Below are 72,089 nucleotides of genomic sequence, written 5' to 3'. Positions count from 1 at the left end.
TTCCGGACTTATACTGTCTTGAGTATTTATTTATACATTCAAATCAAATCAAATCAAAGTTTATTTGTATAGCACATTTACATTGACGGAAGACACATTGCAGTATTGATACTTTTACTTAAGTCAAACATTGGAGTACTTTTCCCCCGCCACCACTGGTCATGGTCCAGGTCCACACAGTCCAGCTCGGTCTAAACGTCCAGTCGTGTGTGTGTGGTGTTTTCAGATTCATCAGAATGATGCTGCAGCATATGGGCGGCCCGTCGCTGGCCGACATCAGCTGCTCGGCCCTGGTGCCGTGCCTGTCCCCGCCGGGCACGCTCACCCTGGACGACTTCACCAACTTCACGCCCATCATCAAGGACGAGCTGCGGCTCGCCATACAGTCACGGCGGCTCTCCAACGGCCTCAGCGTCGACGTGAGCTCCGACTGCGCCAGCTCCACCTGCAGCTCCGAGAGAACCGGCAAACGGAGCGGGGCCAGGCGAGAGGTATAGGCTCTACCCCCTTTCAAGACTCATTATCCCTTGTAAAAAATAATACATTTACAATGTTTAATTAGAATAAAACTAGGGCAAATTATCGAATTAATTAGATGCTTTGTAATTAATTAATAAAAATTGATCGCATATCAATATTTGATCTGAGAAGCAACTCTGTACGAGGCGGTCTAGACCCACGTCTAGACAAGCAGTCTAGACGTGGGTCCGTGAGTCCGTCTGTTACGGAAGACATGCCATTATTAGATCCGGTCTTGTTTTACATCAAAATAAAAAAATATAAAAGGCAGAGTGCTTGTGAGGGCCTATAGTTAAAAGTAGGCCTATAAGCAGGCTGCACTCATTTTGCAAATAACAGACAACCAAGAAAATCAACCAACCAAACAATAACAAATATGCACTTTAAATTAAAGTTTTAAAAAGATATACTAGGGGAGGTTGTTGCTCCTGTCTAGGGGCCTAGTAGCAATCATTCAGATGTTAACATTGACAGTTTCGATTTGTATCATTATTATTATTTTTAGCTGACAACAGAAGAACAGGACAGGAGGAAGCGGAGGAGGGATAGGAACAAGGTTGCAGCGGCAAAGTGTCGCAACAAGAAGAAGGAGAAGACAGACGGCTTACAGAAGGTATGGCTGACAGCAAAAATAATGTGACTAATAGACTAATGCTAGACACATAGTCACGTAAAATGTGAGTACTTTATCCATCACTATTTACATTAGCTTCTATTCCCCTGCTTCCGCTCGACAGGAGTCCGAGAAGCTGGAGGTGGTCAACGCGGACCTGAAGGCCCAGATCGAGGAGCTGAAGCAGCAGAAGCAGCAGCTGGTCTACATGCTCAACCTCCACCGGCCCACCTGCATCGTGCGCGCCGTCAACGGCCAGACCCCCGAGGACGAGCGCAACCTCTTCCTCCAGCACATCAAGGAGAGCACCCTGCAGCTCCACAACCTCACCAACAACATCTCCGCCTCGGGTGATTCCGCGGACGGAGGAGACATCGCCGACATCACTTTGGCACCCTCTCTGGACGGAGGACTAACCCTCGGACATTTGCAGTGCCACGGTCATGACGTTTTGACATTGTGTGATCAGCTATGAGTGGGTGTGTGACTGTGCGTGTGTGTTCAGGACTGCGTGAGTGAGTGAGTGCGTGCGTGCGCGTGTGTGGTTTGCTTTTGACAGACTTTGATCCATGTATTGAACACCACAACCAGAGGCTGCCACTGATGTAGCACACATTGTAGGAGCCTCGGAGCCTCGGAGGAGGAGGACGCGTCTCCCGAGAGAAAGAAAAGTAAGCCACAAGCCAAGTCAAAGAAGTATCCGCCCCGGTCTTTATTTCATTAGCTGTCTGACTGCTAAGCTGCTAGCTGGAGGGGCGAAGATGAAGTGTGGCTGACTGGTTGAAGGAGAACCACAAAGTGCCCCCGGTAACAGACGGCACCAACCCCCCCTCCCTCCCCCTCCCCAAGTCATTTGGGGGGAACATCCAAGCACTAAAAAATAACAAACAAATGAACACCTAAAAAACTATGATGCATTTATGAAAGAGAAGAAGAGGTGCATTACTGTTTTTGAAGAGTTAAAAGCTGCGATCCAGAACGTATTTGAAATGTATGTTAGTGTACAATATAACTGGCACATCTGCAGTGGCTGGAGGTGGTCTCCCTACTGTTCCATTGAGAAATGTAGACCACATGGTCTAAATACAGGTAGTACATATATACCCGTTGAAAGGAAGTACTGCCGGAACCTCGAGTCATAAGCAAACTTTAAAGCAGGAGACACAGGTTTAAATCCAACAAAAAAGGTTATGAATCGCAACTCTTAACTCTGAATTAGTACCAAAGCATGATTCCAAGGTGAGCGAGGCACAGAAGTTCACCTGAGATGGAACGTGTGTTGAGGGAGAACAATATAGAATGTGTGTGTTTGTGTATGTGTGTGTGTGCACGGGTGTATGGATGGATGTGCGTGCATGCGGGCTACTGTACGAGCTGCAAATCCCTGTCGCTAACGAAGACATTGGTATTTCCACTTAGCATTATGACTACTAGAATATGAACATTATATACAGTAGTAACCACTGTGTAACTTGCCGTTAGATTGTAGGCTGTTTTTCCCCAGCTGCCTTGCCATTATAAGATGCTCAGTGTCGATCTATCTATTTGGACAAACTCAGAGTATTAACCACTTGAACCCCGATATAATTGGTCTATAGTGTTTATTTGATATGACAATTTTTATAAACATCCTCTAGAACCGGCCTCAGGTCAGGGACGCTGGGGGATCATGTGGTTAAATTAAAACTCAAGGATTAGATTGGGCATACTGAAGACTTCTAAAGCTGCTGCTACAACTTACAATACAACCACTCAGGACATGCTGACTGATAGAAGTTGAATTCACTGGTGGGACGAGAAGTCAGGTTGTCCAAGAAACTCATACTTAATGAGCTCAACAGGTCTTTGTTTGCATCGATCACACATGGGACGACCCACTCTTACATTTAGTACATTTAGTACGCCTACGGCAAATGGCAATGGCCAAAAAGGCCCTGTGTGTGTCATGGTGGTCTGGAATATGTTATTTGTCACTGTGCTCAATTCCACACAGGCCTTAAGACTCCTTTTGTGTCAGTCATACCAAAGTGAAGTTACGATTATTTTGTGTACGCAGTATTTCACTGTATTATTTTTTTCTACTTCCGAATATCATATACTGCATTGGTTGCATTTATGGCTGGGCGATATATGGGTATATCAGTATTGTGATATGTGACTAGTATTGTAATATGGTGATTATGGCATGAGTCGGTTGTCATCCCCACAATATCGTTATTGAGGTATTTCGGTCTAATACTGTGATATTTGATACACTCCATATCGCCCAGCCCTAACTGAAGAGGCTACTGTATGTATGCAAACAACCCTTTCAGGGCCATCTAAAAGGTGGGGGCTTTTGTAATATATTATTTATTGTTGAGAATTGGTGTGAAAGTGGTGTTCACTATAGATATCAGTAGCTAGGTATCGATCGTGTGACGTTGGCTTTCATTCTTTAGATCCTCTGCAACGTCTTGATAAGTCCATCTGTGTGGTATGTAAAACAAATGTGTGTGTGTGCGTGTGTGTATATGTACGTATATATCTCTGTCGGGTGGAAACCTTACATTGTAGCAGATCTACAAGCTCAAAACATGACTCTTTGCGCCGTGTTTCAAGCTTGCCGATCTGCTACTTTTGATGATTGTGTGACGCTGCAGTGTAGAGAGTGATCAATAGTATTAATTGATGAAATAACACACAAAAAGTTAATATATATAGGCTGTTGGGTAGAAGCCTTGTATGTGCAAAATGGAACGTAATTTTTTTCAGAAATGGTGAAAATAGATGATCTGCGCAATGCGATTGCTTGACATTCTTGTATGATGAAGTATAGGGCATTAAATAACGAAAATACATTTTTAAAAAAGTTAACATTTGGAGATTCAAGGTTTCTTCCCGACATGGACATTATGGTTCACAGTAGCACGAGTGTTAATCTAACTACCGAGTGTACACATTTGGTTGTACTCGGAGATAAAATGAACACTGTGTGTGTGTGTGTGTGTGTGTGTGTGTGTGTGTGTGTGTGTGTGTGTGTGTCATTATCCAGACTTAAGTACTTAAAGCTCACTGCCAAATATTTGTCAAACCCCACTTCGTCCCTCTCTGTGGTGAGTGCTTCTTACGTAATCACGAAGGGAGGCTTTTATTGCATAAACAGAAACTCTGAGGAAAGACAAGGACACAGAGATAATCTTTTGTCCCTTTGCATGTAATGCAACAAAGGTTATTCATTATTTCGGAGGAACTTCTCGTCACAAAGGCGTGATTCATGATCGTCTCTGTGGACAACGCCTGATTCTGATCAATGGCTAGGATTTGATTTGTGTGTGTTCGTAATTTCGTATTAAAAAAATGGACGGTTTTCTTATGTTTGGTTGAAAGCAAGATAGGTTGAGAGACGCAGGCGTCTGTATTTGGTGGTGTGTGTGTGTGTGTCCTACTGTGGAGCAAGTTATGTTATTTAATGAAGGTCTTGATAAGATAGCTAAGCACTGAGTGTTTTTGGTTGATGATGCCACACAAAAGTAGTTATGAGTCTATTGAGTCTATTGTATGTATATTCAACCAGGATTCTGTAGCTGCTCAATGGAAGTGTATTAAAACATAGCATACCAGAAATGAATGAATGCACTGTATCAAGTGGGAAAACTCGCACTGCTAATAATACCAGTATGTACTTCTACACAATCTCTGTCCCCTTTTCTGTTTTTGATACTTTGTTAATAAATGTAGCTATATGTATATTATTGATTACTCTTGTCATGTTGTCATTTCTCAAGAAGAGGAACTATTGTTTGTGTCTTCACCACATCCCTATTTCTTTCGCCATGTTATCGTTATAGGTGAAACCTTTTCCAAACTGACTACATGCTCATGTATTCACGCATGGGAATTATAAGCTTGTAGATAGGCATTTATGTTTGTTTGCCGGAAGACACTGTCATACGACAAAGTATATAGTCGCTGTAGGACAGGCAGAAACCTATTATCTCCATATTTAAACGTTGTGTTTTTTGTTTTTGTTTTTTGTAAATTAGCACCCTACTTGATCATACAACAGCATCACACCAAAGTGTAGATCTGCTACTTTGTTATTTTTGAACAGTTTTGGACATCGGTGGCCCTTTTTTACCGGTTGCTGAACCATATTTCAACAGCTTCAACGGCTTGCTTCTACAAGCTCAACACGTCACAAATCGACACGTTGTGAGCTTGTAGATCTGCTATTTTCACAAGATTTTCATGTATTGAAATGGGACATTTTGCATATTGAGTACTTCTACCTTTGGCACTTTTACTCAAGTGAAATGTTTAATGCAGGACTAAGTTGTAACAGAGCATTTCTGCGTGGTGATAATTGATTTTTCAAACATGCGAGTGCTTCTTCCACCACTGCTTGAGTGCAGCAACTGGAAACTCGCAGCGATTGAGGAACAAAAACAACGCCTGTGGCTCTGACTTGAGGCACATGCCAGGGCATGCTGACCACACACACACACACACACACACACACACACACACACACACACACACACACACACACACACACACACACACACACACACACACACACACACACACACACACACACACACACACACACACACACACACACACACACACACACACACACACACACACACACACACACACACACACACACACACACACACACACACACACACACACACACACACACGGTGTGAACGATAACGTTGCACACTGTAGTTTTGGACGTGGGGCGGCTCGCCGGAACCGGGCCGGCACCCTGGGCACGTTCCTGTCTGGAACTTCCGGGGACCCCCACACGGAATTGCACCACTGATTTATTCACTTATTCACGTTTTATTTTAGCTTTTTTGGGAATGTTTTTTTTAAACGTTTTGAAATAATAATAATTAAAAACAATAAAGAGACCCCTAAAAATGTGTCCGCGACCCACAAATGTGTCCTGATCCAGTGCTGTAGTACTAAAAGGAGGGACAGAGAAATATAAGATTAAGTTTGTTTGCATACTGTAGAAATACAGTTGTTGCAAGGGAGAGAGGGGGGATATGGGGGGCGGACGGCGGAGAGAGAGATAGAAAGTGAGAGAAAGGTGGAGAGATAGTGAGAGATAAGAAGAGAGACTTGAAAATGTCAGAGGCATTTGAACCAGTATTGCCATGTCTGCTTATTATAAGCGACATTGGGCTTCTTTTTCTGAAAAGTTGATCGTACGGTATATCCATTTGTCCCTAAGCCCCATCTGGAAATGTTTTGTACCAGAGATATTTCACATTTTCACAAGATTCTTTTGAAAAGAGTGTTGTATCGTGACGCATTGTGAGCTTGTAAAAAAAAGCTGATGCTGATGTGACTATATAGTTTAAAGTGCTTATGTGGCCTATATACAGTCACTTCTTTTGAGCTTGTTTTCCTAGACCCGGTTGCTTATTTCTCTCTCAGAATCTGGCAGCCCTGAGTAGAACAGAGGTTTCTAGGTTGCTGTTCCAGCCGGTAGCAGATGACTCAATGTGTTTGTTGTTATCTGTGAAGATAAGTTGTGAAATGCCAGGCAAATACCAGCTGCCCCACCGACAAAACATCGTATTACTAAAAAAAACAACACTTTGAACCCACTTTGAACCCGTTAAAACAACACAGGGATCAATGAATAGTCTGATGGAATGTCAAGGAAACGTGCCGCATGTCCATACGCTCAAGTCTGAGAAAGCTCTATATATACAGTCTGGAGCATTAATTTAGTGTAGCAGTCTGATAGTGTACAAAACTGTACAACGTTTTCCCACTTTCAGAGATAAATGTTACTTTGTGGAGTAACATTTATCGTAGAGACCTCAAAAACTGATGTCTCATGCCCCCACCCTGGCTTCCACTTAATCTCATAACCAACCTGGCAACCATATATGAACCCTATAGCCGGCCCTATTGTAGGGCAAGCATTCTGCGAAAAGCATAAATAGCAGATCTACAAGCTCACAATGCAACCACAGCGCAATATGTTGTGAACTAGGCCAAACCGCACCAATGCAAGTACTCACAACTCGTTGCAAGTGCAACATGCAACTACTGATAACCATCCCATTGGTTTGGGCTTATAGATCGACAATTTTCGGTGAAGATATGTGGTGTACAAGTAGAGCACAAAAACCGTCAACCAAATAAACAGTATAGGTTTTATGCCTTTGTCATGCAGTATATTGAGATCGAGATTGAAATATTAGGAAAATGTGCCCCAAATATATGTCGGGTGGAAACCTAATATGTCTAAAACTTTTACTTTTCAGGAGTCACATAAAAAAAAGAAAGTAGCAGATCTACAAGCGCAAAAACGCATTGTTTCGCATCACTCGTTCAGAGCTTGCGGATGTGCTACTTTTGATGCTTCTGTGTAACGCTGTAGTACGATCAATAGGCGTTACGATAACATAAAACACAAAAGGTTATATATATAAAGTTATAATATGAAGAGAAGAGGTTTCTGTCCGACAGCGACGATAGGCCAGTGTTAATGTGGTAAACAGAAGTCATGGGCATCTCTGCCCATCAGATTGTAGCCCTTGATAGCTTTTAAATCACAAGAATTACAACCCTCATTAAAGTATCGGAATGCGGGTGGCGTTCTCCTAGCTTACAGCACACCGAGGCAAGGTTTCAACATGTTTAATGGTATTTGATGAATACCTCGTACTTTAGCCCTGACTCATGGATTGGTAATGACTGTCAAAAGTTACAACACTTCATGTCGTTTGATGCATAGGCCATTTAGTCATCATAACAAGATTTTCAGGGTTTATTGGTGACATTGATATAAGCGTTCGTGTCAGTCATTGAAACATCACTGAGGGCATGGTGGCTCTGCTTTAGACAGGAGATCAAAATAATGAAGAAATAAATACTAACAGATAATTGTCAATGAAGGATACAAATGAAGAAACATGCACTTAATGTCCATGTTACTCTTATGATTCAATTCCTGTTGATCAAAACAACACTACAAAATAGCAGATCTATGAGCTCACAACACGTTGTGTAGTGATATGTTATGACCTTGTAGATCATATATTTTCGCTATATACAAATATATATCTGCTATCGGGAAGAAACCACCTAACTCCAAAAGGTTCCTTTTTCAGGAAATTAAGAAAACCTTATATTTTGAAAACAAAGCATAGTTGATTTTGTGACTTTATATATCGTCAATAACACACTTTAATTGTCGAAACAACACACAGACATAAAGGGTGTTCAATCAATAGCACTGATTTATGCAAAGAAAAAAGAAAAAAATTGAGTTACGTTTCCACCCGACAGCAATGAATTATGTTTGATTTATGTTTTAAATCTATTTTCTTTAATGGTTCGCCCTAATTAACATGTCCAAAAATAGGGACGCCATGCAGGGTTATGTGAAAGGAGCATGTGTCACTTCACTGCTCCACTACTGCTCCACTTGTTGGCATACAGTCAGACACCTTAAACTTTATAGACGGATGTTTCCAATCATGCATCCTATCAAACTTTTACAACAGGAATTTAAGGAGGACACAGTGTTCTTACAACGAGTGCAATTCACAAGTAATATTGCATCATCACCACCCAGCTCCATCACACTGGATTAGCAGGTCAGCTAAAGCTTCCAAGCAGAGATGGTACTATAACCATAAACAATATACGACCATTTACCAATCATCACTTTGAGGAAATATCATTGAGCAATGTTTTTGTTTTCGACATCCTAGCCTCTTACTTACTGCCGAAGGGCAGGAATTAAATAAATGTAAGCCACTACAACTCTGACATCATTATCGACATTATCATCATTCCAGGGGAAGATTAAAATCAAATAATATAGCAGATATACAAGCTGCACAACACATCTTGATGCAGCATGTTGTGAGTTTATAGATTGACTATTGTTGCTGTCGAAGTATCGTAGCATAATCAGAGTACAAGTAATCTGGCTTGGTGGGTTGTTTTTTACATATTCCACATTAATGTAACATCACAGAAAAGCGGTACAAAATAATATATTATAAGATAAAGAAAGAAAAGTTGGACTTTACATAACTCACAAATCTTTTAGTTACATCTTGTTGGGCTCTTGCTCAACAACAACAACAACAACAACCCAACAAACGTGTTTAAGTTAGCAGTCTGCCAGATACACTAGCTGGATGTCAAATAAATGTCTCCAATTGAACTCTAACAAAACAGAAAGTCTCATAATTGGACCAGATCACTTGAACTTTAATCCAACGTCAGATCTGACTGTTGCCAAAAACCTGCCATCTCATTAATCTGCTCTCAAAACATGTCTGAACAAACTTGTTCAGACATGTTTTCTTTTTTTTCTCAGGAATATATCCAGGATCAGAAAATACATGAAACCATTATGTGAGAGGCTCGAAAGTATAAGACGGAGGTCAGTCAAGATTCTGTAGCCAATTGGCTCAAACATTCTCTATTTTTAAGTAACAATATACACTATTACAGCACTGCTTGCCTTAGTTGTAACCATAATGGTATACTAGACACAAAGACATAAGATATAAGTGGACTCCCGCTTTGGGGTCATCCCCCAGGTTCTATGTTCCCAAACATTGAGTCGGGACCCATTTGTGGGCCACAGATCTATACATTTCTGTCAGATAACAGAGAGAGAGAGAGAGAGAGAGGAGAGAAATGTTGTCATGCCCTCAGTTCATGACCAGGGAACACTGATGATGCAACACGCAGGAAAGAAAGAGTCCAGTATTTGCAACACAGTGTCATAACAATCTCTGACCAGTATAACTGCTAATATATGCTCACTTGTTGAGTGCCTGCGGCAGCGGTTCCTGGAGAACTTCTCAGGAAACTAATAGATAGAGTTCACTGGAAGTCTGTGAAGGAGTGCATGCAAGAGGGTGGTGCTCAAACTTTTTCATGTCAAGGACGGACTGCCCCCCCCCCCCTTGATTACATGTATTTGGTCGGGGACCCCCATCTCAAAAGGTTATGTATATCAGGGACCCCCAGAAGAGAAGATTTATGTTAAAAGATGATCAAAATGATTAGATTTATTTATCTATTTTTCAAACAGCAGATGAGTAAGCTTGCAGCGCCGCACGAAGTGACCCGGTGTGAGCTTGTAGATCTACTATTTTTGAATGGCCCACATATAAATGGATAAAGTGGACACAGTTGGTAGCGCTGTCTGTCGCCTCACAACTATAAGGTCCTCATGGGTTCGACTCCCGCTGGGGACACTGTGGACGTGCTCTCCTCCCCGTCATCAGCGCCCATACCCTAGGTGGGGTTGACGAAAGGGCCTTTCTGTGTGGAGTTTGCATGTTCTCCCCATGTCAAAAACAGGCAGTAATCCTGGTCTCTATACTGCCTCCCCCTGGTCAGCCAGGGCGCCTGATGGAGGGGAAAGGAACTGGTTGAATAACATGTTCCTTCTACACTCTACGTCCTACCGGGGAAACTGAAACTCCCCCGTCAGGTGATAAGAAGCGGCCTCATGAAGTTCGGGGCTCTCACCAGGTTAGCAGAGAGAGAGTAGCACCTAGGATTACAGTTTAGGCAATTGGCACCGGGTGAAAAATTGGTTGGATAAAAGAGTTAAAGGAAAACAATAATGATAAAGTGGTTAAACTGATTATGATGCTAGCCCCCCCCCCCCCCCCCACACACACACACACACACACACACACACACACACACACACACACACACACACACACACACACACACACACACACACACACACACACACACACACACACACACACACACACACACACACACACACACACACACACACACACACACACACACACACACACACACACACACACTTTGAGAAAGGCTGGCGTAGGCTTGCCAGCTGTTCTTGAGGAACTTCTCAGGAAACTTATCATGGGCTAGAGTTCACTGGAAGTCTGTGAAGGAGTGTATGCAAGAGAAGAGGGACGTGCTGTGTGAAAGTATCAACTGCAAAAAAAATTGCTTTAGTAAAAGTACAACAGTATTGTTATCATTATTCAGAATGTCCCATTTCACAAGTTTTCAAATTAATAAATTGTATAATAATCTTTTGAAAATAGCAGATCTACAAGATCACAATGTGTCACATCGCGATGCATTGTGAGCTTATAGATCAGCTAATTTTGAATGGCCGACATGTATATGGCTGAAGTGGTTAATGTATGTTTTGGAATAATAGTCAAAATCTACAAAGTAACTAGTAACTATAGAGTTATCAAATAATTGTAGTGGAGTAAGTACAATAGGACTATTTGCCCCTGAGATGTAATGGAGTAGAAGTAAAAGTACTGAAAACTGGAAATACTCAAGTAAAGTTCCCTACATAAACGTTCCTTTGTTTGTACACATGCACATCATCAGATCCCAAAGTGTATTCCTCAGAAGTATTACTAACTTCCTTTGAATGGCCTCTGCCTGTGTTGCCATGTCCATTTACTATCAGTGACTTTGGGCTTCTTTTTCTGTAAAGTTGCTTATACAGTAAATATGGTATTTGTGGCTTGCATTTTTTTGTAGTTGCTTATTTGGGGCTTGCTTCCAAATGTATTAATTATTATTTAAACCAGTGGTTCTCAAATATTTTCAATCTCGTGGACCCCAAAATGTATTCGTACCTTCATGTGAAAATGTTTTGTGTCATGGTAAGCCCGTACCAGATGTGTTAGAATATTTGAAAAATCTTCCAAATATTCCACATTTTATTTCAAGATGATTTGAAAATAGCCAATCTACAAGCTCACAAGTCATGACTGACTGAATGACTGAGATAAGAAGGTATAGTTATTTCTTGTGGGTTTGTTTTCTTAGACCAGGTTGCTTATTACTCGCACAAAATCTGGAAACACTGCCCTCTGCCCTCCCTCACACCATTTCCTGATGTTACTCATGCATTGGCCACTGCATGGCTGTGTGTCTAAGGGCCGATTCATACTCCTATTTTACCGCTGTTTCGGCGCTGTAGTGCCGAAATGATTTCGGCTCGTCAGAAATTTTCAGTAGCACCGAAGAGCCGACTTTAGGACGGTACCCGCCCCCCCGAACCTCAAATAACGTCACATTGTAGGCTCTACAGAGCCGAACCGACTTTTATTCGGCTCTAAAATAGGAGTATGAATCGGCCCTAAGGGCGGATTTACCTTCTTATCTCACTCCACTTTCAGTTACAGAGACTCAATATTCTGAACCTCTTATGGTCGTTGTATGAAGCAATAACATGTTGCAATTTCTGTTTCGGGGAATGGGCAGTTCAATAGTCTGATGTCGGGAATATGGCTAAAGATAAGTAACTAGTGTGGTAGCAGGCCTACGGTACAACTCAGCTCCTTGAGTCCTTGTGAAAGCATCCGTGTCACTTTTCATTTCAGCTACTGTATATAGTTTTTCAGAAAACTCTTAGGATTTAGAACATTGGTTTTAGAACAGTGGTTCTCGAAAATAGCAGATGTACAGAGCTTGTACATCAATATTTGAAAAATATTGATAATTTGAATTATTTATCTTCTCGGGTCTCTGGCAAAAAGGAAATCAACGCAGGTGTAGAAATCCCAGACTGAGGCTTTATGATATATCCCAGACCATTAGGATTTTATGGAAGTTCTGAACATATTGATAGGTTGGCATTTGGAGTAAGAAAAAACATCATTGTATTTTTGTAATGCGCCATGCCCAATGAAGGTCTGACCGACGTTGCTGTTTGCTGCTTAAATAACATTCTGTGAAGTGAAACAGTGTGCGGGATTCCAGTATTTTTCTACTGTTCCAGTTCATTTCCCGGACACACCTGTTCCTCATAGGTGTGCTGTGTGCATAAGGACTTCTTCCTTCTTAGTTTGACCACTTCAAATGCTCTAATCTTAAAATAATTACCGTAAGTAGCCAGCCGATCTACAAGCTGTTGTAGATAGTCTATTTTCGCTGTGCAACATGCTTCCATAGAAGATATGCTGGCTTCAAATATGCAATCCAAATCAGTGGCACATGTCTTTTGCGCTTAAGAAAATAAATGCATCAAGTTGACCTTCTCTGAACTCACCAGGCTGAGGCCCTGGACATTGTGTAACTAGTTCCATGTCAATGTGAAAGAGAAACCGAAGGTAAACCGCAAGTAGCTCAATGTAATATAAACATCCCCATCAAATCAGTCCTAAGAAAGGGAAGTGGTAAAACAAATGTGTTTTATATAACTAGACCAGTGATTCCCATGCAAACTTTTTTATAAAGACATTTATGCTGGGAATTTTTATTTGTGTTTAATACTTGGAAAAACGTTTTTGGAAAGATTTTTTGAAAATGTTTTGAAATAATAGTACATTAATTTGAATATAAATGTAAGAAGAAAACAATAAACGAAAAAAAGGACTGAGTCCGCGACCCACAAATGGGTTTGGGAAACGCACTAACCTTTTGTTAATACATGTGGGAGAAATTGCAGTTTGTCTGTATCCGTTTCAATTCGAGTGTCCAGTAGTATGACCAATATGAAAACTACTAGAATTACCCCAGATAATTTCACCATGTCTATAATGATAACGTTCACACAAGTTATATATAGAAATCCCTGACATCAGTGCAAATTAGTGTTAGGCAACGGTTTCTGTTGTTTGTGACATCAGAGAGACAGAGAGAGAGAGAGAGAGAGAGGCGTGGGGAGGAGGGATAGGTATGGAGAGAGAGAGAGCCTATTGCAATAACCCGATATGATTGCGAGCGTAGGTCGCAGATTACTATGAAAACCTGCAAAACCTGTCAGTCAGCCACACCTCGTGACATGCTCCATATTAATATATGGCCGTCAGTCCGTCACGCCTTGTGACACGCTCCATATATGGCCGTCTCTATATATGAAGATCACGACACTGACCTCATCAAACCCTGGATACCATACATAGAGAATACCTGATCATCTCCTAGATCTGCGTATATGGAGCCGGCCAGCAACTCTACATCTGACCTCAAACCCTTAGATCTCCATATATGGAGCTGACCTGTTCTGACAATAATATGTTGATTCTTCCACACCCGTACTTCCTCTTCAATGTCTCCCTTTTGACTGATACCGGTCCATTCAAGCTCTATAGACAGGCCCGTCCCAAAGTTATTAGTGCAGGCGTGCCCAGCAGCCCGCGAAAACCAGCCCAGTTCTCAACAGGCCCGGAAATTAAGGTCCGGCCCTACCTGGGCCCTGGGCTAGCCTGAGGCTCCGCCTGGCCTTAAATGGTAAATTTATATAGCGCAAAGGCGCTTTACATAGATTATTCACACACCCATTCACACACCAATGCCGGAGGAAACCATGCAAGGCACTAACCTGCACATCGGGTGCAATTAGGGGTTCAGACACTAACGACACTACACTATCAAGTCGACACTAACTCAGGGGGAACACGGGTTCGAACTAGGAACCTTGCGGTTTCCATCCGGTCACTCTACCCTTGAGCCACTGCCGCCCCCTAATTAGCCGCCTTACTAATTAGCACACATTTTACACCCTACCCGGCCTGAAAACGTCAATTAAAAAAAAGGAAAAAAGTCCATATATGGGCATTCCCAGACCTGTTGTTTCAGTGCGACCTCACCCTTAGGAGAACTTACTGGTTGTATAGTGTGGAGTCTAAAATAAGCCTGATCCTTAACTCCATTCATAGAGTTTGAATTAAATTAATGATGATGCTTTATTAATATTAATATTATAGTGAAGTTCCTCCCGTTCAGAGTGTTCGAAGCTCACACTCAACAACACTGCACTTTGAGTCCTCAGCCATACATACATCCACCAAGTGGATTGGTTGACCGGTTCTTGAGAAACATGAAAGACAGAGCTTCCTGCATACTGTGTATAGATACATTTATATTTATTAATTAAGACAATGTACTTAGTACTATTATAGTGAATAGGCTAAATAACAATAATAATAAGCATTTTAGTAGGAAAAGTATTGCAACCACATCCTAACAGCAACATTTAGGGTTTTGATACAGAATTATCTGAACGAATGATGCTAAAACGATAACACAAAACGATCTGAGGGCTTGCTTCCATTGTGATTCATTCAATTCATCAAGACATTTAATCCTCCAGACTGGTGGGGTAAAAGGGCGGAGCCAGAAACCCCTATTGCAGCACTCGCCAGAGGGCACCAAGCAAGCTACAGAACAAAAGAAACATCGCATGGATGCACCTGGGACGTATCCTCAGTGATGTATCCCACGGTCATCGGGGTTTCGGGTCTCACAACATCATACCCCTCACTCAGGTGACCCAGCCGGGGTGATCAAGTCCCGACTTACGTCCCAGTAGCTACCCTCGATCAGTCCCATTAGGGAAAGACCAGGGCCACACAGTCCGCCGCTCCTGAACTACTCTGCCGGGACTGGGAGGTCTGGCACGTGAAAGGACTAGGCTCTGTGGGTTGACTCCTGTCCGGGCCCCTCCTACGTCTCACCAGGTCCACTCCTGCTCTCACCAGGTGCGGTGAGAACATACAAATGAGCAATACCCACAGTCTCCCGAGAGGAGGGGAGATAGGACAGATTCAACAGCAACAAGGACAGTGACACAGATGCAGAGAAGGCTCAAACAAACCACGTTGACTCAAATACACCAGAGTAAGGCCAAGTGTGGACAAGGACTGACGCATGCACACCGCACAGACAACAGTCTTATCTGGTGAGACGTACAGTAGGAGGACCCTAGGCAGGAAGCAAACCATAGTCCTAGAGACAGAACACACAAGGCAGAGAGGCCAGCCTGTTGGCTTTGGAATAAAAGAAAGAACAATAGCTGGAAGCCTGGATGAGAGGGGCAGTGATTTAGCCACTCACTGCTGACCCGCCAACTGGAGAGTGTTGTGGTTAAGGGTTGAAAGAAGGTTGGGGACCACCTGATGACCTCTCTTCCAGGCCAAGGCTTTATCCATTACAAATGGATTATAATCGCAATTTGATGTATTTACAAAATAAACTATACTAAGACAAGCTTATCAGACTTGGCTAGGAGTTGCAAATACAGGCTATGTGCATAACATCATCATACCTGGAAGTTATGTGGGAACACATAGGCTACTGAGTGGCAAAAACATACATCCAAACAGAAAAGTCCTATCTGATTGTATTAAACAATTGAACTCACCAACATTGCAGGTGTAACGGAAAGCTTGAGTTATCCTGTTTCTATCTGCAAAGTTTGGAAGCGCTCGTTTTCAAAAACAGAACATCCTGCTGCCTCCTCCTGCATCATGTGCAATTTAGAAACAGGTGGTGCACAGGAGTCAGGACTGTTGAGTGACTGTCCAACAAGCGCTTCCAAACTCCAGTGATCCATGTTGCTCAATGTTTTGCCACTCAGTCTAGATGAGGGGGCGTGTCCTGGTGGAAAGGTGATGTACTCTCTACTGCAGACAGGGCTTTTTATGGTGGTTTTGAAGGAGTGTAGGGAGTCACACTTTTTGATGGCTGTTGGTGAAGTCATTAGTGGGCTGTTGTTGTGTCCTGCGGCCACACACTGGATGAGGAAGAGGGGTGAAGCAGTGCATGATGGGACATGTAGGCTCATGTGTCCTGAGAACCTCCATCAGCAGGAACTGCTCCTCGGACAGAGATGCTATCTAGATGTGTGTGAAAAAAAACACAAAACATGCCAGATTGCATTAAAGGTTGTGTTGAGTAACTTGAGTTTAATGAATGATTGTGTTGATGGTGGTTTATAAAGACGCAATGTTATGCAAATAAAAACAAACAAGAATATATATATCACCTCTTTCTTCAGCTGGCTGTTTCTCTGCTCTAAATACTCATAGGCCTGGTGGAGGAAAGAAGAGAAGAGAGATGAGGAATAATGTTTAGTAAAGGTGAAATTCAATAGACACAATTCAGCCACTAGATGTCACACTCACACTACCACTGTTGGACTTATGGTCTTCATACTGTAATTATTTATCTAGGCCTACATAAAACATGTTGATATGACCTTTCAGTAATGATCATAGATGCAATCCCCCCTGCACACACACGCCCCCGCACGCACACGCCATACCTGGTGCAGGAGATCTGCTTTCTTTGTTTGTCTTTTTCTGCTCTGTCGTGCTGCATGCCTGTTCTTCTCCCTCCTTTCCAAACGACTGGCATTATCATCACCATGAACCTGACACACACACACATGCGCGCGCACACCCACACACACACAAGACTCAAACTTCGATGCCCTTAGAAAACATTTTAACATATTCATTCAAGAGAACATTACAATAATTGCACTCTCTCACACTAAATTGCACAGTCAACAAAGTGAAACACGCACTGACACACACACACACACACTTACCTCACAGTTCTGGGGGCTCAAGTCATTTTTTCTGTTTCCTATTCCTGTGGACGATTGACAGCCAGACATCATGGGATAGTGGAGCACACATTTAAGAGGTGATATATCTTGTATGGCCTGTTATATAATGTTCCACAATATGGGCAGCAGCAACACACAGACGGTCAAAAAGGGTTTCACTTCAACTTCTGTCCACTTTTTCAATTTCGCTGCTGTTTTACTCTAACTGCCCTCGGAACTTCTTTGAAGTCATATGATGCAAGTAGCCTAGTCCCCACACATATGACACAATGAGTGTGCACATGCCATGCGAGACTGATAAGTGTCCTTTAATGTGAAGAGCACATCCACTGTTTTGAAAGAGAATAACTTATTTTCTTATCTTGATTTTATTTATTTTTTTAAAGATTTTTTAAGATATTTTTGAACTTTTCTGCCTTTATTGATAGGACATATAGTGAAGACAGGAAACAGGGAGAGAGAGACTGTGAATGACACGCAGCAAAGGTCGTCGGGATCGGGACTCAACCTCGCAACATGCTGTCAGGCATGCGCCTATGTGGTATGCACCTGGACTGCGAGGCCAGCGGGCGTCCCACCTTGGTTTGATTTTATTTCATTACAGTCCAGTACTATTGTGTATATTCAACTTTTACTATTGCAGTCTTGCCGACCACCAATACAATATTTTGCTGCTTGCAAATTGTATCTGTGAAAATAAGCATAGGGCAGAAGCCTATCTCCTGTTTCTGTAGCGTGAGGCAGCATGGTGTGCATGTACAACCCCTTGACATGATGCTAGTACAGTATGTCACAGGGACTTAGCCCCCAATCTAACCCCCGAATCCAACCAAGCCCCTGATACTGACTGCAAAGCAGAGGTACTGGGTCCAATTTTTTCATAGTCTTTGGCATGACCCGGTCCAGGGAATCGAAGCCAGACCTCCCAGTCGCAGGGCAGACACTAACCACAAGGCCACTGTGCTAGTGACAATAGTATACTATGTACGTCACTGTGCAGGCTTGTGTAAGTTTGGCAAAATGTGCCAACAAAGCATGGCTGCCCTTGTTTGCAAAATGTATTTGTTTGTGGGAGACGATGCACTTTGCAAACCCCCTTTGTGTTTTCCTGAGAACATAGTAAAACAGTAGTCTCTCATCACACAGCAACATTACTCTTTATTCTTCTGTAACAGTTGTTGGGTTTCACATAATGTATACCTAATGTTAGTCGCTCTGGATTAAGAGCGTCTGCTAAATGCCTAAATTGTATACTGTATGTATGTATAAAGAAGAAAACTAGACTTGAACTTGGTACTCATGCTGATCATTAATGGTGACACAGGGGCACTATATTATCAGAACCCACAGCGAAGGACAGATGGCACACTTACAGTTCTACTGTTCTAGTCAAGAAGAATACCATGTTTATACAGTATGTACATGTATAGAGCGTCGCAGTCCCGCCCCCTACCATGGACCAGGAAATGAAACCCAGTGCATTTTTCCCATAGACATTTCATAAAGTATTTATTTAAAGACGGTTACGCCACGGACAAAGCCAACTCGAGTCGTGACAACTCATGACAACACAAACAATATTTTGGACCAAACAAATAATTACAAAGAAGAAAAACAACAAAAAAAGTGTTTTTTTCTTCTTTCTAATTATTATATATATAATATACCAAAAATTGTGTTTGTTGTCATGATTTGTCACGACTCGAGTTGGCTTTGTCCGCGGCGTAAACGTCTTAAATACTTTCTGAAATGTCTATGAGGAAAATGAACAGAGAATCATTTCCTGGTCCATGGTAAGGGGCGGGACTGCGACGCTCTATAGGCATGAATATCATGGTTCATGGATCACCAAACCCTGACTTGGCCTCCGAAAAGGTGGGAGGAGCCATATAACGTTTAATCCATGTTAGAACCAGGCGTGTGCACATATCGTCTCTGTCGGGTAGAAGCCACATAATAGTTACTTTTAAGGATTCAAATTCAAAAACAGCACCCTCCTCCAGGTGTGTGTTTTTTCCCAATCATCTAGACAGTTCGGTATAGCCCTCTTCGGTCTCTGCCATCTCTACGGCTCTCTTGACCGCGACGGCGTGGGGCAGGAGAGCGTCGGACTGACCGCCATCGCCAAACACGTCCCTGTAGACCTGGCGGTCGGTGGCGCTGGGTCTGGTGTTGAGCACCTCACAGAGGCCCTGGGCGTGCTGCTGAAGGATCTCCATGGACTGCGGGGGCACATTTAGATTTAGTTTTAGTCATTGTCTTTTGAATAAAATTCAATTTAGTCTTAAATGTGTTAGTTTTAGTCTAGTTTAAGTCGACTAAATAACGTAAGATTTTAGTCGACTAAATCTACAGTTGATTTTATCGACTACATTTTTTATGTTGGCTTTGTGAGCTTTGTACAAGCTCACAAAGCGTTGTGAGCTTGTAGATCAGCTATTTTCAGCAGGCACCCAAGCATAAAATTACCTGTCTTTAAGTTTTACTGGATCTCTCCACTAGTCCCTCCCTAACATTTTAGTTTTTATTAGTTTTAGTCATCTAAATCAATGAATCAATGAAAAAGGGTAGTCGACTAACATTTTTCATCATAGCCGATGACATCAACACAGCATGTACATCAGTGGTTCTCAAACTGTTGTGCCGCGGAACCCCCCCCCCCCCCCCCCCCCTTACACCATCTGAAAATATTTTGTGCCAGGGCTAACCCAGAACAGAAGATTTGTGTATAAAAAAATCTAAATGATTAAAATGTTTCCAATACTTTCTATAAAAAAAAACAGTACATGTACAAGCTTGTAGATCTGCAATTCTTTGAGTTGCCAAAGTATTAATAAAGTGATTAAGATGAAGGTGGTGATGCTATATAAACTAATTATGCTGGGGGACCCCCTGGAACCACCCCTAGGACCCCTGTGGGTCCCCGGACCCCACCTTGAGAACCACTGTATAGTGTTTTAAGGACCAAGACAGTTAGAAAGACATATGGCATTCTTTAATAATGTACAAGTCTGGTGCCCCCTGGTGGAATCTGTGCACATCGCACTCTTCCTCGCCCCATTCAGCCAGGGGTTTCAAAATGTTTTCAGCTCAAGACCCAAAAGAGAAAGTTGGTGTCAATTCATAATGGATTCACTTAACCCATTAAAAGACCATATAACTGGATACAACTAATGTTCATGATAAAATACCACAATCTTTTTCTACTCGCACTTTTTCTACAATGAGATTCTTCCAGTATCACAAAGATTTGCGCCACATTTTTACGATTTTTCAAAAATAGCAGACCTACAAGCTCGTAGCGCGCCACTCGGTGGCGCGCTATGAGCTTGTAGATCTGCTATTTTTCAATAGCTAAATTATAACAATGTTTAAAACACCAAAAGGGGTTCCCGCCCAAAATGGTTTCAAAACAGATTCTACAGATACCTTCTAAATCAGTAGTTCTCAAACCTTTTCGTGTCAAGGACCCCCAAAATGCTATATCCGTTTAATATTTAAATTAACAGACACATATGTGCATAGGAAGGTTTAGGAATGTGCAATATTTGACCAACAAATTAGGTTTTGCATGTGCCACTTGCTGCATTACCTTCATAGCCTGGGCCACATCTTTGACTGCTGCAGAAGATGACACACCGTTCATGATGTTCTCTGGTGGTGACACACAAAGTTAAAACACAATTAACAATGTTTCCATGCTTCACGTTACGTTGACATTGGTGACCCATCCATTTCTGTGGTGCAGCGCTAGAGATCTTCTTATTTTGATTCCTGAATCCAGTGCTTAAGATCAAGGAGAGACAATAGTAGATTGTGTGTGTGTGTGTGTGTGTGTGTGTGTGTAAATAGTACTCACCTTGCTCAGGGTCTCTCTCAATTTTCTCAGTTTTTACGGTTTCTTTGTACAGGCCCTAAAAAAACAAAAACAGACATGGCATCTGAATGCAGGGATGAAATAAAAACGAAATGCGCTCCCCAGCCAGCCATCGACGTGACACCCAGACAAACACCTATCTGGTGGTTCTCAAACATTTTCAAGGCAAGGTCTTTCAAATTAGGCTGCAGAGCCCCATCCGAAAATGTTGTGCCAGGGTGCCTTGCACAAAACATTTTCAGATGGGGCTCTGCAGCCTAATTGAGTGTTATAATTCTTCAAATGATAATTTTTTTTCCAATACTTTCAAGATATTTAAAATATCTTTTGTACAATACAGTCTGGAGCAACAGAAGCTCTGAAAATGATCAGCGGATGAAGCGGAAGTGATGCCTCCTCCCCACTTCCTTTTTGTCGTTACAGTCGTGCAAATCTGTCCTAATGTAAATCAAAATAGTCTAAGCATATATAGCTTGCTGCTAATTAGAAATGGAGATTCTAAAATAAAATGTAAAGATATTTTAAAAACATTTTCGTGAACGGAAATGACGAACAGAGAGCTTCCGTTCTAAGATTCTGAAATTCTGAAATAGTTGTATACGAATGGTGTCCCTGGCAAAGAAATGGATGTCGGTGTAACTTTGACGAGACGCACCATGAGTTTGCGCTCAGCCTTCAATGAGGAGACGACGTGGGGCAGGATCTCCCTGGGGTACTTCCGGCGTTTCCGAGACGTCTCCACTATGGTGTCATCCAGCTGGTTCTCCAGGGTTAAGGCCTCATCTTCTACTGGCAGGTTTAATCACACCATGACACCATTAAGGAGGAGAGACTGACTGATTACGTCCTTAAAATCATCGTCATTTAAAGCACGGCTGTACAGCACTTCAATGTTTTTGTAACTTTCTGTCCAATAACACAAGAAAAACCCTCTTACTATATATTAAATTATATTGTGATTTTGCATGCTATAGCGCAGGGGTTCTCAAACCTTTTCATGCCATGGACCCCCAAATTAATATGTATTTGGGACACCACATCTGAAAATATTTTGTGCCAGAGATTTATGTAAAAAAAAAAAAAGAAAAAAAAAGAAAGAAATACCAAATATTTGTTTGTAGATCTGCTATTTTTTGAATAGCCAATGTATAATTGAATAAAGTTGTTAAAATGATTGTGATGCCATGTTAACTACTTTGAGAACCACTGCTAGTGTACTACTGTAAACTACACTACAGTATTTAGGTTGTAATTTGTCAACAATGACAAATTGCCAATTACCTGGATGAATTAAATACATACAAAGGTTTATGCATAAGTCTCTGCCTTATGAATAACTTCTAGATGCAGACAATGGACATATTATTCTTATAGACAGTAGACACATCCACAGATTTGTTCCCTGGTCGCAGCCAAGGGATTTCCTGTAGGCGGAGCCAACATAGCTGCTGTGTACAGCTCAGCTCTTCTACTACAGTGAATGAGAAAGTGACTTGTGTTCATCTCAAGTTACTCATTTACCTGCTTTTTACTAACACTAACTTTACAAAGATGCCCAGAACATTGGGATTTACCTGTGTAGATTATGGCTGCTCCAACAGTAGTGGCAAAATTCAATTTGGAGAGAAATGGAATGTCAAACACATAAATCTCTACGAGCGCCCGTTTCGTATTAAGTAGTGTAATTACGGTAAAGGCTGCTGTGACCAGGGTACCCGTCTGTGTATGTGTCTATATGCTGCTTTGTGATTGAAATTCAACAGCTGGCTTACGTTCAGCGTCAGGCGCGTCGTCCCAAGGCTGGCCGTTCACCAACAGGTTATCCTGCACCGTTTTCGAGAAGTTCTGCACAGTGACATTAACCCATTAAGACCTGAGGCAGATTCTAAAAATGTCTTCTAAATCCTAAAAGGTCCCTGAAAAACGTATGTTGCTATATCAGTGCCTTCAGTGGTGCCCTCAAAAACTATAATGCATTTGGCCGCGGACTGCCATCTCAAAATATTTTGTTAGAGACTCGCAGTCTTCCCCTCCTCCTCCAGTTTCCTGTCAACCTACTGTATATCTATCAATAAAGGCAAAGAGCCCCCAAAAATATCTTCAAAAAATTATAATAATTTTACAAAAAATATGTTCACAATTAAAAATAAATAATTAACAGATGTGCAAGCTCGTAGCGCTACGACTATGGTATTTTTTTAACAGACAAAGTATAAAATACTTTGTAGCTCAAATCTAAATGACAGAGATGCTGTCCCAGTTTTAATTGGTTAACAACATTGATTGATTGATTGAAGTATTTATTAACAGATTGGAGAATTACAGTACATTTCAAGCACAACTCAATACATAACTGTTAATGTGGACGACACCCTAAAGCATTACACTTGTTTACAATAGGGTCCACCATGTTCAATTCGTCATAACATTTAGAGACGTACAAATATTAATATACTTCTATATAGCCAAAAACAGGAAATCATCATGGAGGTAAAAAGGGAAAAAAAACATATACAGTGAGGGGGAAAAGGGGTGGGGGGGATTCAGATTTTACGGGGGCCAGTTTCGAATTGCAGCCGTCCGTAGGTGCCCTTTGAGAGCAGTTTTGAAGGAGTCAAGGGATTTGCATGTCTTAATGACTGTTGGTAGGGCGTTCCACATTTTGGTGGCATAGGAGTGAAATGAATTTAGCGCCTTGTTTGTGCCGAATCTGGGTTGCACATGGTTTCATGGCTTCGTTGACATTAAGGAAGTATTTTAGCCAGGTACAAGGGTATCTTGGTGCTGTATCAAATCTTGTGGAAATCTTGATGTCATTCTTCCGGGATTCCCCACACATTTTAACAATTCATTTTCAAAAACATTTCCATAACTTATCCAAAGTAAGTTGTCGTAACTCTGTCTTACTCTATGGCTCTGAACGTGATGTAAACATCCTAAAAAGACCTACGTCCAGCATCTGGTTCAGTAAACGTGTCCTGGTCTGTTGGTCCATGGCAGTCTGTCCGTCCAGAGACTTCTTCAACAGCTCCTTGTATCTGTCCATCTGCTCAATCACCTGTTTCTTCAAAGACACCTGGATCAGGGGTGGAAAGTAAGTAACTAAGTACAACTACTCATACCGTTATGTACTTAAGTACAATTATTTGAAAACTTTACATTCTACTAGTTACATTGGAGATGTCGATTATTACAAAACACATATTACCGGTACCAACTTCAGCCCAGCAAATTTCGGCCATTTGAAAATTATTTGTATATGCCTACATTTTATACATTTGAAAACTTGTGAAATGGGACATTCTGCATAATGAGTACTTTCTACTTTTGGTACTTTAAGTACATTTTGATACCAATACCTTTGTACTTTTTCTCACTTTTTTCAGGACTTTTACAGTTGTAATAAGAGTATTTGTCCAGTGCAGTGTTGATACTTATTTTAAGTAAAACAATAAAATGTACTTTTTCCACCACTAACTAACCTGGACTCTGTACTCCTCACACTTCTCCACATTAGACGTGATTCCACTCGCCTCGGTCGCCTGGACCTCCATCTTCTCGCCGAGAACCTATAATGTTTTTTATCGTAGTTAATATTGTTATTTATCGTGCTTTAGTTCATTGTCTTCAGCGCCAAAGCGTTTCAAACTAACAACAACAACACAGGAGGCGGAAGTGGCGTGTCCGTCGTCTCGCGCCCGGGGTCCGCCTACGAAAAGTGCACGACGAGAGAAGCGTGTTGCTTAGAGAAAAGGTTCCGCTTACTTTTTTGTTTTACAGTACACACGCAGTGCTGAACACTTGAACTAAAACAAGAAGGATTTTTTTGTTTGCTATAACCCCTCCAAGTTCACGTTTATTTTTATTTAATTTGATTTAAATGGAGAATGGTTTCGTTGACTGTCACTGCCACATATCTGCCCTAGCCCAAACATTTAGACTCTCGTAGAGGTTTTTTTCGATTCTGACGAATCTCTCAACGAGAGTCTAAACGACGAGGTCCCCTTTAAGAGGGCACGGGTTTACGTGTCTGCCTCAAAATCACTCTTACCTTGTACAAATGCAAAATCTAAAAATAGAAAAAGATTGCCCCACATGTCCGGTGGGTGTGCGGGAAACAATTACTTCCGTAGCGACCGTAGTTTTCAATAAAAAAAATATTGTAATCCACTCCGTCCATACTCCTCCATTGTAAATGCGCAACAGAACATTGGCCGCGCCCCTAGTGGCCAGGGTTCTGTTGCGCATTTACAATGGAGAGAAAACCAAGATGGCTGCCAGATTCCGAGACAGAGTATGGACTTTAGTATGGACGGAGTGGATTACAATATTTTTTTTATTGAAAACTACGGTCGCTACGGAAGTAATTGTTTCCCGCACACCCACCGGACATGTGGGGCAATCCTTTTCTATTTTTAGATTTTGCATTTGTACAAGGTAAGAGTGATTTTGAGGCAGACACGTAAACCCGTGCCCTCTTAAAGGGGACCTCGTCGTTTAGACTCTCGTTGAGAGATTCGTCAGAATCGAAAAAAACCTCTACGAGAGTCTAAATGTTTGGGCTATATCTGCCCGTGAGTTTGAAGAGGTAAGCTAAGCGTGTGTTGACCGACGCTCGGGACCCTTGTTTACCTTTTCTACATGGGACGTCCCAAGAAAAGGTACACGAGGATTCCGATTCCGAAAGGGGCTAACCCCCTATGGGGCTAACCCATACTCTATGTCTATGGGCTAACCCTAACCCCTATGGCTAACACTCGATCTAAAAACCTGCCAGCCTTCTTCAGTAGCAGGCTGTTTGTGAATAATGCAGATTCTACAAGCATAGGCAACACTGACAGCAACACAATAATGTAATAAAATAACAATATAGTATACATTAAGATAGAAACAGAACAGATACATAAGATATGTATTTTTTTTAATAGATACAATATTTGTATTATTATTTATTATGCTCTCCTACATTTCACATTAGATTTTATTTCACTTTTGTGATTTATATGCTTTGGTCTAATCAAATGACACTGAATGTTCAATCCTCTGTACTAGGATCTGGAGGAGGTGATCCAGCGGACCATAGAGGTCAGTGTTGCTCTGTTCTGGAACAGTGATGATTTCATCGACAAACTAGTGACTACCTTTTTTCACTAGACTAAAATGTTTGGGAGGGACTATAGTGGAGAAGTATATAGGACGTCGTACAGTGGTTAAGACCAGGAATTTAATCACAATCTAAATCTGTTTATTATATGTTCACATGAGGAATTTTACTTGGTGTATTGCTTGCTGTACAAGCTATACGAACCACTTGTGTGTGTGTGTGTGTGTGTGTGTGTGTGTGTGTGTGTGTGTGTGTGTGCGTGTGTGTGTGGGTGTGTGGGTGTGTCTGTCTGTCTGTCTGTCTGTCTGTCTCTCTGTGTGTGTGTGTGTGTGTGTGTGTGTGTGTGTGTGTGTGTGTGTGTGTGTGTGTGTGTGTGTGTGTGTGTGTGTGTGCGCGCGCGCCAAAGGCCGGGGTGCAGACCCTGATTGCGGTGACAGAAGAGGTGGGTGAGTTCGACAGAGTCCTCCAGCTCAGTGACAGGTGTGTACCGTTCACAGTGGACGTCTTGCATTAATGTGTTGATCACTATAATGTTGCAGCAGATTTGAATTACTTTGTGTTGCAAGGTAGATTAATCTATAATAACAATTCATAATGTATCAGTTAATGTACAGTAAATTTAGTATATAAATAATCTAAATCTGCAAAGTAACTAGTAAATAATTGTAGTGTTGTAGATGTATATTATGAAGTCTTCCAAAATTGAAATAGAAGTAAAAGTTCCTAAGTTATCTTGCAATAATGCTTAACAAGTCATTCATAACTCATTAACAGTTTATGAATGATCTATTAACTACTTATAACAAATTATAGCTATTCTTACAGTAACATATTGGGGGAGAAATCACATGTATTTTGAGCTTTTAGGATTACCCCCTAGTAGACTACTAAATTCAGATGCACACAACCTATACATGTACATACATACGTACATGAGAGAGAGAGGACGACTCCACATCCTACTGAAATGGGGGCTGCCCGCTGGTCTGACCTACCGTTACTCCGACCTCCTGTTATTCCAACCAGTCAGACTAGAGAGTCAGACAAGAGAGCTCCTACCAGTACTGCATATAGTATATAGTCTTGATATTTGGCCTTACAAGTTACAACCATATTTGGCCTCATACAACCCAGATATCTCAACGTTATATGGCCTTACATTTTATTGTTTTTATTGTTGTAAACTGACTTCCGGTGTGCCAAAGACAAATTTCCATTTTATAAATGTAATGGACAATAACGTTTTCTTATCTTTATCTTACAACCCAGATATTGTGTCACAGATTTTGACATCTCAGTTGATTTTACAGGTATATAACGGTATGCATACTAGGGTGGGGTATGCATTCCCGATTTTCATTTTTCCCAACTTGCATCGTTCCCAAGTAGACCAATATAGTAATTAAAAAAATGTCATAAGTTCAAAATAGTTACTTATTATGTTAAGTAACTATTAGTTGTTGGGAGAAGGGACTCAGGGAGAGTGTTCATCATTCAGACGTGTGTTTCCCCTGCTGGTACAGTGGTACTCAACATTTCAATAATATTCATAACATTCCAATCGCCACAAACCCACTGCTTCAATCTAACCTCTAGTCTGCTGCCACATCCACTGATAATATAATATATAATAATATTATTATTTAATCTTTTAACATCTATGCTAAAAGATGAAAAAATATGAAATATCCACCTTTGAAAAAGAAAAAATGTACCCACTGTGCAGTTGAACAAAATATATTTCTGTTGTGAAAGTAAACATACTGCTCCAGGGGCGTCATTTTTATTTTTGCTTTAATCCACCCCTCATTCATCATCGCGTATAGGTACCCAGGTCTGGTGGCACCATGCCTGGGCCTCCATCCCCTTCAGGCCTGTGGGAACCTGGAGCAGCGCAGTGTGAAGCCAGAGGTAGGCCTACATTATTCCAACACCTCTCACCTTTCTGGTTTGTTTTCACTTCTTCACTTCTTCTGGGAAAGCACAGCGAGAAGGGGTGGGTAATGACATCTCTTTTGGCTCAGTCGGTGTCCCAGGTAGAGAAAACATTAGTGCCGCACACGGGTCCTCCTTGCGCTGTGAAAACATTACAGCCAGTGTTGATTTAGACAGAAAAGTTTTATTTTGTTTTAGTCATAGTCTTTTGAATAACACTTAGTTTTAGTCATAGTCTTTTGAATACATTTTCATTTTGTTTTATTCAAATTAACTATTTTTGTTTAAGTCTAGTTTTATTCGACTAAATCATAATGGTTTTAGTCGATTAAATCTACAGTTGATTTTGACGACCAAAATGAAGAGTATACACTTGCATGACTTTTCCACCGGGACACGGCCCCCTCATCTAGACTGAGTGGAAAAACATTGAGCAGCATGGATCATTAGTTTGGAAGCGCTCATTGGAAGTCATTCAACGGTCCTGCGTACCACCTGTTGTGGATGTTTTTTTTTTTGTCACTCAGTAGGCGTTCCCTGAACTTCCCGCATAACTTCCGGGTGTGATGATGTCACGCGTATACTGATAGCCTCTGTTTTAGTGGGCCATGATGGCGTCCTAATGCCTGATTTTACACTTGGTTGCATGCTGAAAATAGTCGATCTACAAGCTCACAATGTGTCGCAGCACAACGAGTTTGTCATAGTTTGTCGACAAAATGATCACATTAACAATTAACATCTACCAGTTAGACACATTGCATTGTGATTCCTGTGAAAAATACAAAGATAAAACATTACGTGGCAACGAAAATAATGTGTTGTCTCCCCAGGATCTGGAGTCTGCCCTGCCACTTTTTTACAAACACCGAGATCGTCTAGTCGCTGTTGGAGAGGTAGCAGTAACACACACACACACACACACACACACACACACACACACACACACACACACACACACACACACACACACACACACACACACACACACACACACACACATTGCAATGTATTTCTACATTGCAGAATTGATACATAACTACAATGTGAGTGCTTTTTCCACCACTGATGAACTAAAAAGGATCCAATTCAAACAGTAAAGATTTGAACTTCACAAAGCACGCATGCATTCTCTATCCTCTGCTAAGTGTTATGAAGTAGGAGGTGGAACATAAGAATGTCTTTCCACATGCGCACAGTGCCACGCGTGCACACACACACACACACACACACACACACACACACACACACACACACACACACACACACACACACACACACACACACACACACACACACACACACACACACACACACACACACACACACACACACACACACACACACACACACACAGTTGCTCTATCTTCTGCTGATTCTTAGAGAGTAGGAGTGGAGAGGTATTTCGCTACATTGTCAAGCCAAGTCCATTGTCTAGTTTAACCACATGAACACTATAACATCCCTATTCTGGGCATGCCACAGGTGAACATTCAGCGAAAATAGCAGATCTACAAGCTCAATTCTCAATGTTGCTGGTGCGTCATGAGCTTGTAGATCAGCTATATCCGGGGAAGAGCTTTGGTGTAGATGGGAAAAAGGAAGGGACCAAGTGGACTGCTGGGGGACCCTGGTGAAACAAAGTATTTCAAGTTTATGTTTAAGTGGTTAATGGTTTTATTTTAGACTAATTTTCTCTGGTCATTTAAATGTCAAACTTTCCTGAATAATTTAGTCAGTGTTGGCTAACATGCTTGCCTTTAAATGCAACAGTTGTGTAACCACAACAAGGAAAAGCACCACGTGTTTGGTTTAGCCTATCTCAAGCTAGTTTCAAGTATCTGCCTGTTGATTTTCATACCGTACTGAAATGAATGGAATCCAATAGAAATCAATCAAAGTCTATTGAATGGTCTGCAGTGATGTCAACAACACCAGACCGGCAGTAGGGTCGTTTAATGATACCGAACACACAAGTTGCTCACGCACGCACGCACACACACACACACACGCACGCACACACACACACACACACACACACACACACACACACACACACACACACACACACACACACACACACACACACACACACACACACACACACACACACGGCCCGATGACCATTAGTGAAACGGCACAAGATAAAAAATCAAGCGGATTAAACATGTTAAAGCTCTAACGCTTTGTGCATGGCCTCCTAATCTTGAGCCCATGTAACTTCTTAAATCACTGACAGACTCACTGACTGTCTCTCTCGCACGCACGCACGCACGCACGCACGCACGCACGCACGCACGCACGCACGCACGCACGCACGCACGCACGCACGCACACACACACACACACACACACACACACACACACACACACACACACACACACACACACACACACACACTTCCCTCTCTAATGTGATAGAATCAGATTCTAGCCTAGAGATTCTCTTTATAATTGAGCTTATTGAGGACATGGATGCACACATACACGCACGCACGCATGCACACACGCATGCACACATGCATGCACACACACACTGTTGTGTTGGGTGGGGATATGGGCTAAGATTATAGTGGTTTGGTAACACTCGCCATCCCACAGTTTCTCAACCATTGACTACTAATAATTTCCTAATAATACTGACTCATACAGACAATACGGTGCAGTGGTGCACTTACTCCTCTTGAGATTCTAACTCCCTTTTTCTGTTGAATTTCTTGACCAAATTTTCAGTAAATGACTACATGGATGGTCATCATAGGTCACCAGGTCATTCAATGAAGGTGTGTCTGATCTAAATACTGAATCAAGCAACTTAAAAACTGTCCTGAGTAGACGTTAAAATGACCTGAGACATGAAAGTGAAATATCCCTTTAATAAAACAAATTCTGGCGTGGCATTGTGAAATCCATGATCTCGACCGCGGTCGAAAAATGATGATGATGATTATTATTATTATTAAATAGTTTTTTTCATGTATCCCATTAAAACCGGTGTCATTTTGAGATGTTAGTTTTGGCTATTCAAAGATAGCAGTAGTAAGTACAAGCTCACTTTCACTTCGTGCCGTTTCAACAATTTTAAGTGTTTGAAATTTTGTTTAGAAGGCATTTGTAGAATTACGACCGTCGGTCGTAGGGTAGGGTGATAGGAAACGGAGGGCAGAGAGGAGGGAAGAGTGAGTGAGTGAGCGAGCGAGCGACTGAGTGAGCGACTGGGTGAGCGAGCAAGTGTTTAGTTATGTGTGGACATAAATAAATAGTTAAAATGTGTGTGTCTGGGAAAGAAATATGGGGTGAGTAGTGTAAGAACACATTGGACTCCCCATAGCCTCGACCCAAACAGTATGTGTGTAGCATGTTGTGGGTGGTGGTTACAAAACCATGAAATAAAACATTTCCTTTGCTGTCATAATTGGTAAGCAGTGTCCTTTATTTCTCTGTCTCCCACATGGCCCATTCCAGATAGGGCTGGACTTCACTCCGTGGTGTGCACCTACTGCCCAGGACAGAGAGGACCAGCTAGCCGTTTTCATTCAACAGCTCCACATCGCCAAGGAGCTGGACCTACCAGTGTGAGGAAATCACTTCACCCATTAAGACCCGAGAATGATTCTAAATCAGTTTTCTGAAAAACATATTGTTGCTATATCAGTGGTGATCAAACATTTTTGTGTCAAGGACCCCAACATTTTTTATGTATTTGGCTGCTACCACCCCTCCCCCATCTCAAAATATTTCTTACTGGGGACCCCCAGAAGCAAAGATTTGAGTACAAAATGTTTGCTTTGAAAGAATATATATATTCAAAGGTTTGCACAAATTTTCACTACTTTTCCACAAATAGCAGATCCCAACTAATCCCTCTATATTATAACATTTTAGTCTATCAGTAGTTTTTATTTATTGTCGAAATTGTCGATATATTTAGTATTAGTTTTAGTCATCATGGCTTAGTTATTAGTTCTCGTCAGTGAAAAAAGCTAGACGATTTTTCGTCATACATTTTAGTCTAATACATTCACCTGACCGGGGACTCTTTGCGTGGAGTCTGCTGAGGATATTACCCTCATGTTAAACATGAGTTTACACCAAAAAAAAGACATGCATGTTGGGGACAGGGCTCCACTGTAAAAAGATCACCCGTGCACATGATTCAACCTATCAAGTATACATGAACGTTAATACCAAAAACTCTTCAGCCATTGCGTGCCTACCGCGATTACACAGGGAACTGTACGCTGAACGTATACGAGTGATATTTATAGTATAGTGTATTCTTTTTCTAATGTTTTCTTTGTGGCTTTCGCCTTTATTTTATATTTTTTATGAAGGGACAGGAAATGCGGAGAGAGATGGGGGGGTGACATGCAGTAAAGGCCGTCGAGCCCGCGGCACACTGCCAGACTGGATTACCAGCCATGGTGCCTGGACCGCTGAGCCACGGCCCAGAGTATAGTGTATTCTATGGCCCCTGCACCATTTATGTGTGTGTTCTCTCAGATTGTTCAGTGTGGCTACTAAGAAAGATAATACAGGAATGAGTTAAGGAACAAGTTGTTGCCATAGCTACAAGTTGCTAAACTGGTCTTCCTAAATGGAAAGGTTGTCTACTGAATGATTACATTACCCAGTCAATTACCCAGTCATTACCGGGCCCAAAATATGGGCCCCGGGCCCGTGGAGGCCGGGCCGGGACCTGGTCGGGGCCCAACAGGCTTGCAGGGCCATCCCCAACCCATCCTTATCCAATAGGCACGTAAGCAGCGAAGAAAGATTGACCTGCATAGCAACCGTTACTAAACTATTTGGATTGGCATTGGACAATCACTTTTTGGGGAGGGATTTAGTGAAGGGCTAATTGTCATATGAAAAATAACTAAAATAGCAAATCCACAAGCTCACAAAGCATTGCATCGTGACGTGTTGTGAGCCTGCAAAGCTGCTATCTCTTTTCTTTTCAAACATTGTTGAAAGTTATGCCCAAAATAGCGATAACAGTTTGAAAGTGGTTAAGAACATTAGGAATATTATATTGTTTACTCGCTCCAAGACATTACTCACATACTGTACAATGATGAATATGACAACGATGATGATGATGATGTTTCCTGCTCCCCAATGCACAGGAACGTCCACTCAAGATCTGCTGCTCAGGTGACCATAGCAACCATGAGAGAACAAGGTGTGTACAGTTACAGTATGACCAGGTGTGAATATGATCATTCATTGTTTAGTTGAGCTGCAAACAAAACAAATTAAAAAGCCAGGTGGTTTATCTTGGAGAGCAGAGCATATGGCAACATTGTAAGCATTTACCTGCTGCTGCTCTGCATGGCATGGAGATTAAATTGGGACAAGGCCCAAAAGCTATATTGGTTGGTTGGTTGGTTGGTTGGTTAGATAAAGACGACTGGATGCATAGATTAATATTATTAACCACTTGTACTTTGTAATTAAATTGCAAAAATAGCCTATCTACAAGCTTGCAATGCGTCATGGCTATTTATTATTATTATTTTTTTTGTTATTTTTGAACATAAAATTACATTTCTCAAAACGAACTTGAAAAGATTTCTAAAAATGTATTGACAGTTTTTGCGTTTTCGCCTACATGACATGCCCAAGATATATGACACATAAAATTAGGTGTTTTATGCCCAATGGTAATGGTTCCAGTGTCAGTTAATGTATTATGGTTCCAGTGTCAGTTAATGGTAATGGTTCCAGTGTCAGTTAATGGTAATGGTTCCAGTGTCAGTTAATGGTAATGGTTCCATGTGTCAGTTAATGGTAATGGTTCCAGTGTCAGTTATTGGTAATGGTTCCAGTGTCAGTCAATGGTAATGGTTCCAGTGTCAGTTAATGGTAATGGTTCCAGTGTCAGTTAATGTATTATGGTTCCAGTGTCAGTTAATGGTAATGGTTCCAGTGTCAGTTAATGGTAATGATTCCAGTGTCAGTTAATGTATTATTTGTTCCAGTGTCAGTTAATTTATTATGGTTCCAGTGTCAGTTAATTCCCTTGGTTCTCTCAGGGGTGAGCAGAGCTCTGCTCCATAACTTTGCTGGGAGGCCGTCAGTGGCTCTGGAGGCTGTGAAGGCTGGATACTTCCTCTCCTTTCCCCCTGCCATCTGCACCAACCAACAGGTGTGTGTGTGTGTGTGTGTGTGTGTGTGTGTGTGTGTGTGTGTGTGTGTGTGTGTGTGTGTGTGTGTGTGTGTGTGTGTGTGTGTGTGTGTGTGTGTGTGTGTGTGTGTGTGTGTGTGTGTGTGTGTGTGTGCGCGCGTACGTGTGCACATGCGCTACTCTGAGTAATACTATACGTGTGAATAGGGCTCTAGAAACTCAGATAAGACAATATTTTTCTACCACTCTGTTAATATTGTGATAATATCAATATAGTTATATACATTATTGTTATGTGAACTTGTAGGTCAGCTATTTTCGCTATTGTTGAACATTTTTTTAAGTATAGGCTTTAAAACAAGGAAAAGACAACACTATATTACAATATGCCAAACAAATCCTAGTAGAAGTAGAGTAGAAGGTTAGTCTCATATCACAATCTCAATAATATTGATATATTGCCTCCATCTGGGTGAGTGTGTGTCCTTGTACCGAGTGTAAAGTATCCAGGGATAGGTGAGTGTGTGTCCTTGTACCGAGTGTAAAGTATCCAGGGATAGTGACTCTTGCCCCCAAGTTCCTGCTGCTAAGCAGAAAGTACATTTTACTCTTACAAATATCTAACTTTGTCGTCCTTGTGTTTATGTGGGTTGGGGGTGGGGTCTTATTTTAATTGCTTGTGAGCCAATGTACACATGCGAGTGTGCACGTCGTGGTTCCCACACCTTTCTGGATCGAGGCCCACTGGAAAATCCTGAAATCCTGAAACCAATGATCTGACCACTTTGATCAATCGATTGTGCTTAGATCAATGAAACTAACATAGTATAATTTAGTATAAGTTCCTATTTGTCGGTATCACAGTTAAAACAATTTTTTTTTAAGATTTGAAAGAAAAAATGCTAAAGTATTAGTAGTAAAGTATAAAGAGACAGATTTCTCGACATGTATTGGGTTAAGCTAAGGTATAGGGCTGGGCCATATAGTGATATTTGTCAAGATGATTTCATGAGCTTGTAGATCGGCTCTTTTTGCTATTTCTGAAAACATTAGTGAGAAACAAATATCGTCACAATATCAATATATTTAGTCAAAAATGTAATGATATTTGACTGTGTCCATATCGCCGAGCACTAGTTTACACTAGTTACATCTTATTGATACTGATTCATTTTATTATCAGAGAGCCAAGCTGATCAAGCAGATTCCATTGGAACACATTTGCCTGGAAACGGACTCTCCTGCACTGGGACCTGACAAGCAGGCAAGTCTTTATCATTATAAATTTGAACCATATCACATAATCAATTACAGTAGGAGAGCTTTTATTATAATTATTGTACTGTTACACTGTATACATGTAGTCTCGCGTGGCCAGACTGTGGCATCCCACAATTTCCAAATGCTTCTGGTCAAACTGTCGATAAAGCCGATGTGACGTCTCCTCCACGCTTCCGTTTCGTATTTACAGTCACGCAAGTTTATCCTAACAAAATCAAAATCATCTTAGCATGGCTATATAATACAGCAGCTTGCTGCTTAGCAGAAATGGAAATGAAAAGATAAAATGTAAAGATATTTTAACTCATATGGATGTGAAGCATCAACTGGCAGTGAAAAAGTACTATTTAAGTAGTTAGTTAGTTAGTTAGTTAGTTAGTTTATTTTAGTTTGTTTATTTTATTTCGGTAATTTGTTAAAAAACAATACAGTTGATAGGCATACAGTAGCCTACAACTTTAGTCAACAAGGTGACTATTTGGCCGAAAATGTTAGGGCTGAAGCCGAAGCTTATATTGCCCACCTTATCACAAAAGGTATATATATATAATAGAATAGAAGTAATAGAAGTTAATGTATAAACAAAGCAAATGAGCAAGCAAAATACAAAGCAAATGAGCTTCAAATATTAGGCCGAGGCTTATATTGCCTAACCTGACTCCGCCAGATGGGGCAGCTGCCCCATCTGGCGGAGTCAGGTTATATATTGCCCACCTTATCACAAAAAAAAATAGAATAAAAGTACTCAGTTTATGTAAAGCAAATGAGGTTCAAATATTACATTACAGAGCTAAACAAAAACAAAAAAGAAGAAAAGAAAAGAAAATCAAAAATAGGAAAACATATTTGCATTAATTGCTAGATTCAACAGATGTAATTATTTTACTATTTATTTTTAATGATGGTAGTACCAACATTAACAATAATAGTAATTGTAATATCAATAATAATAATAATAATAATAAACTATATTATATAATATACAATATTGAATATACATTACTATTCATTTATTGCTATATACCTATCAATGACCTTTGTTTTATATAGTTTCTTGAATGTTTTTATTGAGCTGGACATTTTAAGTACTAAGTATATGCCTGACAAAATCTCCACTTTACTTTATTTGTTAATTTGGACGGCACCGAGTATATTAATGAACATTACATTAAAAATATAGCATGAATACACCGGATTTAGCAGAGATGCTAATTTCCATCCGTAGTCCTCGGACATTGAACACTAAACAAACATAACAAGACATGAGGACAGCATACAAAAACAATGCATTTCAAACACAAAGGTGTGATTTGTTTATTTTCGGAACACAGTTCCTATATGATGCGATCTAAGATTTAACAAATACCGCTGTGATGCAATGACGTCAGAACTTCACTACTCTAAACCTAACCTCCCACGGGGCAGCACACCTAAACCTAACCTTAACCCATGTCTAACCAATGACTAGTCTAAACTAAGTATGCACCCCTGGTCTAACAGTATCTGCTTCCCGTCTGACCCGTTCTCTAGGTGAGGAACGAACCCCGGAACATCTTCATGTCATGTCAGTACATTGCTGATGTCAAAGGCGTGTCGTCCCAAACTGTTCAGCAGGCCACCACAAACAATGCATACAGACTGTTCACCAGGGCTAGGAAAATGTAACACAATCACACATTAACACAGAGACACAGTAACACACATCCAGCCATCCATCCATCGTCAACTGCTTATTCCAGAGTTGGATCGTGGGGGGAAACCGTTTCAGCAGAACACTCCAGTCTTTACTTTGCCCGAACAACATCAGCCACTTGCATGCTGGGGGATCCCCAGGTGTTCCAAAGCCAGCGTGGATATTATATAATCCCTGACCCCCATCTGGTCCTTGGTGTGACCCAGGGCTGACGTGCCCAGAGGACCTCCCTAGGGGGACGCCCGGGGAGCATCTGTACTAGATGCCCGGTGAGATTGAGACTTTGATGGGTAAACACATGGATGAATGCACTGATGAAGAATGGCATTCTGTTTTCTTATTGCATTGCATTCATGCTGTAAATTAGTACATTGCAATTTTGTTTATTAAAATACAGGAATTTCAAGTAAGTTGTCCTCACTCTGCTCAAACAGGTTATGTTTGAGGTGAGTTTTGTCTGATGGGTGGATCCCGTGGTCTGTGGCAATCTAGACCAGGTGGGCTCTGTGATTGTCTGAAAGAGAGAATAGTAAGACTAAGAGTCAGGATGTAGCTATTATTAATTCCAACACACTTTGCTTTGGCTTTATGGGCATGAGAAAACATACGTTTACATTGGTATTTAACATAGACAAAGAGACTACACTACAGTATGTCCTCAGTACCCTCATACCTGTCTGACTACTTCTTCAAAGGGAGTGACAGCCACAACACCAGAGTGAGCGACCATGATCTGATACCACCACCAAAATTTAAAACAAACATTGGAAAATCCTCATTCTACTACTCTGAAACCAAGATGTGGAATGCCCTGACACCATTTAAAATATGTACCAATCAATTATTAGTTAAGCACTTAAACCCTGGAGAAAAGGAACTGAGTTACAACTGTACTTGGACCGCTTTTTTCTGTCCACACCAAATCTCTGCCAAGAATAACCAATCTACAAGCTCTCAAAGCATCAAAGCGAGCTTGGAGATCTGCTATTTTTCAGATATGTACCCCCCAGAACTATTGTTCTGCACTAAAGAGTATCACCCAACACTCTGTATCTCAGTTAAATATAAGTTAATTCAAAGATGTTTTATGGATGACTTGGCCTATTTTAAATAACACCGTCCTAGTTTATTATGTGCCGTATGTGGTATAATGTTGATAGCACTACAACAAAATATATAGGCTACAATAATATAATCGTCTTTGACGTAAGCTGTGCAACTTGTTATGAAGAACAGGTGCTCTGATCCTTCGATTAGACAGTGGTCTGAGGTCTGAGCCAAGCGGTCATTAACAAGAAAAAACAGACTGCTGAATTCAGCGATTGACCAGTCAGAATCAAGCATTTAACCAAGCCGTGTAATAAAGGGTGAACATTTGCATGGCTACTTGTGATGAACGGTTTACCATTCTTATGTCACAGTTTAACCCATTTAGGACTGAGGCACGATTTTAAAAATGCCTTCTAAACCTTTTCTGAAAAACTTCAAATATTTATTCAAAAAATACAAAAATGTTATGCTGCTATATACTGTACATAGCAACAAGAACCCCAAAAGGGGTTCCCGTCCAGAAGGGTCAAAACACCAAAAGGGATTCCTTGTTAGTGGTTCTTACAGCTCTCTTCATAGTGTTTCCTCTCCACGTGCTTTCTGGTGACTGGCTTCTCCATCCAGGCTGACCTAGGCTGTGGTGCGACCGTCTTCTGGGAGCTGTTCCGGAGGTGACACCCGAAATGTCTCATCTCCTTTCTCTCCAACAACGCTCTGCTGTCGGTCTCCACTTGGCACCACGTCTCCCTGTGCAGGTTCATCTCACAAACGGCATCGTTGGATTTGGACATGATCCCAACTTTTTGTATTGGTTATATTCGGTTGTTTATGAAGCTTTAATTGTGTGACACTGTACCAGGATGGTCACTGTGTTGTTGTTCCTGAAGAGTGCAGTTTGATGTCCACTGTGTTTCCATGGCGACAGTACAGGAAACCTGAGGATGTGCCCTGTCACCGGATCAGCCAGAGAAATGTGACCGCTCACAGTGGGATCTTCCCATGTATTTAAAATACAGCTGCTGTTTAGTCCAGGCTGTCTTCAACAGGGGGTCCGGTACGTCTGGGGGGTCCTTAGACTTACTGCAGCATCCCTATTCTGAGGAACAAAGCCAAAAGATAGCAAATCAACAAGCCGAGCCGTTGTGAGCTTGTAGATCTTTCGGCAAAGAGGTTTGGCGTAGGAGGTAGAGCAGGGGTCGGCAATCTTTTTGTCATGTGTTTCATGTTTTCATTTTCTTGATAGTGTGCCATATCAACATTAACTTTAATCATTTCTTTCGAAATATCTTCGTTCACATCAGGATAATGATCATTAGACTCAATAACCCACCTATATCACTGAATCCCTCACCAGTTTGAATAAATGTGGAATTGTGGACAGCACTTTTTTATGGCCTGCCAAAGAAAACAACTGACAGATTACAACTTGTTGGCAGCCAGCTTTCTGCTTCTATGGCCCGACGGCTGGAAATAAACTCCCATTACACCTAAAACAGGAAGCCTATGTAGATAGCTTTAAAGCACAACTCAAGACCTATTTATTTTTTAATATTTAATTTTAAATTAATTATCTCAGACTTATGTGCCAATGTTGCCACCCTTGCCTAAGGTTGCCTACCCCACGAGGGAAAAAAGCAGACAAAGTATGACTAATATACAAAAAATGACAGTAATAAAATGGTAATAACATGGCTGACACACACACACAAACAGTGAAGTCTATTGGGCTCACTATCTGTCTATATAGGCCTAGTTCAGTCCCACTGGGTCAAGCAAGATTAGGATTAGCTGCAGACGATAATTGCCTGAACATATGGACATGGAACCAATGGTTTACTACAAGGATGGCTAGATAGTAGTAGGCCTATACATACACAAGCTGGGACTAAATGGGGGTAAGATTCTATCTATAGCCTATATAGTTGCTGACTAATATGTAAACATATTACATTTACATGACTATATTGAATGCTAAAGGCCTTACACTACTACTGTATATCATATATGGTCTACACATGTTCTCATAGTCATGTGTGTGATTGTGTGTGGTAGACTGAATGTTGCATCATCCTTTCCTGCTATATATCACCTCTCATGCCATCCCACTCACTCACTCACTCACACGCACGCTGCATGCACGCGCATGACATGACACGGCGCCCGGGAAATGGTACAACCCTCTTTGTTTCTGCTCTGCTATTGGTCGTGTCATCGTCGGAAGGGGAAAGAGAGAGAGGGGGGGGGGGGGGGGGTGTAGAGTCTGTAGACTGGGTGTAGAGAGAGAAAGAAGAGGGAGGGGGAGAGAGGGAGAGATAGCTCACACAAAAGCCGCGTTGCCTGAGAGATATAGGCTAGACAGCATGCCATGCGCGACTACATGAGGAAGCTTGGTCCAGGAGAGAATAAGGTGAACTAGGTGACTAGATCCAGCAGAATATGGCCATTATGCAATATTCATACAATTGAATCAATTGTATTGTATTGTTTTAATACCACTGTTACAACCAACATGCCCCGCGTTGTGCCGCGTACCGCTGCGGTCTGTGTTCCGTGACAGACACTGTGTGATCATTATCATAACGACATGAGGAAGCGTCCCTCCGGCTGCTTTGCATCAGATCAGCTCTCTGGTTCTCCTCTTTCCTGCCGCCGCGCTGATCGTCTCCACCAAGCCGCTCTCCGGCGCCCGGGAGGCGGCTTCATCCCCCTCCTCAACCCCGGTCCCCTCCTCCTCCTCCTCTGTCATCATGGTCGCTGGGGAGCTGGTCCAAGAAGAGCATCTGCGCGCTGACAGCAGCGCCGCTGCACCTGACGCGGACGACGCCGACGGCGCGCACATGACAGTAGGCCTATGCAAGAAGGTATTTAAATTAACACCCCGGGGGCGTCATTTTTGGGGCACCGCTATAGACTATAGTGTTCCACATTTAGCCTTAAATTCAGTTATTTTGTCCCCGCGACTCTGAATCGTTTTTGCAGATCATTAATGTGATTCCATCGCAACGATGCCCGTCCATCTAGGGGCTACATGCTTGTTATAATTTAGATAAGCCTTACCGTTTTATTGTGTAATTAATGCAACCATTCATTCATTAACCTGCACTTTCAATTAACGTGGCATCCCTATTTTGGGAATGTCGTTATCATGCAGGCAAACGTTTTCTCTTTTCGCCCACAAGCAAACAAACAAACTAACACACTATACACACATAATATTTGATGCTATGGGAAGTGAGAACTTATTTTTTTGCCTCCCCCTCTGGAGAAGCAGGAGGACGTTCTTGCACCTCCCGAAGCGGACGGTGACGGAACCACGTCGCCTGCCGAGCGGTACGCCGAGCTGCTGCCGCACAACGGATCCGCAGCGAGGGAGGATGACTCGGAGGATGCGATCCACCACCTGAGCGCTGCCGCCCGGCGGCATCAATATCTGGAGCAGGAGATCCCGCATCAGCCGGATGAGAAAGAGGCGATGCTGCCCAACGGAGGAGGAGGAGGAGGAGGGGGAGGTGATAGTGATAGAAAAGGTCTGGAGACCCGGCTGTACCGGCGTCGCTTCGCCGTGCTGGCGGTGTTCAGCCTGTACTCGCTGGTCAACGCGTTCCAGTGGATCCAGTACAGCATCATCACCAACGTCTTCACGCAGTACTACGGCGTGACCAGCGACAAGGTGCGTTGTGTTAGTTTAGTGATGTTGTTCAGTTGTTGTTGTCATTTTCCTCAATTTCCTCATCCCCATGCATGAGAGAATGAAGAATTGCAATGGTCATGACGCAGGAGCCTGGATAGCTTGGTTCTAGGTTCTAGAAAAAATAATATAAATATTTTGGAAAACGAATGGGTTTTCTGTGTGGCACCACAAAATGTCCGCCACTGCTATGCCCTTATTCCCCTAGTAATACTCAAATAAGAGGAACTAATGAATGAACAACAAAGTGACTATAAAACAGTCAAATGAATAACGAGACACATTGAACGTCCATCCCGACCATGCAGGTGGACTGGCTCTCCATCGTCTACATGGTGGCCTACATCCCGCTCATCTTCCCGGCCACGTGGCTGCTGGACTGCCGGGGCCTGCGGCTGACGGCGGTGCTGGGCGCCGGCCTCAACTGCCTGGGTGCCTGGCTCAAGTGTGCCAGTGTGGCGCCGGACCGCTTTGCCGTCACCATGGCGGCGCAGGTGGTCTGCTCCATGGCGCAGGTGTTCATCCTCGGCCTGCCGTCGCGCGTCGCCTCCGTGTGGTTCGGACCTAAGGAGGTGTCGACGGCGTGCGCCACGGCCGTGCTCGGGAATCAGGTACTACTACTACTAATAATAATAATAATGATGACGGTTGTTTGTGTTTATGGAGGTGACTGACAGACTGACACACTGTCAGTAGTGGAAAAAGTAGGCTACTCAAAATTTTGAGCGGTGCTAACCGCTCCAAGGAACAGTCGTGTGTGTATGTCAGTCTGTTTGGCGCACGGAATGTATTTTCTTTTTTACTTAAAGTAAAAGTATCAAAAAGGGGCGGCAGTGGCTCTGGCTATTTTCAAATATCCAAAGTTTAAAGTAGGTCTACCTCAAAATTGTAAAAACACACACACACACACACACACACACACACACACACACACACACACACACACACACACACACACACACACACACACACACACACACACACACACACACACACACACACACACACACACACACACACACACACACACACACACACACACACACACACACAGCTCCACTTAGAAAATGGCATCCCTATATGGCCATGTACAAGCTCACGAGCATCCAGCATGCAAGTAGGCCTATAACAATTGAACTCAGGGTCAAGAGTTCTGTAAATCACCAACTGTACCAGGATGAATCTAAGCAACATCAATACATAATATGTATTTGTAAATATGAAAATATTATATGGATACGTTTAGTCCCCACACAGGTTGTTTTTTGTGGGTTCTGGAAAAGCAGGAGGAACAGTATAGGAATGTAGCCAGTCTAGCCACTACATACAGTAGTATGTCTGTGTAGCCCCCAGCCAAGACCCAGCCCGCAACAGCCCTGCCAATCGGCCTCAGCCCTGCCAATCGGCCTCAGCCCTATTGGCACGACAGGTTGCGCGTTGGTCTGGCGAGTGGGAGGCCCGGGTTCAATCCCCGCTTCCGCGCAATGCTACAATCTGGCGTAGTCGGCAGGACGTGGAGTGTGATAAACCCCTTGAGGTATCATAAACCATCTCATCATAAACCATCTCATCTCGTTTTCAAGGGGGTCCGCATGCAATTAGACAAAATATTTAACAGACAATTCAAACAACATCAACCAGACAAAATAAACCTACAAACACATAGGCCTACATGAATCATTGCGCCATAGATCTGTTATAATGTACATTGTAGTGTAATAAACAGTAGTGGCCTAACTAAAGCCTGTGTAGAAGAAATAACACAATAGTTCATGAGTGACACACACAAGTCTCTTTATTCATCTCACTACTAGCCTACATCACTCAGTCTTGCACAGTTGCACTAAACATATTGTGTGTGTGTGTGTGTGTGTGTGTGTGTGTGTGTGTGTGTGTGTGTGTGTGTGTGTGTGTGTGTGTGTGTGTGTGCGCATGCGTCTCTAGCTGGGGTGCGCTATAGGTTTCCTGTTGCCTCCAGTGCTGGTCCCCAACACTCCAGAGGACCTGGACCTGATGGGAAGCAACATCAGCGTCATGTTCTACGGCACTGCCATCATCTCCTCTGTCCTCCTCTTACTCACTGTGATAGGTACGTCTGCCTGTTTCTCTGTCTTTGGGGCGGGCCACTCCTGGCTTTTGTCTTCGGTCTCATAAACAACAGTAACAACAAACAGCAACAACACTAACACACAATTATCTTCATCGCAAAAATGCAGGACAACAGTGGCAAATACATTAAAAACATGTGTGTGTGTGTGTGTGTGTGTGTGTGTGTGTGTGTGTGTGTGTGTGTGTGTGTGTGTGTGTGTGTGTGTGTGTGTGTGTGTGTTTGTTCACACATGCGTGTGTGTGTGTGCACGTGTGTGTGTGTGTATACGTGAATGTAATGCACATTGTGAAGGGGCAGAAAGGCTTTGGATAATGTATAATAAAAGCATCATCGCCATTTCGGCGCTGCCAGGCAGAAATGTCTTATCTCCATATTTAAACTTTTTGTCTTTGTTTTCATGAATTAACGCCCTACTTTGACTCTACAGTCATACATGAAAGCATCAAAAGTAGGTGTTTTTGAATTTGAATGCTGATAAGTAACATATGAGGTTTCTCCCAGACAGACATATGTTTTACGCCTCTCATTTTCTCCTCAATTGCACACACACACACACACACACACACACACACACACACACACACACACACACACACACACACACACACACACACACACACACACACACACACACACACACACACACACACACACACACACACACACACACACACACACACACACACACACACACACACACACAGTAAGCGTATAGCCATCTGCCATCAGTTAAGGTTAAGAACAGGCATACCTTCGTAGCCAAGAAAAGAAAGACAGTTGTGTGTGCGTGCATGCATGTTCATGTGTGTGCACCTGCACGTGTGCATGCATTGCACACACATTGAGAAACGTATACCAGGTGTGCCCACATCCAACTTCCCATGAATTGAAGGCTATGGCCTGGGAAATCGTATTCCTTTTTCACATACAGTTTGCATCTGTCCTCCTGGCTGAGTATGGGGAGTATATGGCTGGGCGTGGGCGATTTGGACAAAATCAAATACAAATATCACAATATGTTTTGACCAAATACGTCCTCAATATCAATATTTATTGCGTGCGTGCGTATTTATTATGACCAAGGTCATTAAATACCAACCACTTCCACATACCATCTCAGAGCTATGGTTATAGTTTCCAGCAACGTCTCGTCATAGAGAGCCCCCCCTCTCTGTGGTCTCTTTGCGTTTGTAGACTAAAGATTGAACGGAAAACTAATGGAAAGACGAGGCTTGCGCTCAAGGACAAGGACAAGCTATGAGGAAGAGAGCGTTATCTCCGCGAAAATCGGGGACATTATGGACACACATTTTCAGAGAAGAGATTTAACATTGACATTATGCACAGATATAACATAGATGTGCTTTAATAAGTAGGCCTTTAACCCATTCAGGCCTGACGTCGAAATTAAAAAAAAAAAGTTTTCTAAATCATGACAATTTTCGGAAAGATTTGAGGCACATTTTAACGATTTTTCAAAAATAGCAGACCTACAAGTTCATAGCGCGCCACTCGGTGGCGCGCTATGAGCTTGTAGATCTGCTATTTTTCAATAGCTAAATTATAACATAATGTTTAAAACGCTAACGCTAACGTGACATGGATGCGTTCCAGGTCTCAATGGATTAATAAGTAGTTATGGTGAAATAAAGCCCTACAAGCGTCATGTGATCCATGGCAAATGAATGACAGTGTTTCAAGATTCAACAACATTTATTATACAGAATAATGTGCCATCGTCCACAGTTCCAGTGTTACTGTGGGCCGTACATACAGCTGTCCCATGGCTGGATGGTTAATTTGCCTGGGGAAAAACAACAACATTGCTAATTCTGTAACTTAGTTATGAAACTTGTTAATAATGTATTCAATCAATCAAAAACTATCTTACCTCTACACAGATTGCTGTGTAACAAGTAACAACATCATGTTAATGTGGAACAGTACAGCTGGGCTAGCTAATGGTAGTTGGCATTGCTTTAGTTAGCAGAGGCAAAATAGCAGTTTCATGTAATTACGTACCTTTGTGAAAATGCCGTGAACAAACACGGCTGTGCTTGGATATTTTGTTGAACGATTCATATTTTGCGACGTCTCTTAAATTAAGTTAGCTCATTCATTTGAGGTCCTTTATGTTTCCTCCATGCTGGGATCCAGTCAATGCAGGAAAAAATGAGGCGTTCTTCTGTTATGACTTATGGAGCAAGTCTGCACTATTTTAAGTCAATAAAGTAGTATGTAATTATAATAGCATAGAAAAGTCACTGTTTACAAGAAGCACCATCATGGTCGCTCTAGCAAAGTGATTGATCCATGTCTGTCTAGCCCTCACTTGCCCCAAAATAGGGATCCGAGCGACCAAGTGACACATTTTAATCCCCATCATGAAGACATATGCCATGAGTTTGTGAATGTAAGTTTTTACTGCACCTATAACATTTCTTGTGTGCTGTTCTTTGTGTGGACATGAATACATTGTTAAAATGTGTGTGTGTGTGTGTGTGTGTGTGTGTGTGTGTGTGTGTGTGTGTGTGTGTGTGTGTGTGTGTGTGTGTGTGTGTGTGTGTGTGTGTGTGTGTGTGTGTGTGTGTGTGTGTGTGTCCAGTCATAAGGGACCGCCCCCCGCTGCCCCCCAGCCAGGCCCAGGCCGTGCTGCCAGACGGCCCTCAGGAGGACTACTCCTACAGACAGTCCATAGTCAACCTCTTCAGGAACAAGGCCTTCCTGCTGCTGCTCGTCAGCTACGGTAAGGACAGGACACAACCAGCTGGTGGAAAGTAACCAATTTAATTAATCTGAGCGCCCGCCATTGCCATAGATCTACGCCAATTGGTCTTTTTTATCGTGGTTATGATCGATCGAGTTAGTAATGCTACTTACATCAGCACTGGGTTGCTAGGTGATGATGTAAAAAGAATCGTCCATTTTGATCGCCGCGCGCATCCACACCCACTGTTTCTGTTCCTTTCTCTCGCCTTTATCTCGGATTCCTTGTCCCAGATGGCTTTTCTGGTCAAAGCAAGCTTTATTCGACGGCTCATATAGTAGTATCCAACGTAGCAATGGCTGCGGTAAGCCTTTGTGATCTCCGAGCCAGAGAAGAATATCCGACCCGTCACAACACACATCGTAATTATGTAACAAACGTTTATGGTTTTTGGCTCCTTCAAAATAAGGGTTGCACAGGAAAAATGCTGGCCAGTACGAGTTAATTAATTCATGAATCCTGTAAAATGTAACATTTTGAGGTACTTTTTATTTACTTTTGTGGAGTATTTCCGATTTCCAATACTTTTGCTTGTACTCCACTACATCTCGGATCCAAATTATGTACTTTTACTCCACTAGTATAACAGTTCTGAAGCTCCGAACTGGAAACCGTCGTCGTCGTCGTGAATCGCGGATCGGTCTTCCCATGTCACATTAAAACATTTAAAAATATATTATTGTTTTACTCTGAGTCTCGAGTATATGGCATATTCTATTAGTCTATTCTCGTCACTGCTACTACTTCTACAAGCAGAAGCTACTACTGTTGCTGAAGGCATTCTAAATTGTAATTCTTGCACGGTACCACCATTTTGCTGATGTGACTATTTATAGTATACAATGAACCCAGTGCACCTTTATGAAGGTCATTTGAATGACAAACGCATTATCATTATACTGTTATGACCTGCATGGGGGGATGTTACACCACACACACACATTCATTAAGTCATTGCACAGGAAACTTCAGGAGGAAGTTACAGTATACGCTGGGTGCTCACTGCTGGGCTAAAAAGCCTTCAGCTCAAAAAGACTGCAAAGCAGGTTAAAGATGTACTTATTTATTACAAAAATGACAATGTTTCAACACCGTTTCAGCAGAGCTCCCTCTTTTATTGTGCCTGTGTGTTGCTCAGGTTGTTGAAGTAGTTATACAGGTTCATGGGCATCCTTAATCCTGAAACCTGACGCATGCAAATTCAAAATGAGCTCAACAGACAAACGCATATAGTAGCCACCCAGCAAAAAGCACATTTCTTAATATTATGCCAGGGGTTTAGTACCTTAAGTAGTAGTAGCTTTAGCTTGTCAGTGCTGTATTACACTGTCAGTTCTGGGAATCAAACCACCCACCCTATGACTACTAAGTAAGCAGCCTTCCCAGGTTCAGGTTCAGGTTCAGGTTCATTTATTTGTTTGTCCCCGAGGGGCGATTTGTTGTACAGCAAGTGGTGCAAACAGTCTCAGAATCAAATATTGTACTTTTACTCCACTACTAATTATTTGAAAACTTGAGTTACTAGTTACTTTGTAGATTTGAAAATAGCAGATCTACAAGCTCACAACGCGTCACTTTGCAGCATGTGGTCTGCTATTTTCAAAGGATGTTTATACATTTTATAGTTATACATTGGGAAACTTGTGAAACGGGACCTTCTGCATAATGAGTACTTTTACTTTAGGTACTTTAGGTATATTTTGATGCAGTAGTACATTTTTAATAGCGAACTTGTACTTGTAACAGACTATTTCTACAATAATATATTATACAATAGGCTTTTAGTTAAGTAAACATACCCTTAGGGGCAATTCACACTATGGTCTATTGGTGTTGTGGTAGTGTGAATGATGCGTACCGTTCCCGGGAGCGGATCGCCCAACCGCCCCCGAGACCGCATGAGGGGCGGGTCTCAGGACTGTTGAAGTGTATTCAGATACGGATCGTTCCAATGTGAAGGCATACGTGCCAAAAGAAGGAAGTGGACTGTTTTTTTTTTTAGAACGTGACATGATCTCTAGTCGACGAGCCAAGCGTCAACAAAAAAAACACAGACGCTGCACGACGCGTAACACCAGCGCATTTCTCAACGCCGCCCGTCTCCTGTTGAATCTGCGTATACGCGCAGCACCGCAGTACGCGCTGATCTTATTCTGCGGACTACACGTGGCTCTTGGGCTTTGCTTGGCAGTTTCCAAAGTAAAACAAAATAATAATAATAATGCTAAAGTAGAATCCATAGCAAACTAATATCAAACACGACACTGGAGCACAGAACTGACTGACACAGTGAATAGCAGGCAGGCTGACAGTGAAGTAGTATAACGGCAAAGAGCCAAAGAGGCAATGCAATGCAGTGTGTCTGGATTTATTGGAGACAATGTCGCAGAGTTGATGGTCAGTGTCCGTGCGCACCAGCCATCAAGCACACCGCCATATGGAGGATCAAAGTGTGTTATGCAAACTTGTGTACCCGGGTGCGCTGTTGAATCTCGGGCAATGTGAATCATGGCCATCGGGGACCAGGCAACCGTATTCGGAAACGGTTCCAATGAAACGGATTCAGTCCCTCTCAGTGTGAATTGCCTATTAGCTTGTCAGTGCTGTTGCACACTGTCAAGTTCTAGGAATCAAACCACCCACCCTTTGACTACTAAGTCAAACCTACCAGCTGCAGTTTATATCCACATGACCGAGTACCTCGAGGTGCTCTGGGAATCCTCCAGTCCTGTTAAAAGCCTTGTCAAATTAATCCCGCTGTGTCGTTTTTCAGTCACTTCCATTCTTCTGTGTCGTTTTTCAGTCGCTTCCACTCTTCTGTTACGCTGTTTATGACTGCGTTTTTCCTGACTAGATAGGAGAGTCTGCTACTCTGCTGTGTCCTGCAGCCATTTGTTCCATTAGTTAGATTATATCTGAGCATTCAGTGTAACACAGACACACTGCACATGGGACCATGTCAGTCTGTCAGTGTTTTTTGGCAGCACATTTCATACGATAAACCAAGAACAGGAGTTGAACCTCCAACCCCTGGCGGTGCAATTGACTAGGGTTGGAACCAGAGGAACCGTTTGGTTCCATTTGTACACTCTCAGTGTTACACACCTGTACAGCGTCCATTTCAGGGGTCATCTCCATGCTAGCTTGTGGTGGACATTTTTTGTCAAAATGAGTGGACAATGGGCATGGTGGCACAGTTGGTAGTGCTGTCGCCTCACAGCTAGAAGGTCCTGGGTTTGATTCCCGCTCGGGACGCTGTGGGTGCTGGCGGCGTGTTTCCTCCTCCGCATCATCAGTGCCCCATACCCGAGGCGGGGGTTGGCGAAAGGGCCTTTCTGTGTGGAGTTTGCATGTTCTCCCCGTGTCCCCTAGGGTAGGTACCCTCACAAAAAACATGCAGTAATCCTGATCTCTAAACTGCCTGATGGAGGGGGAAAGGAACTGTTCCTTCCACACGCTACGTCCAACCAGGGAAACTCCCCCCCTGTCAGGTGTAAAGGAGCAACTTGGACACTCAGGCATGAAGGAAGCATGAGTTCAAGTCCGTTGCTCTCCCCATGTCCCCATATATGGGGACTAGGTTGGCGGAGGGTGTGTAGAGCCCAGGATCACATTAGATAATTGAAACAGGGGTGAAAAATGGGTTACAAAATCGTGGGATAAAAATTATTGAGTAAAAAAAAAAATGAGTGGACAATAATATTACCAGAAAAACATGAAGAGCTAGCCCTGAATGACCATAACAGGCCTGTAACTCCATTTGGTTCCAATTGTACATTCTCAGAGTTATGGGGGTCCTTGCAAATAAATCATTTGAGATCACTAGTACCATAGTGTCATAGTTAATAAGTGTCGTACACATTCTGAAGAAAACGTGACTTGACATTCAGTAATTGGGTCTTATGGTCAATTTACAATTTACAATTTAGGCATTTAGCAGACGCTCTTAATCCAGAGCGATTTACATTAAGCAAGAACAAAAAAGCATGGGAATACATCACATAAAAAAAAGCTAAGAACGTAACAGTGGAATATCTATATAATGAAACTATACATATAAACTATACACATATAATATACTATGGTCAAAATAATAGCATTATAATGGTGTGTACAATTTATTTTTAGACAAGACCAACTTTGCCACAGACACGTTTGTCCTTGTACAGACATATTGGTGACCCCATGTCCATTTGGAACCTCTATTTAGGAATTGTTAAGCAAATTCATTAGTTTTTGTATCACTGTTGTAGTATTATATGGATGAAATGAACCGATTTCTCCTTCTGTGTGTGTGTAGGTATAATGACTGGCTCATTCTACTCCGTATCGACTCTGCTCAACCAGATGATTATGGCTTGCTATCAGGTAAAGTAACAGTGTACAGTAGGCTAATGTATGTCTATATGTGTGTGTGTTGTGTGTGTTATCTTCTATTAGAAAACCGTGTGCTCAGCAGCAAGAAAACAGGACATAATGGGAGTGAGAGAGAAAGGGAAGCGAGAGGACTGGGACAGATGGGGAGTTATGGTTCAGGTTCAGGTTCAGGTTCAGGTTCAGGTTCAGGTTTATTTGTCATATGTATAAATACAAGTATAAATACAATGAAAATCATTTTGCTCAGAGCATTTTCAGTCTTACACACAGGACATAGACAAACATCTATAGTGCAAAGAAAAATACAAAAACACAGACAAAGTGCAAGTGGGTGACAAAACAGTGCAATACAGTTCAAGGTCAGCTGTTCAGCAGCCTGACTGCCTGGGGGAAGAAACTGTTACTGCTCTGGTAGCGTTTTTTGAAGGGAGTTGTTTGAACAGGGTATTTGCGGGATGGCTGGTGTCTTTGATGATGTTGTGGGCTTTTTTCATACAACGAGTGTTGTAGATGTTGTGGAGACTGGGTAGTTCTGTGTTACCGATGATTTTAGCTGCTGTTTTAACGGTCCTCTGCAACCTGTTGCGGTCCTGAGCGGTCGTGTTACCGTACCACACTGTGATACAGCCAGTTAAGACACTTTCAATTATACAGCGATAAAAGTTCACTAGTCCTTTTGTACTTAGGCCAAACTTTTTAAGGCGCCTCAGAAAGTACAGTCGCTGCTGCGCCTTCTTGAGGATGTACTCGGTGTTGAGTGACCATGTGAATGTGTCTGTGATGTGTATGCCCAGGAATTTAAAGTTATCAACTATGTCGACAGATGACCCTTTGATGGAAATGGGGGTGTGGATACCTTTGGACTTCCTGAAGTCTACAATGATTTCTTTGGTCTTATTGGTGTTAAGTGAGAGGTTGTTGTTATCGCACCATAGAGTTAGATCTTCTATCTCCCTCCTATAGGCCCTCTCATCACCGAGATGTAATAATAACTGGTAGAAACAAAATTCCTACGAAATGTTAAGTGTGCCTGCCGCTCACTAAGGCCATGTACACACATATCAGACGAACATGCTCTGTGCCGTCAGTGTTTCATGGCCGCCTCAATGCTTTTCCAATGGACGTGGTTTGACTTGAGCATGTTTGTCTGATATGTGTGTACAGGGAGGGTGCAACCTTGTGGGAGGTAGGGTCAAATAAATGAATATTGTGCAGGTAAATTGCAATTTCACCCACTTCCAGTGGTGGAATTGACAACTGTTGGACTCATGGTCTCTAGTGGCCCTCAAAAACTAAGAACACAAGGTAGAAAAGGGCAGGCGTGTCACCACCATTCACTGTGAGTACGTCGTGACACCCCCACTCTCACAGATTTCATCCCCCCCACTTTTGACCCGACTGACTTTTTTGTATATATGAAAGCCTATTGGCCCATTTAAGATTGATTGAACGGCGACTGTGCCATTTTTGTCTAGCCAAAGCATGCCTACCTGGGAATTTTGGCCGGTAATAGGCTAAAAATAGAATAGAAAATATAACGCCAAATTCGGCGCGCGGGCATTGCCCCCTCCCCACAGTCATCCCCCCCACCTTCAGATACCCTGTGACACCCTTGGAAAAGAGGGATTTGGATTAGGTAGGGAATGCGAGTCTGAAAAGGTGGATTTGAGTGTGGTTTTAAACGTGGCGAGGGTGGGGGCAGCTTTGATGCGAGTTCCATAAGGAGGGGAAGGGGGTCACAGAGAATGCCCAGTCACCCCAGGTCGTTGTCTTGGGGATGTGCATGTACACCTCTCAGAGACAGTTAAGGGGGTCCTTGCAAATAAAACACTCGTACTAGTTGGACTCCTACTATGCCATAGTGTCATAGTAAATATTCTGAAGAAAACCTTGACATTCAGTATTTGGGTCTATGATCAAAATAAGAACATTATAATGGTAAATAAAAATAAAATCTAGAATTTGCCATGAACAAGACCAAGTGTTTGCCACTGACACATTTGTCTGTGTACGGACATATGACCTCTGAGAGAGAGAGAGAGAGAGAGAGAGAGAGAGAGAGAGAGAGAGAGAGAGAGAGAGAGAGAGAGAGAGAGAGAGAGAGAGAGAGAGAGAGAGTAGTATAGAGAGAGAGAGAGAGAGAGAGAGAGAGAGAGAGAGAGAGAGAGTAGTATAGAGAGATGAAGGGAGGGAAGATGAAGCAGAAGCAATGAGGAGACATGACATGAGGCCATTGTCTGTGACTGAGTTCATTAGCTGCTTTCACGCATGCCTGCTACCCAGAACAACACTGTGTGTGTGTGTGCGCGCTGAAAGGATTAGGAAACACACACACACACACACACACACACACACACACACACACACACACACACACACACACACACACACACACACACACACACACACACACACACACACACACACACACACACACACACACACACACACACACACACACACACACACACACACACACACACACACACACACAGTATAAACCAGCAGCAGTAGGTCAAGAGTCCTGCATGTTTGGGTCACAGGGTCATCCATGTTTATGGGTCCCTTTACTTTTTGTTTCCTACATTTTGTTTTTAATTATTATTATTCCAAAACATTTTCACGTTGTGAGTTTGTAGATCTGCTATTTTCCACTAGTTTGGGTCCAGGGCAAACGTCTAATTTCTCTTTTTAGGTCTTGAGCTAAAATACGTGTGAGAACCACTGTTCTAAACCGTCCGGAAACATTTTTTCGTTTGTTTCATACACAGATTACAGACATGCAAATATGACTTTTATCCTTGACTCTTCCTCTGTTTCTGACTTTATCTATCGTGCTCTGTCTATAGTACATAGTATAGTATAGGTCCCCACACACCGAGCGCGTTTCTCCATCGGTTTTCCGAAAAAACGCGTCCAGTGTGCAACCACCTTTAGTGTCAATCATTGACATTTCTGCATTTGCATATCGTTGGTTCGTCTCGCCTCCGGTAATTGTGTGTTCACTTTTCAAAAGCGCATTATTGCCGTTTCTATGTACAGTAGGGTACATACAAACAGTACATTGGAATAAGACTAAGTATTAAAACACAAATATACAGTACACTCTCAAATCATATTGTTGATTTTTTTTAATTAAAAATGTCTTTTAACACTTAGACTGTGGCCGTAGGGCCACAATTGGTAAATAGCTTGCACGGGGCCCGAATTGGGGAGATTATACTCAAGTACCCCCGCTCGGAGGAGGCTCGCAGACCTCCATTGTAAGAAAAGGCTAATTTTAGCATGAGCTCACGCTAGCTATCTTTCTTGAGAAATGTTTATATTTCAATCGTGATCCGATGGAAATTCAGAAATCAGATCCGAACCTCGGATGTCTGATCAGCACAATGGACAGCGACGTAGTTTGAATAATGAGCCAGAGAAGATCCTAATTAATAACAGTATAGTCTACGCATGGGTGAGCATGTTCCGTGCCTGCGGGGGTGAGTAAGGTGTTGCCTAGAAACTGGGTCAGGTCAAAAAGTACCAAGTACCAAAAAGGTGCCATTTCAGATCCATATAAAGCGATATAAAACGTATACGTCAATCGCAGACAACAGATGGCTATTAAAAACGAATATATGGGCCTGGGCCGTGACTCAGCGGTCCGGGCACCTTGGCTGGTAATCCAGTCTGGCAGTGTGCTGCGGGTTCGACTCCCGATCCCGACGGCCTTTACTGCATGTCACCCCCCCATCTCTCTCCCCATTTCCTGTCAGCCTACTGTCTATCCCTCCATAAAAATTTTAAAATAAAGGCGAAAGCCACAAAAATGTTTTCAGCAGACGATGTGTTAAAAGTGAGAAAACAATGTTGTATATTAAGCTAATCATCTGGGCCGCACCACAATCATTTGGGGACCCCGCTTAGGGTCCCGACCCACAGGGTGAGAACCACTGTTCTATCTCTTCCAATTAAAATGTCAGATGACTTTAGCAGTCCCTCCCTCACCGGGCCTCTGTACAGTAAATCCCTGAAAACACACACACACACACGTACGCGCACACGCACGCACACACGCACGCACGCACGCACGCAGCGACATGTGACTGGCTTACATACCCTTCCATAAGTTGACCCTATGTGTTCTGACATATGGCTTCTTTATGGATAGATATGAGAGTTTACAAGAGCAAAAGCCCTGTGAATGTTCCCACACATACTGTACTGTGCTGTTATCACTACTGCTGATGTGGGGCTCTGGGTTCACACTGTACCAGAAGAATGAAAAGCTAGAGGTTGTGCAACATAAGCCAGCAATCACACTGAGACACCATATAGGCACCAGCAAAGCAGTTTTCCTATGGTGCACAGCGCAGCACACAGCCCGCCTGATGTGCACTCCCACTCTGAGCAGCTATACGTTTCGAGCGTGTGGATCTGCTACTTTTGATGTTTTGTGCAATCTGTGGGAACCCAAAGGCAAACAGGTGGGAGGAGGTCCGTTTGGTCCGCCCTCAGTCCTTGTCTTCCGTCGGGGCGCTCATGTTTTCATTCCACATTTAATCCCCAAAGTTCACACATTCCGAATGCCCCTGCCGACAGATTCAGTAGCACAGCTCGGACTCTCTTCTTGAGAGATTCGATTTTGTGTGACGTTGTAGTGTGATAAAGTAGGGCATTCATTTATGAATGAATAAATAAATAAATAAATAAATAGACCTCAATTCCCAACAGATCCCCAAACCTGTTGTTTTGGGGAGCACTGGTTTCAGTCCATTCAACCTCTCTCAAGCTCACTACCGCGTCATGGATGTGACCATTCTACAGGTCTGCTATTCTCGGCCATTCTCTGCTTTGAATTGCTATTATTGTTCACACACAACAGAAGCCAAGGATTATATGTTTCAAGAACGAGAGATCACGATAAAAAAACCCTAAGCATTCTTCCTCCACACTGGGAGAAGAACAGCATCTGAAAGTTTGATTGGATTTTTACACGGGAGTACTGCTGCATCTTATGAGCGGTGGGGGTTCTTTTGGTGCCAGCCTGCGTGCACATTACTGGTTCTTATCAGTGTGACGTCTGATAAAGGGTCTATAAGCATAACCATATGAGTGAGCGAACACACACACACACACGCACGCACGCACGCACGCACACACACACAGGCAGCTGTGCTTGAGTGCGGGTATAGAAGCCACCTGGGAATCAGAAGGTCACATGGTTCCTCCCCCAGCCCGTCCCAGTCTGTGTCGAGGTCAGTGTTTGCCAGATTTTACAAGAGGAACCAGGTCTATGGAAACAAGCCCAAAAGAAGCGTCTATTATAGGCCACGTGAGCACTCTATTCAGTCAGTCCTATTTTCATTGGACTGACTTTGTCTCCTCTGTCCACAGAACCAGGAGTTGAACGCAGGCCGTATCGGACTGACTCTGGTGGTAGCCGGGATGGTGGGCTCCATTATCTGTGGCCTATGGCTGGACTACACCAAGACATACAAGTACATAACACATTACATTACATTACATTACAGTCATTTAGCAGACGCTTTTATCCAAGCACACACACACACGGATACGCACGCACGCACGCGCACACACAACATGACTCTTGCACAGACACTCACTTCTACGCACACCTACAAGTGCACACATGGTTTTAGTTGCATACCGTTAGGTTGCCTAACACAAGGGTTCCCAAACCTTTCAGGCCATGACCACCCGAAATAATCATATTGGACTGCCCCCCAACCCCGGGAAAATAGCCGAACTACAAGCTCACAATGCCTCGTAGTGCGAGGCATTACAAAGGTCTTAAAAGTCATTACACGTCATCTGATATACCGGTAGTCATGTAACTTTAGAAATGTGCAGATACCCTGTATGCACTTATACTGAACTGTATGTTGGTTTGTTTATTGTTGACTGAAAACATTAAAGCTAATCGTCTGCGGACCCCCTCCCCCCAAATATTAATAATAATAATTGTATTTAATAAATAAATAGTTCCTGTTCCCGACCCCCAGTTTGGGAACCACTGACCTTTTCATACACTAACAATAGTCTATTTATTTTGCCCTTTGCTTCTACTAAGCCTGTGTTCCTGTGTTCTGGGTCTCCTCCACAGGATGACCACTCTGCTGGTGTACATCTTGTCCTTTCTGGGCATGCTGGTGTTCACCTTCACCCTGGACCTGGACAACATCTACCTGGTCTTCGCCACTGCCGGAGCGCTCGGGTAAGACTGACCTCTTACAAACCAAACTGTCTGTGAGTAGGACTGTATCCTGAGTTCAGAGAGAATCTAAAGCTGTAGTTTTATTGTGGAACATCTTGCTTCCGTTGACAATTGACATACGACATTTAATGTACTACATTTCTGGTGTGAGGTTACTAACATAAGTGTAAAGGCCCCCCCAAAAGGACCCAAGAAAATTAATCTGCTCAGATTCTCACACTTCCTGTACTCCCTGAGCCCAGTGTAAAACCTTTTAGGTTAAACACAGACTCCGTTAATGTCAGGGAGAATGTTGTACAGTAGTGCTTGTAATATGTTCAAACAACAGCTGCAGTGGCAGTTTACGGTTGCAATGTCGCTGTAAGCTTACAGTATATCTGCTATTTTTGAAAGATATTGAAAATATTTGGATAATTTAGAATAAGTTTGGGGGTACCTGGTACAAAACCTTTTCAGATGGGGTTAGTGGCCAAATATATATCAATTTGGGTGTTCTTTGACTTGAAAACCAACTAACTTGCCAACTAACACAAACATCATGGTGTGTTGCAGGTTCTTCATGACTGGCTACCTCCCTCTGGGCTTCGAGTTTGGAGTGGAGATCACCTACCCAGAGTCTGAAGGAACCTCCTCGGGTCTCCTCAACGCCTTCGCCCAGGTAACAGCCATGGTCAACCGCACCTGTGTGACTTCCTGACCTGTCACAATTCATTTGAACTATAAAATGCACCAAGTCTCTGTGTGTACGTCTGTAATCCACGTAACTCGAGAACCATTAGCGCCACCGACTTCAAATTCAAACACACACGTTCCACACCACCACAGGGAGTGCAGTGCCCGGTGTCGAGTCGGTCGGACACACGGTTGTCCAGAACCGCCACCCAAAAAGGCCTCTGCCCGGGCTCTGGACCGGGCCCCTGCTCATTGTCCATATATGGAGCTGGCCTGTTCAGATCTCACAACACTCCATATTTGAGCATGCCTGACACAGAACTCCATAAGCTGGCCTGTTCTGACATCCCAACACTCCATATTTGGGCAGGGCTGACACAGAACTCCATATATAGGAATAAAGGGACACAGAGAGACACATACAGAAATCTGACATCATTCTGACGTCGGGCATAAAAGGGACACAGACATAATATCTGGGTGGGGCAATGGGACATGCATCATTTCCAACTTGCATCATTCCAAGTAGGCCAGTGCCCAATGGGCACCGCCGTAGAGGCCCCACGGGCACCTCTCTAGTATTCATAATGGCAGAAACGGCAGAAACGCAACTAAATCGTTCATTGCAATTATTTGAGTGACAATCGTCAAGTAAAATGTCATAATCATGATGACAGCCCTAGTGACAGCAATTCCATCACATCCATTCCAGGAGATCCATTATGGATGCTACAGTTCATAAAACTGATCAACAAAAAACATATTTAGTTCTTATTTTAATTTAAATTGTTTAGCGCCAATTTGTTTAAAAACATTGATATAGTTGCAGGCCTGGATTCCATATCGTCTCTGTCGGATGAAAACATGTACAAATGACTTTTATACGTTACGTTTCACGATAAAACAAAATAAAAAACGTAACTAGTAGATCAACAAGCTCAAAGCACGTGCGTAACTTCCTGCCACGTTTCGAGCCTGTGGATCGGCTACTTTTTATACTTGTACAGTGTGACACTGCAGTATGATCAATTAGGGCGGTCATTTACGGGAATGACATACACACGATTGCTCTATGGTTCATACCCATTCTTACGTGTGTGTGTGTGTGTGTGTGTGTGTGTGTGCGTGTGTGCGTGCATGCGTGTGTGCGTGTGTGTGTGTGCGTGCGTGTACCCAGCTGTTTGGGATCATTTTCACACTGATCCAGGGCAGGCTGACGACAGAATACAGACCTTTGGCTGGAAACCTCTTCCTGTGTTCCTGGATATTCCTGGGAATATTACTCACAGGTACGGGTTGGGGGGCAGTGTTGATTTTGACGGCAAATTTTGAGTTAGTTGATCAAATGCTTTTGAAATGTTCATGGAAAATATTGCATAGCTCAAAAACATTGGTGTATAACTGTTTGACCTCAACATTTCAGCGTAATGTCAGCATAAAAAGTTAAAACTAACTTTTACAGCCTTAGAATGCCTGTGGAACCAGAACACATGACATGTAATGTCATCAGTGTTGACATTTGGATTTAGTTTAATCAAGTCATAATCTTGACTAAAATTCCATTTAGTTTCAGTCGTATTATAGTCATCTGAAATATTTTAGTTTCAGTCTAGTCGACTAAAATGTATTTTGGGGGTGCCTTGATGGCATCCTACTCCTAATGTATGAAAATAGCAGATCTAGAAACTCACAACGTGACACGTTACACCTGTTTCTCACTCACATTCCTGTGCTGTATGTTTTGTATGTTTCAGCCTTGATCAAATCGGAACTGAAAAGAAACAACGTCAACATAGGAGCAGAGAGCAATCACTTGAAGGCACGCACACACGCACACGCACACGCACACACACACACACACACACACACACACACACACACACACACACACACACACACACACACACACACACACACACACACACACACACACACATCCCTGTTGGAGTAGCGTTCATGAAAGTAATAGGCAAGGCCTAGTCTGACCTTCAGTTTGCTGTGTGTAAGCATCAAAGAACAGCAAAGCAAGACAAAATGGTGAGAGCAATCAACCAGTAATTAAACCCGCTTTCTGTGAGCATTAGCCATTCTACTTTCAGTAGCTCATCTAGCTGTTCTCGATGGCAGCACGGCTGGACTGAGTGTTGTTTGGATAGCGGAGTGAGAAAATCAATGAAAACAATGCGTACTGGACATGCTCCAGGGTGCTCTCAGCACCCAGCTCTTATAGCCTGCCAGCCAGTCAGCCAAATGTCATGGACACATACTTCACTGTACAAGGATGCCATGGACACATACTTCACTGTACAAGGATGCCATGGACACATACTTCACTATACAAGGATGCCATGGACACATACTTCACTATACAGGGATGTCACGGACACATACTTCACTATACAGGGATGTCACGGACACATACTTCACTATACAGGGATGTCACGGACACATACTTCACTATACAGGGATGTCACGGACACATACTTCACTATACAAGGATGTCACGGACACATACTTCCCTATACAAGGATGTCACGGACACATACTTCCCTATACAAGGATGTCACGGACACATACTTCCCTATACAAGGATGTCACGGACACATACTCACTATACAAGGATGTCACGGACACATACTTCACTATACAAGGATGTCACGGACACATACTTCACTGTACAAGGATGTCACGGACACATACTTCACTATACAAGGATGTCACGGACACATACTTCACTGTACAAGGATGTCACGGACACATACTTCACTATACAAGGATGTCACGGACACATACTTCACTATACAAGGATGTCACGGACACATACTTCACTATACAAGGATGTCACGGACACATACTTCACTATACAAGGATGTTACCTCAGCCAGTTACTGCAGCCAGTGGTATACACATGTTTTACTTAAGTAAAAGTATCGACATTGCACTGTGGAAATATGCCTGCACAGAATAGAATACAAAACTCTAATGCTGGCATTCAAAGCAACAAAAGGTATGGTATGGTATGGTACCCCCATATCTTGCACGTCTGATTGAACCCTACAAACCCTCCCGGGGCCGTGCACTCAGATCAGCCAAAACAATGTTTTAGTGCACCATGGTGATTTGGCCGTTCTTCGGCTATAGGGAGTCCAGCTCTCTACAAAGGGACTAGACTATTGGTTCAATCTCTTGTCCCATATATCCTAGCTTCTTTCTGGTTGGGAGTGCCAAGTGCCTGAAAGAGGTGCCCCTCAGACAAGGTTCCCTTCCAACCGAGTGCCCTTCAAGAATGCCAGCCTATTAAATCTCATGTCATCCCTCTGTGTCCTTAATGGCTCCCCCGTGAAGTGTCCTTAAGCTAACCCTTTCTGGGCCTGTGCGGTAGTGTAGCGGTATGGGCACCTAGGCTGCTAAGCCTGACAGCGTGTCGCGGGTTCGACTCCCGATCCCTACGACCTTTGCCACGTGTCACCCCTTATCTCCTCCCCATTTCCTGTACTCTATCCAATAAAGGCAGAAAAAGCCCAAAAATATATCTTAAAAAACTAACCCATTCTGATTGCTCTATATTACCTCCCAACCAATGGTTGCCTTGTTGCCTTGTTGTCTGTTTTGTGTTGACTGTGGCTTACTTAACCCCAGTAAAACTATGCATAAACCTAACCTTAACCCTAAACTTAACACTAGCCTTGACCTCACAGAAACTATGCCTAAACCTAACCTCAAAACTACGGCCACCCGGGCGAAACTCCAAAGAGAGAGGGAGTCTGGTAAATTAACTGATTAAGACCGAGGCAGATTCTACAAATGTCTTCTAAACCAGTAGTTCTCACACTTTCACCATTGTTCTAAAAAGTTCAAAAAGAGCAGATGTACAAGCTCGCAGTAACCACTGTACTCACAGTCACAAGGTAATGCATCAAATGGTAATCTAGTATCATAGGTAAACCAACATGTAATTTTCACTCCCATTCAATTTGTTTGGAAAGAAAGTTATACTTTTGGCCTGATGTGCTCATCTCTCTCTCCGTCTCTCTCCTTTGCCCTAGCTCCCTACTGAGTGTCCTGTGGAGTGTCCTTCTGAGAAGGAAACCAATGGAGTCAAGCTGGAACCTTCCTTCAGCTTCTCCCGTGAGACCTCTCTGTAAGCGCAAAGGATGTTACCGAGTGGATCACAGGAAACGAACCGAAAAAACAGTCGCTTCCTGCTGTCCTGGGACGCATGCTGTGCGAAATCCCCAAAGAGGGGCGCTTGATTTTCACAATGTCAAGCATCTGGGGGCTTCATTCTGATATGTGGAAGCTCTTAACACAAGCCCACGTAAAAAAAAACAAAAAAAACAAGCACACCAAAAGTATTTCACAGTCACAATGTCGGGTGGATTCTAAGCGGGTGGAGCAGGTCCCCTGACGGCATGGCACACAAGAGGTCGTATCTCCAAGCTTTCATCCGACAGGCTGTGGCTGACTTATACCTCCTGTGGTATAAGGGTTCAGTGCACAGTTCTTTTATCGCATGTTCCCAAACACCCGTGGAGTTGGAAGACAGTTCTTCTCAAATGGCTTGGTTGGTTGCTGTTGCATCAGGGGTTTGGTTTGTTAGCAAAGTACAGAAGCACAGTGAAACAAATAAGAGAAATGGCTCCACTGCACTTGTATTTGTATTGAGGTTAAATCACAATTACACTTTGGTATAGGTGCAAGACACATTTTGCCAATTACAAAAGCCTTTTGCTTAACTTTTAATTAGAAATATCAACTTCCTGTAGACATTATCAACGTTCCTTTACTATTTGAAAACTAAAATGTCTAAAACTAAATTACATTTCATTCATAAAACTATGACTAAAACAAACGAAAATTAAATTTGCTGTCAAAATCAACACTATAGGCTACTCAGAGCAATGTTGGCCTGAAAATTGGTTTCACAAAACGTCCCTGAGAGCCATGGATGACCCTTCATGAAAATAAGTAATAAGCAGAGTAAGGGAGGTAGAAGTGAACTCCTTTCTTCAGGACAAGAGTCTTCTTCTCTGTGTCTACACAGGAAAATCCTCAATTTGTGCAATATTGACTTAAATTAACACTGATTTGACTGTGTAGATGAGCCAGCAGTAATATTTAAAATTTCTTTAAATCTAACTCAACCCCCCACACCTTTTTTAAGACATATAAGTATCATGAATATCCTCTTTTTCCCCCCTAAGTTATACCCCAATTAGTTTTAACTTACTCTCTGAGCAGACTGCCACTTGCACTTCGTAGATGCGCACATGTATATATTTATTTCCTTTCGTGTCCTGTGGTTGGTTTATGAAGCCGTTACGTGTATACTCTTTGGTATTCATGGACTGTAACCCAATGCACCTCTGTCTGACCACATCTGGAAGTGATATGGATGGTAAAAATCTGATCATCAACATGTATACACTCTCAGAGTTACAGGCGTGTAAGGGTCCATTTAGAACCCCCTCAAGGGCCCCTAGACCCCGCTTTGAGAACCTCTGCAGTATGATATTAACTTGGTCAACATTCAGTGAAAATGGCACCTCAACGCACACCTCACGGTGTGACATGTTTGTGAGATTGCAGATCTGCTATTTTCTGTTGAAGAGATTTGGTGTAGAGGGGGGGGGGGACCAGGCCAAGTATAGAGCCCTGAGGGACTCCTGGTCAACTAAGTATATACTGTAGCTATGAGTGGTTAAACATGTCTCTTAATGTGATGCTGCGTCAAGTTATCATATGGAAAGATTGGTTAGTTCAAACTTTCAATTTTTTTTATCATAAATGTGATTGACTGCACACACCATATTCACAGTGGACATTGTTCTCTACTGTCATAAAAGTATGTTTTATATGTTTATTTATGTAATGTTAGCTACTTAGAAGTAGCTTAAAACATGAATTGTCTTATTATACACGTGTCGGTGCTAAAGTGGAGGGAAAAAAACAGGAATCTCACCTGTATCTAGCATAAAGAAATTACCCCAACAAATAAATCCAGCACCCATAAGTATGCACACTAAAGACAGTGGTTGCATTGACTGAGAGGATCTCCATTCACGTCCTAAACGGGGTGTAGCTCATTGGTAGTGCATGGCCAGCACTACCAATCTATCAAATCTACCTGACACTCTACAACACTGCCCCACAGAGGCAAATAACAGTAATGTTTTCTGTCCTTTTAAACGTCAAAGGTCCACAAAGCAGTGCTCTGTCTGTAGGCCTAGCCTGGTAAACCCTTCCCCCTTGAAAATGTTTGGTTTTCCAGGCTACTGTAGGCCAGGTGTAGGCAATCAATGCTGCGGTGTCAAGCTGTACTTAATGCAGCTGTGATTGTGCCCAGGGCAGCCTGCACATTTGTCACTGTTACTAATACACAAGTGGCCAGCATATTAAAACATCTTAGGAAGCCTATAGAAATAAATACTTTTGGTGAGTCATGATGACTCAGACAAACATTGAAGAATACTTTTAGTATTTAATTAAAATAAAATATGTAATTAATAGTAGCTTTTCTCTTCATGGCTTCTGTGTCTCCTATACAACAAGGACCAAACAGAATCTCTGTGCTCTTGATAGAGTATGGCGCACAATACAGACAACATGCACAATCGTATTTTCTACTACTTAATGTAAGAGCATCGATATAAGTTCATACCGTATAACAGTGATTCCCAAACTGGGGGTCGGGCCCCCAGGGGATCCCCCAAATTCCAGTTCCAATATTATTATTTTGTGGGGGTCAAGGTTGAGAAGAACCACTGTAATTTAGTATGGTGCACATCTGCACAATACAGACAACATGCTCAGATCGGTGAACCAATATTCTCCAGCGCAAGTCTCAGCCGCGACCCACCCCTCTAGACCAGAAAGCACGCTGGCTAGGCCAGGCTATTTTGGACATAATGAGGTTTCCACCCGACAGACGATATACGGCATAATCTATGCTAATACTACGATTCAATGGCAGTCTTAAATAGTACAATTGAGTCCAATCGTTTGGACTATGCACACATGTCAGCTTAGTATCGTATCGTAAAGGCAGCTGTTAACTCTGTTGCTAAACTGGGAATAAATGTATTAATGTGACACACATTCAAGTTCTCTAAATAGTCCTGTTTTAGTCGCATGTCTGTTAACAAATACAAATAAAAGCTTGTATCTTGGCATTAACTTCAATTTCTCTTGAAATGGGTACCAAAAGGGTACCAATTTAACCTTCAGCATATTATTATTTTAGTAGTGGTATGTCCATTGTTTACAATGGAGAGAGGGTTAATTTGTTCATGTATTTTTTAATTAGTTTATTTGTGTGCCAGTATGGATGTATTTGCACCAAATTCTAGTGCATAATTATTTATGATGAAATGTTTGTATGTCAGAACTAATGTCATGGTTTCCCTTCAGTTGATAATTTATTTTTGATCCATTTATGTGTGATTTTTTTATATACCGCTGTAAATGCATACTTTGTTAGCCCATGCATTCTTACTTTTTCAACCCTTTGTAAATGAAGAACTGAACACTTTATTGTTGTTTTCTAACTCTTTTTCTTTCTTCTTTTAATAACAGGAGTAGGCTACATTTATTTTGTCCATTTTGAGAGCACTGTAGTCTCCTATATATTTAAATTATTTATGTTATTCTATGTATCATCCCCATATTCATATTCAGCCAGTTATGGCAGAAAAGGTTTTGAGCTTATATTAATTCATATTATTAACGAAGAAAGGTAAATGACCCGATCTGCAGTATATAGCATAGTAGGCTATAATAGCACAACATTGGCATTTCTCATATTAGCACTAAGAGTGCACCGCCACCTACCGTACACTAGCCAAATACTAGGAAGTAGGAACCCCTTCATATTGAACCACTCAGTCCTGTTTTAGGCAGGGATTCTCAAGCTGTGAGTCGGGACCCCAGACCCAGGGGGGTACCCCACATGAATATGGGCAGGGGGTCCCCAGATGACAATTTAATGCCCTTTTTATTAGCTACATTTTTATTTTTATTTTTAGTAGCTGATCTACTGTACAAGCTCACAATCAGATTTGATCATTTTAATGGATTAATGACATACTGGACGCATTTATTGATTCAGAGTATTCAGGCAACTTGTATTGAACTAAAACTGGCCTGGTCTTGTCATACCAATTATATTTAGGTATAATCCAATATTTCACTTCCTGACAACTGAAGGCAGATTGCCCAAAGTATCAATTCTGCAATGTAGAAATACAATGTTAAGTATAAATGTACTTTAAAGTACAAGAGTATTGCTATACAAATTTACTTAAAGTACCAAAGTATAAAGTACTCATTATGCGGAACGTCCCATTTCACAGCTTTTCAAATGTATAAAACTCATTTGAAAATAGAAGATCTACAAGCTCAGACGCATTGTGAGCTTGTAGATTGGCTATTTTCAAATGTGATTAATGTATGTTTTGTAATAATAATAATAATCCAAATCTACAATGAAATTAATGAAATTAATTTGATTAAAAAATTGTAGTTTTGTGGATTAATTACGTTTTAATGAGTGGCCCCCAGGGCCCCCAGAGCGCCCCACCAAATGACCAGAACTACTTCACCAAAAACTGAAATAGACAAAGGGGAAGTTAAGTTAATGACAGGAAGTAGAGTATAATAAGTGTGTCAAGAGGATGTAGATCAGAGACAGCAGAGAGTCAACAGAATAGAGAGTATAGTAAGTGAAGTATGGCTGCATTCAAATTTGAATTATTATTGATGGTACTGCTTCATCTGCCTGGTGAGAATACATTTAATGTAATTATTTCATTGAGACACTTCAGCTCAGGATTAAGCGTTCACCATTTATTGCAATGCTATTGCATTTAGTTTGGCGATGTGGCTCTGCTCATGTATTATTACAGATTACAGTACCCATACACCCATACACAATCTGAGACCACTGAGATTGACTTGTTTAGCTAGTATGGAAACAATAGACACAATGAATTGAAATTTGAAACAATTTAACTGATCATATCCATATGTGATATATTGCACACATCTATTTTTTATTCATGAAGTATTGACTTATTTCACAACGACGATAGTTTGACCTGTGGTTGTAGTTCTTACACTTAACTCTATCATAGACCTTTCACTCCTTACTGTTGGTTGTTGTAATACTGGGAATCCGGGAGTTTAAATGAAGAAAAAGAAAAATAAACTTGAGAATGCCCGGAGGGGCGAAACGTTGTTTGTTAGGTTGAAATAAGGAGGACAGGGAGCAGACACATACAGTATATCGTGTGCGGACATTCAATTAAATTCAACTTTTTGGGTCCAGCACAGTCTTTAAAAACTGTGGGGATATGCGCATATCTTATTACTTTTTCAATACGGTAATTTATACCTTGAACAAGATGAACCGTAGTTAATAGTGTCCGATTTCTAAAATGTTCACATAAATGTAAATGTATTAGTGGAGTTAGTACAATAATTATTTGCTATTATTTATCCCTCAGCAAATACCAGGCAAAACCCCACCTTCCTTTACCACAGAGTTGAAGATGAAGTCACTCTGCATTGTGACAATGTGACCAAATTTCATGATTGTCAGGAAGATGAATGGATTTTTGCAGGGAACAAGCCTTCAATTGTACGTTTAGTTATTCGCGGAAAGATTGCCAATGAATTGAACAAAAATGACAAGGCAAGAGCAAATAGACTGAGAGTTGGATCAAACTGTTCTTTGGTCCTAAAGAATTTCACAGTGGAGGATGTTGGCGACTACACTTGCCGGGAGTTCTCGCTAGATCCAGTTACTCTTACAGATGATTATTCTGTCTCTCTCTTCAACAGTGAGTATCTTCTTTACTGCTTATCAGGTCAATCCACTGAATTGGACTGCGTTCTAGTTGAAATATATTGTTTTGTCCTCAGCCAACATATTCACTATGTTTTCTCTCTCATGTAGTATCTCAGTCATCTTCACCAGGGACAGATCTCGATCCCAGCAGCAGTCAGACGGTGTTATCCTGCTTTATATTTCACAAGCATCGAACGAATAGACATTCTCTCAGATGGGTGGATGTGGATGATAATATATTGAATGAAACCAGTGGAAAAAAGGAGCGCCTCTACACCGACACAGTGACCATTCACATCCCCCAGAAGAGGAATAAGAGTGAGGTGTTCAGATGTCAGCTGATTGATGGAAACAGACAAGTGAAGAAATCTATAGATTTTAGAGCCATGCCCTCAACCTCAAGTACGAAATACTACTTTCATATGATAAAAATCATTCAAATGATACAGTATGTAGATGTTTAAGATATTTAATGATTCAAGTATTTAACATGATGAATGAAAGCTACCGTACTGACAGGGTATATAGTATCAACCATGGGTGTGTTTAACATGATGAATGAAAGCTACCGTACTGACAGGGTATATAGTATCAACCATGGGTGTGTTTAACATGATGAATGAAAGCTACCGTACTGACAGGGTATATAGTATCAACCATGGGTGTGATGATGAATGAAAGCTACCGTACTGACAGGGTATATAGTATCAACCATGGGTGTGGTGAATGGTGATGGTATGCAGTTTGATATGACAACACAGCAATATATAAATAGAAAGCAGCAGTTGCATGTATGTTAAAATGTGTAGTTCTTGTTTTAACGAAGAAGCTTGCCTGATGTGTATTTACCTTGTATAAATTATGCATTCAAACGCTTATCAATTCTCTGATGCGGTGCATAGTTACGGTACATTTGCATATTAGCACATGTGTTTTATGAGGTTGTTTTGTCTGAGTGTCAGTGATATGTCTGTACTCTGTACATGTACTCAATGTTTGCATTTTCCTGATCTTGTACCATTTTGTTTCTTAATTTCAACCTATAGATAAGACAGCGCCCCCTGCAGGTGCTGGGCCCCCTGCAGAACCCCCCACATATCTGACCTTCATCCTGGTGGCTGTTGGTGGAGTTGTGTTGTTGTTCCTGGTCGTCATGGTAACTATCATGTACAGGAAGAGAGCTAAAGGTGAGCATGGTCTCACATCTGATTCTGTTGCATTAAACATACAATATATTACTTTGGTTAAGTCCATGTTACTTCAACATTAATTGACGATGAAGACCAGGAATCCATGATGAATTAATGCATTCGTTCAGCATAAATGAAGCGTTAATTAAGCGCTATGATGAGTGTCACCCAATTGAGAGATTCTGAATTCTACTCTCATACCTTTTTTTCCACAGGGTACCAAACACAAATTGATGACAATATTGTGAGTAATAACACTGGAAATATAATTCCACAGTATGTACTGTGTAACAGAGAGAGAGAGAGAGACATCAAACAAGCATGTATTCAAACAAGATGCAATATACATAAAATAGTAAATACATCAAATATAATGCCTTTCTATATCATCATTATGTCCAAAACTGTTACTTTTCAGGATTCAAATTCAAAAACAGCAAAAGTAGCTGATCTCAAAACGTGCCACTTTGCGCTGCGTTTCGAGCTCAATCTGCTACTTTTGCTTGTGTGAAGTTGTAGTATGATCAAGTAGGCTGATAATACGAAAAAAACACAAGAAGTTAAAATATGGAGATATTAAGAGGATTCCGCCTGACAGCAATGATATGCTGTCGGTGTGCCAATGTGATCATGCCAAATGCTAATAGTCATAAGTATTGTCAGTGCTTGTTCACTGGCACACTGACATCTAACCAAAATAATCATATGAACTTGGGACACCCCACCCTTGCAAGCACTTGGAATTCTGTTCCACAGATACATTTGTGAAAATAGCCGACCTACAAGGCAAGCGCACACCACCTTACTGAGCTTGTGGATTGGCTATTTTCACAATGTTTGCCTCTTTCTTAGGTAATATGACAATTTGGCCAATGTTTGGCCATAGTATAGTTTGTTGGTTACTTTTGACGTGGTAATGGTCTTATGGTTAGTTTATTTTAGGGACTAAAAAGTCCCTAAATTGCCATTTTAGAAATGTGCAGACAGTACCCTGTATGCACTTAATACTTTGTTGTTTTGTAAGCTACAACATCCAGGGACCCCCCAAAAGAATTTGGGGACCCCCCTGGCTCCCAACCCCCAATTTGGGAACCACTGTGCAAACTGACACAATGTGTTGCAGTAACTGAGCTGTTTGTACAGTACAGGCTCTAGTGTACACACACTGTAGCAACCACACGTTTCACACTGTTACACCACTAACCGTGTACACACACTGTAGCAACCACACGTTTCACACTGTTACACCACTAACCGGGTACTAACCGTGAGTGAGTCATGCTCGCAGGGAAATAATCAGTGTTCATCATTATCTAATTCTGACTGTTGAAATATAACCAAATTAACCCACTGAGGATTTTACGTCTATGCAAATATGACAAAAACTCCATCTTGCTCTGACAGTTATGATTAAATAGTGTTCTCTTTCTCTCTCTCTCTCTCTCTCTCTCTCTCTCTCTCTCTCTCTCTCTCTCTCTCTCTCTCTCTCTCTCTCTCTCTCTCTCTCTCTATATATATATATATCAACCATGTTGTCATTAGACTGTGCAGGCTGATCCAGATGAGGGCCTCACCTATGTGTCAATCAACCACTCTAACACGACACAGACTCCCAGGAAAGCACAGGTAAAATGGCAATCTTACGGAATGTCTTCTTTTCTTTTCTTTACCTTTCCCCCGTTCAATTAGGCAATACATTTTTTGATATATGTTGCGTTGTGTTGTGTTGTCTTGGTCATGCCATTTTAAGCTGTCATATAGTGTGAATTTGGCATAGTGTTGTGTTGTACTGACTTGTGTTGTGTTCTTCTGTGCTATGTGGTGCTGAGTTGTATTGTTTGGTATGTTACGCTGTTATGCAATGTGTTGTGTCATTTATTTGTTGTGTTCTGCAATTATTTTACTGTCATATTGTGCTGTGTTGTGTTGAATTGCATTGCCTTTGTTTATATTACATTGTGTTTTCTTTTGTAGGCTGACGGCAGTACAGTGACTTATGCCACTGTAAAGGCCTCAACTGGGCACTAACAGCCCATAACCTCCTCAACATCACCCAACAAGATGCTCAGTATAATCAATAAACGTAGGTGGACCTGGATTAGCCTCATTCCTCAGAATGGACATCAACGCGATCCCAAGAGTCGCATTACACTGTACCCCAGAAGGCAAGAGGAAGAAAGGGGAGGCCTAAAATGACATGGCGATTGAGAAGGAGCTCCGGCAACAACATCAGAGCTGGGGGACCATAGAGAAGATGGCCAAAAACAGATGCAAATGGAGAAACGTTGTTGCTGCCCTATGCGTATGCGCCAGCCAGAGTAATGGGGATAAGTATGTAAGCAAGTAAGAAAAGCTTTATATTTCATATAAAAGATAGCCCGATGAAGGTCGGGCACCTGTTGCCTGTAAGTGTGCAAAAGCCTTGCTTTTTATAAGGTGACATATTACACAGCATAAATATTGCAAATATTTCTTTAATGGAATAGACAAGTGAATTGATCTTCACAAAGCTTTAGCACATTTCAGTCACTCTAATTTGGTTTATGCATTAGCATTCTATGTAGCCATTTAGATTTTGCTCACATCAATAAAGTTCTTAAATACTAAATTAGTCATATACCCAAAGATTTTACTGATTGATTGACCA

The 72,089-nt window shown here is 42.1% G+C and overlaps 5 protein-coding genes across 9 annotated transcripts in view; 4 read left to right on the top strand and 1 right to left on the bottom strand.

Moving 5' to 3' along the window:
* The window catches only part of atf3 (activating transcription factor 3), a 6,630-nt gene extending 1,760 nt beyond the window's left edge, over positions 1 to 4,870 (top strand). The window contains exons 2-4 of one of the 2 annotated variants that reach the window (XM_079526942.1): positions 227 to 491; positions 1,025 to 1,132; positions 1,257 to 4,870. In XM_079526942.1, coding sequence (XP_079383068.1) covers positions 237 to 491; positions 1,025 to 1,132; positions 1,257 to 1,607 — 714 coding nt within the window. In that variant the 5' untranslated portion in view covers positions 227 to 236 and the 3' untranslated portion in view covers positions 1,608 to 4,870. Of the gene's footprint in view, positions 492 to 1,024; positions 1,133 to 1,256 lie in introns of both variants that reach the window. The other variant, XM_079526941.1, reaches the window with a different exon arrangement.
* A 13,766-nt stretch (positions 4,871 to 18,636) lies between these two features.
* nsl1 (NSL1 component of MIS12 kinetochore complex) lies at positions 18,637 to 25,106 on the bottom strand. Of its 2 annotated transcripts, none has more exons than XM_079526799.1 (7): positions 24,858 to 25,106; positions 24,326 to 24,451; positions 23,148 to 23,220; positions 22,031 to 22,164; positions 21,358 to 21,412; positions 21,091 to 21,152; positions 18,637 to 19,720 (listed from the first exon to the last, which is right to left on the bottom strand). In XM_079526799.1, exons 1-7 carry the CDS (start codon positions 24,927 to 24,929, stop codon positions 19,520 to 19,522), a joined length of 723 nt encoding a protein of 240 aa, XP_079382925.1. In that variant the 5' UTR covers positions 24,930 to 25,106; the 3' UTR covers positions 18,637 to 19,519. The 2 variants fall into 2 exon arrangements, with proteins under 2 accessions (XP_079382925.1, XP_079382926.1); XM_079526800.1 differs by having other exon boundaries at positions 22,031 to 22,161.
* A 16-nt stretch (positions 25,107 to 25,122) lies between these two features.
* On the top strand, positions 25,123 to 37,924 carry tatdn3 (TatD DNase domain containing 3). Of its 2 annotated transcripts, XM_079526797.1 has the most exons (11): positions 25,131 to 25,298; positions 25,950 to 25,963; positions 26,428 to 26,460; positions 26,886 to 26,959; positions 28,306 to 28,390; positions 29,248 to 29,310; positions 31,880 to 31,989; positions 33,544 to 33,599; positions 34,453 to 34,565; positions 35,728 to 35,808; positions 37,356 to 37,924. In XM_079526797.1, the coding sequence occupies exons 1-11, from the start codon at positions 25,256 to 25,258 to the stop codon at positions 37,488 to 37,490; spliced, it is 807 nt and encodes a 268-aa protein (XP_079382923.1). In that variant the 5' UTR covers positions 25,131 to 25,255; the 3' UTR covers positions 37,491 to 37,924. The 2 variants fall into 2 exon arrangements, with proteins under 2 accessions (XP_079382924.1, XP_079382923.1); XM_079526798.1 differs by lacking the exon at positions 35,728 to 35,808 and having other exon boundaries at positions 25,123 to 25,298.
* A 2,999-nt stretch (positions 37,925 to 40,923) lies between these two features.
* On the top strand, positions 40,924 to 65,936 carry flvcr1 (FLVCR choline and heme transporter 1). 2 transcript variants are annotated; one of them, XM_079526925.1, is made up of 12 exons: positions 40,924 to 41,429; positions 41,837 to 42,238; positions 42,565 to 42,867; positions 44,201 to 44,345; positions 46,972 to 47,112; positions 51,434 to 51,501; positions 56,893 to 56,996; positions 57,623 to 57,733; positions 58,286 to 58,391; positions 59,583 to 59,694; positions 60,160 to 60,224; positions 62,452 to 65,936. In XM_079526925.1, the coding sequence occupies exons 1-12, from the start codon at positions 41,316 to 41,318 to the stop codon at positions 62,548 to 62,550; spliced, it is 1,770 nt and encodes a 589-aa protein (XP_079383051.1). In that variant the 5' UTR covers positions 40,924 to 41,315; the 3' UTR covers positions 62,551 to 65,936. The 2 variants fall into 2 exon arrangements, with proteins under 2 accessions (XP_079383051.1, XP_079383050.1); XM_079526924.1 differs by having other exon boundaries at positions 41,834 to 42,238.
* A 2,495-nt stretch (positions 65,937 to 68,431) lies between these two features.
* On the top strand, positions 68,432 to 71,507 carry LOC306941204 (uncharacterized protein). The gene is made up of 5 exons (XM_079526518.1): positions 68,432 to 68,654; positions 69,299 to 69,439; positions 69,658 to 69,686; positions 70,985 to 71,068; positions 71,417 to 71,507. Exons 1-5 carry the CDS (start codon positions 68,639 to 68,641, stop codon positions 71,468 to 71,470), a joined length of 324 nt encoding a protein of 107 aa, XP_079382644.1. The 5' UTR covers positions 68,432 to 68,638; the 3' UTR covers positions 71,471 to 71,507.
* Positions 71,508 to 72,089: the final 582 nt, after the last annotated feature.

This window comes from Electrona antarctica (genome assembly GCF_951216825.1).
Source record: "Electrona antarctica genome assembly, chromosome: 17".
NCBI classification, from domain to species: Eukaryota; Metazoa; Chordata; class Actinopteri; order Myctophiformes; family Myctophidae; genus Electrona; species Electrona antarctica.
The sequence above is the reverse complement of the archived record's forward strand: the minus strand, read 5'-3'. Positions and strand labels throughout refer to the sequence as shown.

Coding starts and splice junctions, on each gene's coding strand:
- nsl1 (XM_079526799.1), bottom strand. CDS start 24,929: ATGGAGGTCCAGGCGACCGAGGCGAGTGGAATCACGTCTAATGTGGAG. Junction 22,165..23,147: donor CGACGCGCCTGACGCTGAAC/GTAAGCCAGCTG, acceptor TAAACCTGCCAG/TAGAAGATGAGGCCTTAACC. Junction 21,153..21,357: donor TGAGAGAGACCCTGAGCAAG/GTGAGTACTATT, acceptor TGTCACCACCAG/AGAACATCATGAACGGTGTG.
- tatdn3 (XM_079526797.1), top strand. CDS start 25,256: ATGGAGAATGGTTTCGTTGACTGTCACTGCCACATATCTGCCC. Junction 28,391..29,247: donor AGCGCAGTGTGAAGCCAGAG/GTAGGCCTACAT, acceptor TTGTCTCCCCAG/GATCTGGAGTCTGCCCTGCC. Junction 29,311..31,879: donor GTCTAGTCGCTGTTGGAGAG/GTAGCAGTAACA, acceptor GGCCCATTCCAG/ATAGGGCTGGACTTCACTCC.
- flvcr1 (XM_079526924.1), top strand. CDS start 41,316: ATGGTCGCTGGGGAGCTGGTCCAAGAAGAGCATCTGCGCGCTGACAGC. Junction 57,734..58,285: donor GCCACTGCCGGAGCGCTCGG/GTAAGACTGACC, acceptor GGTGTGTTGCAG/GTTCTTCATGACTGGCTACC. Junction 60,225..62,451: donor CAGAGAGCAATCACTTGAAG/GCACGCACACAC, acceptor CCTTTGCCCTAG/CTCCCTACTGAGTGTCCTGT.
- LOC306941204 (XM_079526518.1), top strand. Junction 69,687..70,984: donor CACAAATTGATGACAATATT/GTGAGTAATAAC, acceptor TGTTGTCATTAG/ACTGTGCAGGCTGATCCAGA. Junction 71,069..71,416: donor AGACTCCCAGGAAAGCACAG/GTAAAATGGCAA, acceptor TTTCTTTTGTAG/GCTGACGGCAGTACAGTGAC.